The 67,479-nt window shown below is 45.8% G+C and overlaps 1 protein-coding gene across 1 annotated transcript; it reads left to right on the forward strand.

Annotated features, from left to right (window-relative positions):
• The first annotated feature begins 10,944 nt into the window (after positions 1 to 10,944).
• On the forward strand, positions 10,945 to 60,739 carry LOC143995848 (vomeronasal type-2 receptor 26-like). Its single transcript, XM_077490566.1, has 4 exons — positions 10,945 to 11,922; positions 16,266 to 16,484; positions 56,460 to 56,583; positions 59,616 to 60,739. The coding sequence occupies exons 1-4, from the start codon at positions 11,191 to 11,193 to the stop codon at positions 60,506 to 60,508; spliced, it is 1,968 nt and encodes a 655-aa protein (XP_077346692.1). The 5' UTR covers positions 10,945 to 11,190; the 3' UTR covers positions 60,509 to 60,739.
• Positions 60,740 to 67,479: the final 6,740 nt, after the last annotated feature.

A 67,479-nucleotide genomic window follows, 5' to 3' on the forward strand; every position in this document is an offset into this window, starting at 1 on the left:
TCACGATTAAGAATGCCTACCCGATTCCATTGATTACTGAGTTATTTGACCGCCTCAAGGGAGCAACGGTTTTCACGAAGCTTGACCTGAGAGGGGCATACAATCTCATGCGCATTAAGGAGGGCAACAAGTGGAAGACTGCGTTTAATACCAGAACAGGTGTATAAATTGAGTTATTACTGTATTAATAACTATTTCAATAATTCATATTGATGAGTAAAGTTCCAAGAAAATCCGTTCAGTTCTCGTGTAAAAACACCAAAATTGATTTAATAATAAAAATAGCAAAATATTACAAAAAACTGTGTCAAAATGTAGAATATAAAATAGCATTGATAAGTTTCTTATTCTTAAAATGAAGATTGTATAAATGTATCTTTGTGTGTGTGTGAGAAGGTTTGTCAGCTTCTCCTCCAAAATCTCCTAGTGTCTGCCAGCATGCAAGTCTGCCCTCTAGAAACATCCTGTCTGTATTTTACTACTCCTACAACTAAACCCCCACCTTTTCCCAATTAAGGATGTTTTAACAATTTCTCTGAGCTCTGTTGTACCACAGGAAAAGCCAGCGAATTCTGAATGAGCAAATTCCCTCCCACCTCATCCAACAGGATGTTGAAATACAAAACCGTCTCTAATCAAAACATTCTATTGGGATGGCAAAACTGCCATGTAAACCATTTAAGTTATACAATACAAGTTTCTTATCTTCTAAACCAAATACTACATATATCAGTAGATTATTTACGTTTAAAATGCAATGTACGTAATAATAATCCTAATCAGGAATTTACTGTAATATAAAGAAATAACTTGTATCATACTGAAACTCTGTGTCTTTGGACAATAATGTAACCTTATCTCTTACAATGGGGGAGGTGAATGCTCAACTCACTCTAAATTACAGCCATATGTGAAATGTACATAGCATTGCTTTTCCATGAAATGCATATGAAGCTTCAAAGAGACTTTTACATAAATATATGTAAAAATATATATATTTATTTAACTTTATCCATATCTAGAATATATAATGATATACATAAACAAGTCAATCATTCTCAAAAGACCCAAACCATTTATACATTTTAATATTCTAACAACAGGCCATTATGAATACCTGGTAATGCCTTTTGGCCTTTGTAACGCCCCAGCAGTTTTCCAGGAATTTATTAACGATGTACTCCGAGATTTGTTGCAGTTGTATGTGGTGGTCTATCTCGATGATATCCTCATATTTTCCAAGTCCCTGGAGAGCCACCACACAGATGTCTGTCATGTATTTCAGAAACTAAGAACAATCTCTATTGTAAACTGGAGAAGTGCGAGTTCCATCGTGAACAGGTGACATTCCTGGGCTATGTCATTTCCACTGCTGGTTTTTCTATGGACCCAGAGAAACTTTCGGCAGTCCTACAGTGGCCTTGACCCGTGGGTTCACATCCTCTGCAGCGTTTCCTGGGCTTTGCCAATTACTATCGGAAGTTTATTCGTAACTTCTCGTCTCTGGTCAAGCCCCTGACTGATATGACCAGAGAGGACAGTAACCCACAGAGTTGGTCTCCGGAGTCCATTAAGGCCTTTGAGACTCTCAAGGCTGCCTTTGTTTCTGCTCCTGTGTTGGCACATGCTGATCCTACATTGCCTTTTATCCTAGAAGTTGATGCTTCTGAGACTGGAGTTGGCACCCTTCTGTCTCAACGTCCTAACTCTGAGAGCGCTATGCATCCGTGTGGCTACTTTTCCAAGAAATTGTCGCCGGCTGAGTGCAATTATGAGATTGGTGACAGAGAGCTGTTGGCCTTCATTTTAGCCTTGAAAGAATGGAGACATCTCCTTGAAGGTACCACTGTGCCCTTATTCTTACTGACCATAAGAATCTTACATTCTTATTTGAGGCTAAGCGACTCTCTTCCAGAAGGGCGCGGTGGGCTCTTTTCTTGTTGAGCTTTAATTATATTGATTCATTCTTACCGGGTACTAAGAATGTAAGAGCGGATGCCTTGTCACGACAATTTTCCTCCACTTCCAAGTCGGAGTTGGTTCCGGTTCCTATGATTCCTCCTGATCATATCTTAGCTACGGTTCGCACCAGTCTTACTTCTCCTTTGAGTGACAAAATTCTTGCTGCTCAGGTCCATGCTCCTCCTGATAAACCTTGTGACCGCTGCTTTGTCCCAGAGAGTCTCCGTACTGCAGTGCTCCAGACTTATCATTCTCCCCAGGCAGCTGGCCATCCTGGGAAGAATCAACTCATTTGGGCCATCTCCCAACAATTCTGGTGGCCTAGTCTACGAGCTGATGTTACTGCTTTTGTAGCTGCCTGTCCCGTGTGTGCTCAGAGTAAGACTCCACGACACCTTCCAGTGGGCCTCCTACAACCCATACCCAATGGAGAGTGGCCCTGGACTCACCTGTCTATTGATTTCATTGTGAAATTGCCCAGCTCCCAAGGCAACACTGTTATCCTTATGGTGGTGGACCGATTTTCAAAGATGTGTCATTGTATTCCACTTAAGAAGTTGCCCACCTGTAAGGAACTGGCTTCCATTTTCGCTCGGGAGATCTTTCGCTTACATGGGCTACCCAAGGTGATTGTCTCGGATAGGGGCAGTCAGTTTGTCTCCCGGTTCTGGCGAGCCTTTTGTGCACAGTTGGGAATCCAGCTTGCGTTCTCTTCTGCGTATCACCCGCAGTCTAATGGGGCCGCAGAACGAGCCAATGAGTCCTTGGAGCAATTCCTACGTTGCTATATTTCTGACCATCATAACAATTGGTCTGACCTATTAACTTGGGCAGAGTTTGCTCACAACAGTGCCTTGAATTTTGCCTCCCGTTTGTCTCCATTTATGGCGAATTATGGTTTCCAACCTTCCATGTTGCCTGACTTGTTTGTTTCGCAGAGTATTCCTGCATTAGAGGAGCATCTCCGTGGTCTTCGTTCCACTTGGGTACAAGTCCAGGAGGCTTTGCGTCATGCTAATGATAGGTACAGACTCCATACTGACCACAGACGCTTGCCAGTGCCTTCCTACCAGGTTGGGGACAGGGTCTGGCTGTCATCTCGCAACCTCCGGCTCCATGTTCCCTCGCTGAAGTTTGCACCTTGGTTTATTGGGCCTTTCCGTATCCTTCGCAGGATTAACCCAGTAGCTTACGTGTTGGACCTTCCTCCTAGTATGCTCATCTTAAATGTGTTTCATGTCTCCTTAATGAAACCGTTGGTCTGTAACCGATTTACCACCTCGGTGCCACGTGCTCACCCTATTCAGGTTGAGAACCATGAGGAGTATGAGGTACAATCCATTGTTGACTCCCGTAGGTTCCGTGGGCGCATACTAAAGGCGATTCAGTTCGCATTGTGCGCTATATAAGTATTTCATTCATTCATTCATTCACAGTACCTGGTGCATTGGAAGGGGTACGGTCCGGGGGAACGCTCCTGGGTTTCTTCCTCTGATGTACATGCCCCTGTCCTCCTCCGCGAGTTCCATAGACGGTTTCCCCTCAAGCCCGGGGGCCCTCTGAGGGAGAGGGGTCATTGGGGGGGTACTGTCAGGGCTGGCTTAGCCCTTCCTCCTCTGGGCTGGCCGCTCAGCTGTCGGCTAATTGCCAGCTCTCTTCAGTTACCAGCTGTTTCCGATGATGCTCATCTGGTCTGCCTATATATAAGTCTTCCAGCTCATTTCTCCTTTGCCTTCACATTTGGTCACATCACTAGGAACCATCTCCTGCTGTTGTTTCAAGACTGGCTTGCTAACATCCCTCCCGGCTTCCATCCTGCTTGCAGTTGCTCTCCGTGGATCCTTGACGTCTGGACTGGCTGATTTACGGATCTGGTTTATGAACTTTGGACTGGCTGATTACCTGATCTGGTTTATGAACTTTGGACTGACTGACTACTCGATCTGGTTACTGGACTCTGGCTTGCTTGACTACGCTTTTTCCAATTTATCTTTTTATTTTTTTTAATAAACAAGTGTGATTAGATTGTACTTCTGTTTCTGTCTGTTTCATGGTTCCTGACAGGTGGCAGGATTTGGACAGTGATTGGATGTGTTGCTTGAAGGAGAGTTCAGAGTCCAGGACTACACCTAGAACCTTGGCATGTGGGGATGGGCTTATGGTTGCGCCATTGATTTTCACAGTGAGATCAAGGGAAGGGGCATATGAGGGAGGAAAAATTCTAAGTTCTGTTGTAGATAGATTGAGTTTGAGGAAGTGGTGTGACATCCAGATTGATATATCTGATAGTAAATTAGTGATACATGAGGAGACAGAGGGAGTGAGCTGAGGGGTAGAGAAATAGATTTGGGTGTCGTCAGCGTAGAGGCTATATTGGAAGCCATGGGAGGCTATAAGTTGACCCAGGGAGGAGGTGTAGATTGAAAATAGGAGAGGTCCAAGAACAGAACCTTGGGGGAACCCAACAGAGAAAGGAAGAGGAGAGGAGGAAGTAGAGTTGTAAGAAACGCTAAAGGTGCGGTTGGATAAGTAGGAAGAGAACCAGCAAAGAGTACAGTCACGGAGACCAAAGGTGTGGAGTTTTTTGAGGAGGAGGTGGTCAACCATATCAAAGGCAGCAGAGAGGTCCAGGAGTAGTAGTACAGAATAATGTTGATTGGTTTTGGCCATTAGTAGATCGTTTGTTAGTTTTAGGAGAGCAGTTTCTGTGGAGTGTTGAGGACGAAATCCAGACTGAAGGGGATCAAGAAGGCTATGATCAGCGAGGTGGACGCTCAGTCGTTTGTAGACCAGACGTTCGAGGAGTTTGGATAAGAAGGGGAGCAAGGAGATGGGTTGTAGGTTGTTAAGATTGGATGGGTCCAGTGAGGGCTTTTTAAGTATGGGTCTGACAAGTGCATATTTTAGAGAGTTGGGGAAGATGCCAGAAGAGAGGGAGAGATTGAAGATGTGGGTTAGAGAGTGTAACATAGAGCCACAGGGTGAACGTAGCATTTATGAGGGAACAGGATCCAGAGGGTAGGTGGTAAGATGGACATTACCAAGTAGTTTAGCAACTTCATCTATAGTGGTGGGGTTGAAAGAGGGAAGTAATGATTGTGCCTGTGGGCATGATTTGTAAAGCATGGAGGGTATCAGAACAGTAGAGATCTCCGTGTGAAATGTATCAATCTTCTGTTTGAAGTGATTGCCAATCTCCTGGGCAGTGAGTGAGTTGGTGGGTGGAGGCGGTGGAGGACGAAGTAGAGAGTTGAAGGTAGAGAAGAGTTGACGGGGACAGGATGATAAGTTGCTAATGAGAGTGATAAAAATAGGTCTGCTTGGCAGAGAGGAGGCTGGAATTGTATTTTTGGAGGACAGATTTATATTGGTTGATATCTCTCTGAGACTTGGTCTTACACCACAAGCGCTCATGAGCATGACTATGTTTTTTCAGACTTCTAGTAACATCTGTTTGCCAAGGTTGAAGGAGTTGGGGCTTGATTCTATATGTAGTGAGGGGGGCCAGTGAGTCCAGTGAGGCTAGAAGTGAAGCATTGTAGACAGAAGTGGCTAGGTTGGTGCAGGATAGGGGTGAGATATTGTTGTAGAGGTTGTCGATAGCAGAGTAGAAAAGAGAAGGGTTGAGATGACGCAGGTTTCTGCGGGTAACTTTAAGGCGGTAGGAGGGAGAGGAGGTGAAGGAGAGGGAGAGAGTGAAACTAATAAGGTGGTGATTAGAGAAAGGGAACGGATAGTTCGAGAGGTTGCATGGAGTGCAAAGGTGAGAGAAAACAAGGTCAAGGATATTACCTTCAGAGTAAGTAGGAGCATGTATCCACTGCTTCAGGTCAAAGGAGGAGGTTAGGCTGAGAAGTTTGGAAGGGGCAGGAGTGTTCGTATTAAAAGGGATGTTGAAGTCCCCGAGAATGATTGCGGGGATTTCAGAAGAAAGAAAGTAGGGTAGCCAGGCAAAGAAGTCATCAGGAAATGTTGATACTGTTCCAGAGGGCCTGTAGATCACGGCTATCCTTAGAGAAATTAGAGCGAAAAGACGAATGAAGTGTGCTTCAAAAGAGGAGAGTGACAGAGAGGTAGGTGGCTGAAGTACCTGAAAGGTGCTATGTGGGGCTAGAAGGATTCCGACACCTCCTCCCTTATGTCCATTGAATCTGGGGGAGTGAGTCCAAATCAGACTACCATGGGATAGGGCAGCAGAAGATGCAGTGTCGGATTCGTGGAGCCAGGTTTTAGTAATGGCGAGTAGGTTAAATGAGTTGGCGATAAAGAGATCATGGAGAGAGGTGAGTTTGTTGCAGACAGAGTGGGAGTTCCAAAGGGCACAAGAGAAAGGGAGTCTGGTCTTGGAAAGAATTGAAATGGGAACTTAATTGTGTTGATTGCGGCTGCTGCCAGAGGGTGCAGGGTGATAGATGCATGGGGTACAGTTAAGTGATGGAGGCCCAGGGTTTGGGGATATATCTCCAGGGGTTAGAAGAAGCAGGAGGGTGAGGGAGGTAATATGGGAGTGGGATTTATATGAAGGGAAATGCCCCAGGGTCTTGGAAATTTTTAGTGTGTGTGGATTTAGAATTAGCAGGAGTTGGTGGGTGCAGTAATAAGGAAAGACAGAAGTGAGGGTGATATATATATATGCTGTGGGGGGGGGGAGAAGGGGAGTGAAGGAGAGATAGTTTTAGGATAGAGGACAGAGCTGTCAAAAGGAGTGGTAGAGAGTGCATGTTACAGGGAGAAAGAGCTAAAGGGGTAAACAAGGTCACCTGATATCTGTGTGGTGTTGTTCAAAGTATATTCTTGAGTCCCTTTGCATTGTGCATTCGCTGAAGTGCAGAGTCAGAAGTGTTTCCGCCATTTTGAGAAAGAGCCCCAGTTGCAAATGTGCCCCCTGCATTAGCTTTCCCCAAAAGAAGCTCATCTTTATACTGATAGGGGTGGGGTGTGGGTGGATTTCAGTTATCACTCAGGAGGTAATAAAGCTTGGCTGGTTAACAAGGCAAAATTCTAACTTCAGAAACAGAAAAGCAAGAGGGCACTAAAGTTAGACGGGCCATAATTTTGGGTAAGACAATGATATATTCTTAATATCTTAAATTTTATTTGGCTTTAATATACAGAGTGTTTATTCCCCTATTTTAAATTGTGTGAATGACCGACTTTGAGTTAATAACCTCCAGATGGTGACATGCTGAACTGGATTAGTAAACATCTAGAATCTGTCGGGATTTTGATGGATATTGTAAATCTTATATATGCTTTTAAAGACATTTTCCTATGTAACTGATATTTTGTTTAAAGTTTAAGGTTTAGGTCCCTTCCCCCATTTCCTGTCAGATAGGCAGCCTATGCTCTGAAGGATACCAGATGTTGAAAAGCTCAGGTATCCACTCCTTAGCCCTCACCCTTGTGAGAAGCAAAAGGGGAGGTGACGGTAAGAGGAAAAGGAGTATTCTTTTGGCACAAAAGGTGTATTCTTTTGGAGCAAATTTAGAAATCTGAGTTCATATAACCTAAAAGTTTCCTGGAGGAAAGTCTTTTTCATCCAGCCTGCTCTAGGCACAACATCCATCTCAGCACACAGACTTTCTTCAGCTACTCTTCAGCATACAAAGGGTTGTTCAGCCATTTTAGATTTCATGAGCACATGGTCTAATGCTAAGAATTATTTTAACTACTTGCCGCCCGCCCTATTACAAATTGACGGCGGCAAAGTGGTTTCATAATCCTGACCGGACGTCATATGACGTCCTCAGGATTATGAGCCGCTGTGCGCCCCCGGGGGTGCGCATCGCGGCGATCGTTGTTGTGGGGTGTCAGTCTGACACTCGGCAACTACGATCTCGGTAAAGAGTCTCCGACGGAGACTCTTTACCACGTGATCAGCCGTGTCCAATCACGGGTGATCACAGTGTAAATGGGAAGAGCCGGTGATCAGCTTTTCCTAACTCGCGTCTGTCAGACGCGAGTAGAGGAGAGCTGATCGGCTGCTCCTCTGACAGGGGGGGTCTGTGCTGATCGATTATCAGCACAGCCCCCCCGAGGATGCCCACACTGGACCACCAGGGACGCCACCAGACCACCAAGGATGCCCAGCAAAGGTAATCCTCCCTAGACCACCAGGGATGCCAGTCAGCACAATAGATGCCAATCAGTGCCCATAATGGATGCCAATCAGTGCCCACAATGGGCATCACTGATTGGCATGCATTATTGTTTGGCACTGATTGGCATCCATTAGTACAGTATAACACCAATGCCGCCTATGAGTGCCCACCTGTGCCGCCTATGAGTGCCCACCTGTGCCGCTAATGAGTGCCCACCTGTGCCGCCTATGAGTGCCCACCTGTGCCGCCTATGAGTGCCCACCTGTGCCGCCTATCAGTGCCCACCCATGCCCATCTGTGCCACCAATCCATGCCCATCTGTGCCGCCTACCCATGCCCATCTGTGCCGCCTATCCATGCCCATCTCTGCCGCCCATCCATGCCCATCTCTGCCGCCCATCCATGCCAATCCGTGCCAGCTATCAGTGCCAATTTGTGCCACCTATCAGTGTCCATCCGTGTCGCCCATCCGTGCCGCCTATCAGTGCTGCCTATCAGTGTCCATCAATGCCACCTCATCAGTGCCACTTCATTGGTGCCCATCGGTGCCGCCTTATCAGTGCTCATCAGTGTAGCCCCATCAGTGAAGGAGAAAACATACTTATTTACAAAGTTTTGAAACTGAAACAAAAAAAAAAACTTTCGGTATTTTTTATTATTATTTTTTATTTGTAGCGCAAAAAATAAAAACCGTAGAGGTGATTAAAAGAAAAGCTCTATTTGTGGGAAAAAAATTATAAAAATTTCATTTGGGTACAGTGTAGCATGACCGCGCAATTGTCATTCAAAGTGCGACAGCGCTGAAAGCTCAAAATTGGTCTGGGCAGGAAGGTGTTTAAGTGCCCGGTATTGAAGTGGTTAATCTTTGAAACGAACAAACTATACTAGAACTTTAATCATATTTGAAACAACACAGTTATATTCTGTATCATTGTACTATTTTTGTAAGTATTATTTTTCTATTTGGTGTGTACAATAAAACACACATTTTCATGTAAGCTGACTCAGAAATAATTAAGGAAATTCATCTCACAATCGTAATTAGCCATTTGAAAGCTTATGCAATAATAAGCCATTTTTACAGACAAGGGAGATAATAAAGCATTGTAATGTGGATAGATCTACAGACTGTTGAGCAAAAATAACATACGCATTTTTAAAGACACAAATGAAAAGCGCATAGCAGTGTTTCAGTTTTTGGGTGGAGATGGTTCAGTTAGCACATAGCTGTAGGATGAGAGAAGAGATTCTCAGATGAGACAGTCAGATAATCAGTTAATGATAAGTGCAGAGTCCGAAGTGCTTCCACTTATAGAAATTGCCACTTTGAGAAAGAGCCCCAGTTGCAAATGTGCCCCCTGCAATCACACACTGGTGATGTATGTGTAGTACTGACCCCCGAAGAAGCTGCTGGTTTTATTGGGCTTACCGTTACCTTCTTGACCTCGACTGCGTCTAGGGATTTCCCGTGGTAGATGGCCCAAAGAATTGTAGACACTGACACTGGATCCTCTTTTTAGGATATTTATTGAAAAAGATAACACAGTTTCTCAAAAAAGGGTAGCGGGTAAGGAAGGAAGTTCAGGTACTTTTGGAACTGCAAAAAATAGGAAGTCTCTCACAATAGAAATCTAGAGAAGTACCGTTTCACAACTGGATTCTCACAACTACTGGATAGGCCTTCTCTCACCAAGCCTAGCAGCCGATAGGGTGTTAAGTAAAGCAAAGTCTCTGCCACAGACTTGAATGTAGAATAAGTGAACAAAGTCTCTGCCACAGACTTGAATGTAGAATAAGTGAACAAAGTCTCTGCCACAGACTTGGATGTAACTGGGGGACGTAGGTAGATTTAAAGAGCTATCATATGGTACCAGTATCTCATAGCCAGTTCGGCGATACCGTATGAGTGTAGATCCATTTAGTGTCCTTCAACTGAGCCTCCAGTCTCCTTCGGAGGAGCCAGCCTTGTGCATAGCCTCCTCCCGAAGCGCCCTCCCCTGGGTTCTTCTCTAGTTGCTGGGCCTCTCCTCAGATGAGACGGCACTGGACCACCTTTGAATCCTCCTCTCAATTACTTCGCCTTGGGCTATCCAGCCATGAGACTCGGAATTGGATGGATCCGCATCCCAGGCCACGAGGGCCATGGGGGCTGGTCAGGAGGACCAGTGCCAAAAAAACAGAAAGATATTCTGGACCGGAACCCCCAAAGCAAGTGATCTCAGCACCTTAAATACCACATCCCAGAGTGCACAGCAGGATGACACTCCCACTGTGCTGGTTCCGAGAAAGGATGGCACTCAATACGCCCAGCCAGACTGCGTTCTCACACTTGCTAGTGGTGACAGCAACACCTATGGCCAAGGAGAACCCAGTGCAATCCAGCTGGACTGGTACTGAAACCATAATCAACCATAAAACCCAACTGTGGTTTTAGGAATATTAAATTGATAAAAATATATAGCGCGTGCTCGTCATGAGCTGGCGCTACATACTGTATGGATTGGAGATGTATATTCTCTATAACCCAATTGAATACAGTATATATCAGGATGGTCTTATTGTTTTATAGCAGCTCCAGAGTGAGCAGTTGTTGTAGGTGAATGAGGCGCGGTTCACACTGATCTGACAATCACGCCGACTTTGGAGCATTTGTTACATAGACGTTGGTCCCCAATCTGTGCAATGGAACCGTTCTAATCAATGCAACTTGAGATGCACCAAATTAGAAAAAAGTTCCTGCACTACTTTTGGTCCGACTTTGGTATGCCTTGCATTGATTTGTGTTACAGAAGTCGCATTCAAGTCATGCCAAAGTTGCACTGCTATCCAACTTCACAGTCCTTCAAAAGTCACATGACTGTGAAGTTGCGTGCAGTGTGAACCCAGTCTTAAGAGCCGGATATGAGGTTGGAGAAGGTAAGTAGGCGTTGTGTGCTGTCATATAATTAGATCTCTATGATATAAATTCTGACAAGTACTTCTTTTCATTAGAACAGAAATAAATAAATGACAAGGTATCATTGTGTGACATTTATATATAACATTTCTCATATTTTTGTTATGTTAATAATAACATCTTATCCAGATCAGTTATCAAACCATTCACACTCCCCTGCGTGATGGAAAAATGTATCCAACGTTCTTGCGTATGACACCAGACAACCGGGCCCGTTATGCAACTATTTTTAAATTATTGCATCATTTTGGGTGGAATTGGGTTGGAATATTATCATCAGATGATGGCATCGGTGATGAGGAGTCCCAAGAACTGAGTAAGAGGATGAGCCAACATGGGATCTGCACAGAATATATCATTCCACTCATTGGGGAAATTAAAAGAGATATTCAGAAATTTAAGATTATTAGTGAATCAACATCTAAAGTTGTCATAGTGTGTGGATCTTACACAAACAACTTTTTTTATCTTGTTTCTCGTATGCCCTCTGTTGTAAAAGATATCACATTTATTCTTCCACCATCATGGAGTAGACTATTTCTGATTAAGATGGACTATTCACCACTCAACTGCAGCTTCATGTTTTTATGGTCAATACTAGCGAAAGTACACTATTATGATTATGGCCACGGCAACGTCTCTAGCTGCTTACATGACCCAATACTGGAAGATATTTGGATTTTATTGTTTGGGTGCCGCTCCCAAAACCAATACAAAAATGTTTTTTTTGAACGAGTACTTGGGATGTCTTTAACTCCTTGTCCAAATTTAACAGATTGGTCAGAGATATTTAACAAGCATACACCTATACCTTCCTATGCGTACATGGCTGTAAAATTTCTGGGCAATGCTGTAGATTACATGATGAAGAATAAAACTGAACAAAATAGATTCCAGCACATAGTAAGTAGTATAATAGTATTTCTATTATTATGATCATAAGAATTATGGGAATGAGGTGGGATCCCTCTTATTGTCCGGGAGATCAGGAAACCGGCAATCACCTTTTCTGGGCATTTATTGTTTTTATTCTTTTGTTAATTGCTTTATATACACCATGTTAGAAGACACTTTCAAATAGTCCAGATTCACAAGTATTTATATATATATACATGCATTATATATATTTATATGCATTTATATTATATATATTTAATCTGCAGTATATTCTTCATGACAGTGTTTATAGGTTTGTAGATGCTCTATGGTAAACTCTATGTCTTTTCTCTGAATAAAGTGTCCTGTTTCCTGTTAGCCGAAAAGCAGTAGTTAAAAACATGTGGACTGTGCACTGTTCGTTCTACATACAGAATCTCTACCACCTCTCCGTAACTCTCCTTCACAGTATTCCTACTGGGATTTCTCCAGTGAGATCCCACCTCCAGTACACACATTAGATCTGACCACCAGCACACAGATTGATCTTCCATAGGGGGATCCCACCTCTAGTACGTACATTAGATCTGACCAGCAGCACCAGCACACAAATTGATCTTCCATAGGGGGATTCCACCTCTAGTACGTACATTAGATCTGATCACCAGCACACAGATTGATCTTCCCCGGTGAGATCCCACCTCCAGTACACACATTAGATCTGACCACCAGTACACAGCTTGATCTTCCCAGGTGAGATCCCACTTCCAGTACAAACAATAGATCTGATCACCATAACACAGATTTATCTTCCCCGATGAGATCCCACCTCTAGTGAACACATTAGATCTGATCACCAGAACGCAGATTTATCTTCCCGAATAGATCCACCTCCAGTACACACATTAGATCTGATCACCAGAACACAGATTGATCTTCCCCGATGAGATCCCACCTCCAGTACACACATTAGATCTGACCACCAGTACACAGCTTGATCTTCCCAGGGGAGATCCCACCTCCAGTGCACACATTAGATCTGACCACCATAACACAGATTTATCTTCCCCGATGAGATCCCACCTCCAGTGCACACATTAGATCTGATCACCAGCACACAGATTGATCTTCCCCGGTGAGATCCCACCTCCAGTATACACACTAAATCTGACCACCAGCACACAGATTGATCTTCCACAGTGAGATCCCAGCTCCAGTGCACACATTAGATCTGATCACCAGAATGCAGATTTATCTTCCACAGTGAGATCCCAAAACTGCATTTTGTATTTACTCAGTCTATCTTTGTGTAATACAATTTGTTTGATGATCTGAGTCATTGAAGTGTGACAAATATGCAAAAAAAAAAAAAAAAACAGAAAGGAGGCAAATACATTTTCACAGCATTGTATGAGGGATGAGTTGAAAGTTATAAACCTCTCCCCAAATTCACTGACAACTGTTGTTGTCTCACTTATTCCCTTCTGGTAGAAGTGAAAAGTCTGAACTTATTTGGTAGAAAATTAAATTTCAAGCGTACATTTTTTATAAAAGTATTGCAAAAATCACCCTTATTGGGAGTTCTATCAGACTGGAAAGGCTTTTCTACCACAAATACTACAGAGTATTGACAATAAACCCGGTTTCAAAATTACAACAGGAATATAAAAACAAATCCAATAAGTTTCAACTCAGACCCAACCCAGTGTCCCAATGTCAGATGAATGGTGGAGGAGATGGAGAATATGGCCTTAGAATCTATCCCATAAAATTTGACTGTTGAACCATATTAAGATCTTAGAAGTCTAAAAGAGAGGGATGGTCTAGCTATAAAACCCTCAGACAAAGGCGGTAACATTGTGGCAATGAGTAATGAAAAATACATAATGATGGGTTTGAAAATTCTTAACAACAATCAGTGCCAATCACTCCTCTGCTTATCTCCCTTATGCCGCGTACACACGATCGGACTATCCGGCGGACTACGTGCGGCGGACAAACAGCCGGACTATGGCAGGACTTTTGAAATGAACCGACTTGCCCACACACTGAGGAAAGTCCGTTCAATTTGAGTAGACGGGACTAGCGAAGGAGGTCAATGTCGCTGCCTCCATCTGTGAGATTGACACCTCGTTGGCCCCGTCACCTGGTATGGATTTAAAGGGGAAGCCCTACGCCGAAAAAATGGCGTGGGGGTCCCCCCAAGGTCCATATCAGACCCTTATCCGAGCACGCAGCCCGGCCTGTCAGGAAAGAGGGTGGGGACGAGCGAGCGTCCCCCCTCCTGAGCCATACCAGGCCGCGTGCCCTCAACATGGGGGGGTGCTTTGGGGAAGGAGGGCCCTGTGGCCCCCCACCCCAAAGCACCTTGTCCCCATGTTAATGAGGACAAGGGCCTCTTCCCGACAACCCTGGCTGTTGGTTGTCGGGGTCTGCGGGTGAGGGGCTTATAGGAATCCGGGAGCCCCCTTTAATAAGGGGGCCCCCAGATACCAGCCCCCCACCTTATGTGCCCCCATTCCAACCCTAAAGTTCAGGTACTCAATTTTGTTAGGATTAGAAGTAGATTTTTGTTTTTTTCCTTTCTTTCCCAGACGATGAGGACATCGTCTAAACTGGAAGGAGAAGTATGTAGCGCCGGGTCCCGAAGAGCATGCGCTATGTGTTTTTTCATTTAACATTCCTGGAACCGCAGTTTGGTTTTGGGTTCAATTACACCAAATTATGGTTTCAGTGCCAGTCTAGCTGGATTGCACTGTGTTCTGCTTGGCTATGGGTGGCGCTGTCATCGCTGGCAGGTGTGAGAACACAGTTCAGCTGGGCGCATTGAGTGCCTATTCTTTCTCGGAACCAGCCCAGTGGAAGTGTCATCTTGCTGTGCATTCTGGAAGAGGGTACTTAAAGTGGAAGTAAACCCATGGATTAAAACAGTTAAAAAAAATGGCATGCTGGGAATGCTAACTGCACATTGGCTGTGCTCTCAGCCAAACTATCAAACCATCCAATGGCTGGTGTCATAACGAATCGCATGTGCAGCACCATAGCAGTTGAAGATTAAACAGAGGCAAAGATGGCAGCTTCCTTGGCTGAAAACGATAGGAGAGTTTACTTCCACTTTAAGGTACTGACATCACATGCTTTGGGGTTCCAGTCTATAAGTGCTTTCTGTCTGTTTGGTCCTGGTCCTCCTGACCATCCCCCAGGGCTCTCGTGGCTTGGGGTGTGGATCCATCCAATTCCGAGTCTCAGGGCTGGCTAGCCCGAGGCAAAGTAACTGGAAAGAGGATTCAGAGGGGGTCCGGTGCTGTCTCGGTTTGTGGAGAAGCCCAGCAACTGGAGAAGCAACCAGGGGAGGACTCTTCGGGAGAAGGCCACGCGGAAAGCTGGTTTCTCAGAAAGAGCCTGGAGGCTTAGTTGAAAGACCCCAAACGAATCTACACTCGTACGGTATCGCCGGACCGGCTGCAAGATATTGGTACCGTATGAGGGTTCTCTAAGTTTGTCTACATCTTTCAGTTATTGAAGTGTTCTACAACAAGTCTGTGGCAGAGACTTTATTCAAGTGTTCTACAAAAAAGTCTGTGGCAGAGACTTTGCTTTATCTGAGCACTCTGTCGGCTGCTAGGCCTGGTGAGAGAGGGTCTATCCGGTAGTGGTGAGAATCCAGTTGTGAATGGCTATTCTCTGGATTTCTAAAGTGAGAGACTTCCTATATGACTAAGTTCCAAGAGTACCTGAACTTTGTACCTAAAACCCTGTAACCCTCATTGAGAGACTGTGTTTTGTCTACTCCTTTTTTGCAAATAAAAATCCTTGAATTGGATCCAGTGTCAGCTTCTGCAATCTTTTGGGTCATCAACCTCAGGAAACCCCTAGACATACACGAGGTCAAGAAGGTTATGGTTAGCCCAATAAAATCAGCCACTCTTTCGGGGACCAGTGCTACATGTGGGGGCTCGAGTCCGGGATTTACCGTTACCCCTCACAACAAAAGAACTGTACACGTGGTCATATACATATATACACACACACGTACACATACTGTATGTACACATTTGTCCAATCTGAAGATAAAGTGAATGATTGAGGATTCTATGGATTATTGGGTTGGGGTTTCTTTTCATAGCAGAGAGATGTAGATGGAAACATTGTAGGGGAATCAAATATAATAATAATAATTATGATATAATAATTATAATAATATAATAAAGAATGAGTGATTCTCCTGATCCATTTATTCATTTTCCCATTTATAGAAATGCCATCTAGTACATTAAATCTGACCACTTGGTATTTTTTCAGCAGACATTTATGTCAGAACTTTTGTAACTGTATATAATAATGTGTGTATTTCTATCTTCCATGAAAAGCTGCATAAATTTGTGAGAGAAATTGAATACAAGACCACCGAGGGAGAAACTATCAACTTTAATGAGAAGTCAGAAATTCAAATTAATCTTTATTTACAAAGCTGGCTTTTTAAGAATAATGGTCTTTGGCGCACCCACATTTCTGTCATGCGAGGCCCAGACTATGTGCCTAAAACATTTCCTAACATGAGTGATCCTCGGTTCTGGAAAACCGGCAAAGTAAGAAATGACTTGATGTTTTCTGAATCATTTTTTGTTCGGGGGGGGGGGGGTTCAGCAGCAGGTAAAAGTATATTTTAATAAAACAAATTGCGCCAAATTCATAAAGACTGGTTAGAAGGAAAAACGATGTGTTGCTCATAGTAAACAATCACAGCCTTAATTCTGTTTTCTCAGATCTTCTTGACAATTGAGCCTGAATTCAGTTTTTCCTTCTTCCAGTTTTTATGAACGTTGCCCAGTGAGGTTGGCTATTGTCCCATCTAAAGCCTGGTACACATTGTATGCTACATGAAGAAAACCTGACAGATCACTGTACCAACACACATGATGTTAGTACAGCGATCTCCCCTGCTGTGCTATAGTGTTCTGACGGGGGACTGCCGCCCGCACTCCCCCACCCCTGCCAGAACACAGCTGTCAGTGCTCTCCTCTCAGCCATTGGACTGCCTATCACAGGGTGGTGCACTGTAATAGCCAATCTTACTGGGAGGTGCAAAGGGCGCCATCTTGTGGATGGCAGCCCACTCACTGATTTTATTTTGTTATCCCAGCATACCAGACAATAGAAATGGAATAGAATTACACCCGACATACAGGACAAGAGAAATAGTACTGTGCAGAGACCATACATACAGGATAAGAACAGATACAGAGAATTACACCTGGCATACAGGACAAGAGAAGTGATACTGTGCAGGGGGTGTGGCTGTTTGTGGAGCAGCTGAAGTCTGTGTGGTGATGAGCTGCTCTGATGTCTGGTACAAGCCCAGGGTTGGGCTCCCCTGGGCGGGGATCTCTCCCAGGAGAGTCCCAGGCTTTCCGGCCTACACAAGGACTGTCAGGTGAAGCTGTAGTTGGTGGTGAAGCAGGAGGACAGAGTTCTGGGAAGGAGAAGACATTTGCAGAGACTGTAAGTTAGAGTGACCAGATGTCCCGGTTCCAGGGGACAGTCCCCGGATTGAGGACACTGTCCCCGGAACCAATTCTGTCCCCGGTTTTGTCCCCGGATTTGACTTTAACAGGAGCTGGGGCAATATTCAAAGACAGTCAGTGCAGAATAAAAAAAAAATCTGAATTACACACCCCCACTCCTACTAGCTTAGGGGGTATATTTTTTCCATTATCTGTGTCCCTTTCTGATGATGATGTGCTGGTCGGAGCGGATGGACTATTTCTTCAGTTTCCGGCACATGCTCATTCAGCTCTGCTCACATGTTCTTCTGCCTTGGTTCAAATCCCAGCCAGTCGTCTTCCTGCTTATCTCCTTGCCTTCCCCAGCAGAGTAATTTTCCTCAGCTCCCCACCCAGTAGTAGCCAGGACCCGGAGAGTGAGACCTGAGAGGTTGTGAGGCCGGCGGAGGCGGCAACGGGCAGAGAGAGGCAGCTGAGCTCAGCTGATGATGTCCAGCAGCAGGAATGGAGGGGAAGCAGATCCAATCGGGGGGCTGCCAGTGTCTTCAAGGCTTCAACACAGGTGTGCTTTGGGGGTGTCTGTGAATAGAGTAAATTGCACTGTGTCTGTCTCTCTGGCATAATGGATGATATCAGAACTCACAGGCAGTGGGGGGCACTTATTGGTCACAAAATCAGCACCCAGCAGCCATGTTATGTGACGCACTGTGACAGAGCCAGCCGGAGACATGATAGAGTGCCTGCTGCCTGTGAGTTATCATAATGCTGATGATCTTAACCAGTTGCCGATCGCCTGATAGCAGATTTACTGCTACCAGGTGGTGGCGCTGCGCAGGATTACTTATATACGTGATCCTGCATTTCTGGGTATCAGAGCCAATCAGCGGATCCGGCGGACCCGCCTAGTGGTCTGCCTATGTAAACAAGGCAGTTTGCGATTCTGTCAGTGTGGAAGACATTGATCCTGTGATCCTGCGAAGCGGGTACAGTGATCTTTGTCATCCTTCTTTGTAAAAGAACCTCCCCCACAGTGAGAAAACACTTGTTAGGCACACATTTCACCCATTAATTGCCCTAGATGTTATCCCCTTCCCAGTCAGTGTCATTAGTACAGTGACAGTATATATTTGTAGCACTCATCACTGTATTAGTGTCACTGGTTCCCACAAAGAGTCACTAATGCCGTGTACACACGAGCGGAATGTCAGACAGAAAAAGTCAGACAGAATCTTTTCATCGGATATTTCGATCGTGTGTGTGCCTCATCTGCCTTTTTTTTCGAAAATTCTGACGGATCTAGAAATAGAACATGTTCTAAATATTTCCGACTGAACCATTTCCTATCGGGAAAACCGCTAGTCTGTATGCTGTTCCAACGGACCAAAAATGACGCATGCTCTGAAGCAAATAGGAAACTATTGGCTATTGGCTATTGAACTTCCTTTTTCTAGTCCCGTTGTACGTGTTGTACCTCACCGCGTTGTAGATGGTCGAACTTTGGTGTGATCGTGTGTAGGCAAGACAGTTTCAGTGGAACTCCGTCGGAACTCTGTCGGAAAAACCTTCGGAGTTTATTCCGACGGGAAAACCGGTTGTGTGTACGCGGCATTAGTGTCCGATTTGTCCACCGCAATATCGCAGTCCCGCTATGAGTTGCTGATTGCTGCCATTACTAGTAAAAAAAATAAGTATGTCCCCGGATTTCATTTTAAAAATCTGGTCACCTTACTGTAAGTAGACGTGGAAATGTTTGTTAGTATACTGATAAGAGGAAGTCTGGTGATGTTATTCAGCAAAAGAGTTATCAATCCAGCCAACCATTGCAGGCCCAGCAGAGTGCAGCTCAGTCTGTTCAGCAACATGTTATTGCTTAGCACAGTCCAAATCTTGAAGTGCAATTCAGTCCAGCCATTCATTGCAGTCAATGCAAACCCAGAAGAGTGGGGCTCATTCAGTCCAGCAACATACTAGTACCACCCAGTACAGTCCAAATTCTGGAAGCATAATCCAAGGCAGTCAGCAATTGCAACCACAGGAAGCTCAGCAGAGTGCAGCTCATAGAGCTCAGAGTGGAGCAGAGACATTGGTTTCTCCCAGTACTTCTCGCAAATATACCAGAACTTCCTTAGAACAGAAAACCATTAGAACCAAGAGAACTTACAACAGTGTGTAATGGTCTGCAGCGGCCAGGAACATTCATCACTCTCTAAGCTTCAGCAGAGTAAAGAGGAAGGTGGTAATAATTTTCCACAATCTGCCCCAGTGAAACCACCTATACCCAGCAGAGACCCTCAGCCCAGCACTGATAATGGGAAAGTGGATCAGGATTTCAAGCGCCCTGCAGCCGCGAAGCAGAAGGGGTTAAAGCCTGAACCTGTGCTGCACCTGGCTGATAAAATTCCTTCCCTGGTAAAAAGAATGGAGACCCTGAGAAAAGCCAAGGCTAGAATCCAGAAGTAGATTGACTCTGTCTATAGACTTAAAGCTGCCAACCCCAGGAAGGAAATTTTATGACAGCAAACTGAACTCCCTGGGCATTGAACTGCCCAGTGTGTCAAAGGACATTGATGCTGTTCTGGAAAAACTGGGACCAGTGGTGGAGGTGTACCGCAATCGTGATCGATTTGAGGTGGGATTGAGTGGAAGGATTGAGTCTTCTACAGTCAGACTCTGGGGAACCAGTCCAATGCACGCAGCCACCAAATGTGTCTCCTGAAGGGAAGATTGGAGGACAGTGAGGTTGGAGCAGATCCTCCTGCTGGACTTCCAGCTCTGGAGGATAGTGGGAACATCAGAGTAACCCAGCAGACATTCACGGTACAGGAGACTCAGAGAAGTGACATGGTGGACTCCCAGCACATGGATTGTGGGAACAGTGCTGCTGCCACTAGTACTTTTGGTGGGAGCCATGCTGGGGTGACTGGTGTTCATGGTGGGAGTAACACTGGGGTAACTAGTAATGATGCTGCTAGTAATGATGATATGAGGTGCAGTGATGATGTCACTAATATTGATGTGGTGAATAATTCTGATGTCATTAATACTAACGCTGGTATATTTGAATGGGGTCATCAGCAGCCTGAGTGCTCTGAGAATGTAGCGATGGAGGAGTCAGTTCAGAATAACCCTCAGGACTTCCCCCCCCTTTGGTGGATCCATCACCTGCTTCACAAGGAAATATGCTGGTCCATCTGGTCATGTCCCTCCTCAAAATGCCTGGAGCTGTGGGGCCCCTTCTTTTTCCACCCGTAACAGTTATACTGGTTAGGCCTTTAAGAGGAGAAATGTGGTCAGATTTAAGCATAGGGGTTCCAGATAGGAGCTCCCAGATAGGAGGTTTGCAGTAAGTAGGGATGAGTTTCGTGTTCAAGTCAAACCCACGTTCGACTCGACCCACCAGCTGTTCGCCTGTTCGGCGAAATCCAAACATTATGGTAATTCGCGCCAAATCCGAGTGGTGCTCACAGCCCATAATTCACTGCGGCATCACAATGCATTGCTGGCTGATGATTGGCCAAGCATGCACTATGACCCGCATGCTTGGCCAATTACAGCGCCGTCAGCGAAGAGAGTCATAATTGGCCACAGGCAGGGAGTTTAGTACACGCCCCGCACTATATAAGGCCACCTGCGCGGCGGCCTTACATAGTGTGTTGAGTCGCTCATAGAGAGAGATAGATGGAGAGACAGTGTCTGAATTTCCTTTGAAGCTATTGCAATTACAGTCGGTGTATTGTGCCACCTGCACAGTGTACACCTGAAGCTACCCCAATTGCTGGTGTTGTTCTGGTCCTATAGCACAGGCAGCTGTAGCTGTTACAGTCGGTGTATTGTGCCACCTGCACAGTTTACACCTGAAGCTACCACAATTGCTGGTGTTCTTCTGGTCCTATACCACAGGTAGCTGTAGCAGTTACAGTCAGTGTATTGTGCCACCTGCACAGTGTACACCTGAAGCTACCCATGCTGGTATTCTTCTGGTCCTATACCACAGGCAGCTGCTGCAGCAATTGCAGTCAGTGCATTGTGCCACCTGCACAGTGTACACCTGAAGCTACCACAATTGCTGATGTTCTTCTGGTCCTATACCACATGCAGCTGTAGCAGTTACAGTCGGTGTATTGTGCCACCTGCACAGTGTACACCTGAAGCTACCCCAATTGGTGGTGTTCTTCTGGTCCTATACAACAGGCAGCTGTAGCAGTTACAGTCTGTGTATTGTGCCATCTGCACAGTGTACACCTGAAGCTACCCCAATTGCTGGTGTTCTTCTGGTCCTATACCACAGGCAGCTGCTGCAGCAATTACAATCGGTGTATTGTGCCACCTGCACAGTGTACGCTTAAAGCTACCACAATTGCTGGTGTTCTTCTGGTCCTATACCACAGGCAGCTGTAGCAGTTGGTGTATTCTGTCACCTGCACAGTGTACACCTGAAGCTACCCCAATTGCTGGTGTCCTGCTGGTCCTATACCACAGGCAGTTATAGCAATTACAGTCGTGTATTGTGCCACCTGCACAGTGTACGCCTAAAGCTACCCCAATTGCTGGTGTTCTGCTGATCCTATATCGCAGGCAGCTCCAGTAATTACAGTTGGTATATTGTATCATCTGCACAGTGTGCACCTGAAGCTACCCCAATTGCTGGTGTTCTTCTGGTCCTATACCACAGGCAGCTTCTGCAGCAATTACAGTCGGTGTATTGTGCCACCTGCACAGTGTAAACCTAAAGCTACCGCAATTGCTGGTGTTCGTCTGGTCCTATGCTACAGGCAGCTGTAGCAGTTACAGTCGGTGTATTCTGCCACCTGCACAGTGCACACCTGAAGCTACCCCAATTGGTGGTGTTCTGAGGGCTGTGTCTAGAGGCAACAATGCTGGTCGTGGACACGGTGCATTGTCATCAGCACGTGGCCATGGGACAAGCTTGTCCTTATTTTCGGCAGCAGGATGTGTTGAGCCGCAACATGCTGAAGACTTGGTAGAGTGGATGACCAAGCCGTTCTCATCCTCCTCATCCTCTCTCACCCAGGCTCAGGGTACTGGCAAAGCAGCTGCCAACGCGGTCTCTTCCCTCGTCTTAATGGCATCAGTCACTCCTTCCCTAGCCCCATCATGTCCTCCTGAGGAGTCCCCCGAACTGTTTGAGCACAGTGTTGGGTACATGCTCCAGGAGGATGCCCAGCATTTTGAAGGCTCTGATGATGATACCCAGCTAGAGAAAGCAGTAACGTGAGCCCAGAGAGAGGGGATGCCCAAGAAGGACAGCAATCTGGCAGTCATGATCCACCAGCTGCAGCATACTGCCAGGGTTGCTCTAGTGATGAGGAGGGAGGGGATGATGAGGTCACTGACTCCACATGGGTGCCTGATAGGAGAGAGGAGGAGGAGGAGGGGGTACATCTCCAATGAGGCAGAATGCCCTCCAGGGGCCAGCTTAAGGGCAGCACACCGACTGAATCACACAGCAGAGCTCCACCTGTGCAGGGCGCTGCCTCTGCACGTTACTCCAAAAGTTCTTTGGTGTGGGCCTTTTTTGAGACGAGTGCATCAGATTGCACTGCTGCTATTTGCAACATATGTCTCAAGCGTATCTCACGTGTCTAAAACATCAGCCGCTTGGGCACCACATGCTTGACCAGACATATGTCGACCTGCCATGCAGTTTGTTGGCAAGCGTACCTAATAGACCCACACCAAAGAACAAAGAGGACTTCTCCTTGCTCCTCATCAGCTGGGATCTCCGACCCCACTATACCTTCAGTCCTCTCTGAAACCTGCACTGAAAGGAATGAAGGTGTAGAATTAGGTGTGTCACAGCCAAGTACTTGCGGGCAATCTGCTAGCGGTACACCGACGTCAGATTGTAGCAGGCAAATTTCCCTGCCCCAGCTGCTGCACTGTTGAAAGAAGTTCACTCCCAGCCATCCACATTCCCAGCAGTTGAATTGCTAGCACTTCAAATGCTGCCTTTTCAGTTGGTAGACTCTGCCCCCTTCCGTGAGTTTGTGCAATGTGCGGTTCCTCAGTGGCAGGTTCCCAAACACCATTCTGGCTCTCTACCGGCATGTGGAAGGCAATGTCCATGCCTTGCTGGACAGGGCGGTCGGCAATAAGGTGCATATTACCACTGACTCATGGTCCAGCAGGCATGAACATGGATGTTACCCATCTTTCACTGCACATTGGGTGACTCTTCTGGCAGATGGGAAGGATGCAGGACAAGTTGCAGTAATGTTGGAGGTTGTTCCGCCACCACGCCTCCAAAATGCTACTACTGTGACACACCTCTCTCCTCCACCCCCTCTTCTTCTTCCTCCATGGCCTCTTCCTGTGCTTTGTCCTCAGAACCAGCAGTGCTCCGTAGGCGTTCAAGGGGCTACGCAAGTACGCAGGCAAAAAGATGCCATGCCGTGCTTGCACTGGTGTGTTTGGGGGATAGGAGCCACACTGGGTGTCACGTACCTAGTAGTTGAGCCTGGAATGCAGGGAGCGGCCCCTCGTATCCCCTGGCTAATGAACCCCTGGAGATGGAGACAGGTATTCAAAAGTTCAGGGGGCACAAGTGCCTGGCGGATGGAGACCGGTCCGGATAAGCAGCAGGGCACCGACAGCGAGTAGGTAGAGCTGATGGTACTTGACTGTAGTAGGCAGGCACAAGTGGATAGACTAGCGGGCAGGTGGACGTCAGAAAATACAGGAAACCCAACGGGTAAGCAGGAACAGCAGGGTCAGGTGCAGGCCGGGTCAGCAGGGATCGATCAGCAAGGTACAAGAGGATGAGGCAGAGACGTGGTCAGACAAGCAGAGGTCGTAGGCAGGCAGCAACGGATCAGGGTCAAGGAACAAGCCGGGTATCAGGAACCAAGGTAACGGGTACAGGTACAGAAAGCAAGGTCACGGACACGCTGTAGACTGGACAGCACAGATGGGATGGAGCAAGTGCCTTAAGAAGACCTTAGGGCGCCAAAACGGTCGTACGACGGGTCAGCGTGCCCCCGCGAGTAGACGTGCGCCCGTTCGTGACCCCACGTGTGTGCGTGCGCTCGTTCATGTTGACGCGAGTGCGTTCGTTCGCTTTAGCGCGCGTCAAGGGGAAACGACGGGTTCTCAACGACAGGCTTCTACGGGTAAGTCTCCTGTGTACGGCCGAAACGCCAGGGTGATCGTGACATTGCCCCCCCCAAGGGGCTGCCTCCGGATGCCCAACTGCGCCAACTTATTCGGGTGGGAATTCTTGAAGGCACGGATGAGTCTCTTGGCATGGATATTAGCTTCTGGCTCCCAGGAGTTCTCCTCAGGTCCGTACCCCTTCCACTTGACCAAGAATTGGACCTGGTTCTGTCTCTTCCTACAGTCCAGAATGGCCTCGATTTCAAACTCAATCTCCCCATTGACCAACACGGGTTCCGGAGGACTGGAGATTCTGTCAGCGAAGGGATCCGTGACTGCGGGTTTGAGGAGTGACACATGGAAAACTGGATGAATTCGGAAGGATTCAGGAAGTTTGAGATCAAACGCAACGTCATTTATTTTTCTCTTGATCGGGAAGGGACCCACGAATTTCGGGCCCAACTTCTTGGAGGGGCAGGTCAGTCTAAGATTCAAGGTGGACAACCAGACCCGATCCCCAACCTTAAGATCCAGCTCCCCTCTTCTCCTTCTGTCGAAGACTTCCTTGTTATGCTCCTGTGACTTGGCCAGGGTTTCTTGTAAGAGCTTGTTATTCTCTTCAAAGAAGTTAAGATTCTCCTGAACCGCTGGTACCGAACACTCGGGAAGACTGCCAGACAAAAACAACGGATGGAAACCAAAGTTCGCATAAAAAGGGGACTGCTTGGTGGCCGAGTGGATTGTGTTATTGTACGCGAACTCAGCCATCGGTAAAATAGAGACCCAATCGTCTTGGGAGAAGGACGAAAAACAGCGAAGATACTGTTCCAGTGTCTGATTCGTCCTCTCGGTCTGACCGTTGGTCTGCAGGTGGTAGGCTGAGGACAGGCAAAGATCGATCTTCAGAGTTCCACAGAGCGCCCTCCAAAATCTTGAGGTGAACTGCACTCCCCTATCAGATGTGATGTTGGCGGGAATGCCATGAAGTCTAACAATTTCCTTAACAAAGGCGTTAGCTGTCTCTGCGGCTGAGGGGGTGCCCTTCATGGGCAAGAAGTGTGCCATCTTGGTGAGTCTGTTGACTACGACGAAGATTGTTGAATGGTTCTCCGAAGGCGGGAGTTCGACGATAAAATCTATGGAGATCATCCTCCATGGTCTATCAGGAACAGGTAGCGGTCTTAGTAGACCCCAGGCTCTTGACTTGTCGCCCTTACTCCGAATACAGGTGGCACAGGCCTGTACATACCTCTTGCAGTCGTCCTTCATCCGTGGCCACCAGAATGTACGCCTGAGTAATTCCAGGGTTTTGAATACCCCTAAGTGGCCAGCCAGAGGATGGTCATGACAGGAGGCCAGAACCAGAGTCCGAACTGCCTGGGGAACAAAGATCCTGTTCCCATGCCACAGAAGGTCATCGCTGGAAGACAACGGGACACCGGATGGAGGTGTAGCGCCTATGGAGGCCTGCTTGACCTGAGACACCACATCTCCCTGGAGTAGAAGAAAGTTCCCAGCAGAAAGGATGGTATCAGTAGATGGCAAGTTCTCCGGCTGACTAAACATGCGGGATAAAGCGTCTGGCTTAGTATTCTTGGATCCGGGACGGTAAGTGATGTGGAATACGAATCTTGAGAAAAAGAGTGCCCACCTGGCCTGACGAGGCTTCAAACTCTTAGCTGTCTTTAAGTATTCCAAGTTTTTGTGGTCGGTATAGACCAGGATTGGGTGGATAGCCCCCTCCAGCAGGTAGCGCCACTCCTCGAGTGCAGACTTAATTGCTAATAACTCACGATCTCCGACGTCGTAATTTCTTTCGGCCTCTGACAATTTGCGAGAGAAGAAAGCAACCGGATGGAGTAAGGACTTGGGCCCCTGCCTCTGGGAAAGAATCGCTCCGACGGCTATTTCTGAAGCGTCAACTTCGAGGGTATACGGTAGAGCGGGATCGGGGTGCTTCAGGACTGAAGCCGAGACAAACAAATCCTTCAGGGTCTTGAAGGCCTCCTGTGCTTTGGGGGTCCAACGGAACCTTTGGCCCTGCTTGGTCAGCCCGGTAATGGGGGCGATAATGGAAGAGAATCCCTTTATGAATTTACGATAGAAATTAGCGAAGCCCACAAATCGCTGAACTCCCTTCCTATCGGAGGGAGCAGGTCAATCCTGGATTGCGGAGATCTTCTGGGGATCCATCTCTACCCCTCTAACCGAGATGACCAGGCCGAGGAACTGAATACTCTGCTGTTCGAAAACACATTTTTCGGGTTTGGCGTATAAACCGTGGAGGCGGAGGCGGGTCAGAACCTTCTTAACATGTTCCCGGTGGATGGCTAGAGTGGAGGAAAAGATTAAGATGTCATCCAGGTAAATAATTACAAACAGATCAAGATAATCTCTAAAAATGTCATTGACAAAATGCTGGAACGTGGCTGGGGCATTACACAACCCGAATGGCATCACTAAGTATTCGTAGTGCCCGAAGCGGGTACGGAAGGCTGTTTTCCACTCATCACCCCTTCTAATACGGACGAGGTTGTAGGCACCCCGAAGATCCAGCTTTGAGAACAACTTAGCGGAACCCAGTCTCTGAAAAAGTTCAGGTACTAACGGCAGGGGGTAGCGATTTTTAATGGTGATCTTGTTTAGAGCCCGATAGTCCACACATGGGCGTAAGGAGTGGTCATTTTTTTTCCACGAAGAAAATCCCAGCGCCAGCTGGGGAGGTAGAGGGTCGGATAAATCCTTTTTCAAGGTTATCATCCAAGTAGGACTTCAGGGTACTCAGTTCAGACTTGGATAGAGGGAAGATTCTTCCGAAGGGGATTTCTGCCCCCGGGAGCAGTTCTATAGGGCAGTCATATGGCCTATGGGGAGGAAGAGTCTCTGCCCCCTTCTTACTGAAGACATCTAGAAAAGCATGGTATTCCAAACAGAGAAGGGCCGAGGAGTCCCCGTTGGGAGTCGGGCAGCAATGCTGGAGACAGTAGTCCGAGGGGAATTCAATTATTCCAGTGGCCCAATCAATGCGTGGGTTGTGTGCCTTCAACCAAGGCATACCTAGAATGATGGGGAACAGAGGAGACTGGATGACGTCTAGGCATAGGAGTTCTTGGTGAGTTCCGGCGATGACAGCGGATAGGGGGCTAGTCTCCTGGGTCACTGGTCCTGATCCCAAGGTAGACCCATCAGCCAGGTATACCGAGAGCCCCTTCTCTCTCGGTCTAAGGGGAATCCTGTTCTTTCGGGCGAAGGACGACTCTACAAAGCCACTGCCTGCCCCGGAGTCAATAACTGCGTGGGTTGGAATAGTCCTTCCTGGAAGCTGCAAAAGAACAGGAACAGCCAGGTGAGAGGTGTTATCAGACAACACAGGTGAGGGGACAGGTGGAACAAGGAGGCACTTACGCATCTTAGCTGGGCAAGAGCGAACAAAGTGCCCTGGTTCTCCGCAATACAGGCAGAGGTTGTTGACTCGGCGACATTGGCGTTCTTCTGGAGTCAGAGATGGACGGAGTAGCCCCAGCTGCATGGGTTCCGGGGTGTCCAATGTGGATGCGGCTGGAACAGGAGGAGTTGGGTGACTAGGCACCCGTGTTAGCATCCAGATCGGACAAGTAGCTGTGGAAGAACGTTCTTGGCGGTGCTCCCTCAAGCGCCTGTCAATTTGGACAGAGGTGTCCATCAGGGCTTCCAGAGTCTCAGGGACACCCACACGTGCCAACTCGTCCTTCAGAGCCTCGGAGAGGCCCATGCGGAACTGATACCGCAGGGCCGCGTTGTTCCAGTCTGTGTCTGCGCTCCATCGTCGGAATTCTGAGACGTAGTCCTCCACGGGCCTGCGACCTTGTTGCAGGGCATGTAAGGCTGCTTCTGCGGTTGCAGCGAGTTGGGGATCCTCATAGAGTCTGGACATTGCCTGGAAGAAGGTATTCATAGAGTCTAAAGATGGGTCCTTTCGTTCCAACAGTCGGTGTGCCCAGGCCTGAGGTTCATCTGTTAGCAGAGAGATGATAAATCCCACCTTCGTCGCCTCAAGGTAGAAGGTCCTAGGTTGCAGGGCGAAATAGAGTTCGCAGGAGTTGCGGAAGGCCCTGAACTTGTTCCGGTCTCCCGCGAATCGTTCCGGAGTTGGGACCCTGGGTTCGGGTGGCATCATCACTACTGATGGTGGAGCATGGGCCCCTGGAGCAACTGGTGCAGAAGCGGATAGCGCCTGGACTTGTTCCTCCAGTCTACCGTAGCCTTCCTGTAGACTCTTAACTGCCTGAGTAAGGCCGGCCAGATGGTGGCAAAGCTCGTCCATGGGGGAGGCTCCCTGCGCAGGCTCGGACATGGCTGTCCAGTACTGTCACGTACCTAGTAGTTGAGCCTGGAATGCAGGGAGCGGCCCCTCGTATCCCCTGGCTAATGAACCCCTGGAGATGGAGACAGGTATTCAAAAGTTCAGGGGGCACAAGTGCCTGGCGGATGGAGACCGGTCCGGATAAGCAGCAGGGCACCGACAGCGAGTAGGTAGAGCTGATGGTACTTGACTGTAGTAGGCAGGCACAAGTGGATAGACTAGCGGGCAGGTGGACGTCAGGAAATACAGGAAACCCAACGGGTAAGCAGGAACAGCAGGGTCAGGTGCAGGCCGGGTCAGCAGGGATCGATCAGCAAGGTGCAAGAGGATGAGGCAGAGACGTGGTCAGACAAGCAGAGGTCGTAGGCAGGCAGCAACGGATCAGGGTCAAGGAACAAGCCGGGTATCAGGAACCAAGGTAACGGGTACAGGTACAGAAAGCAAGGTCACGGACACGCTGTAGACTGGACAGCACAGATGGGATGGAGCAAGTGCCTTAAGAAGACCTTAGGGCGCCAAAACGGTCGTACGACGGGTCAGCGTGCCCCCGCGAGTAGACGTGCGCCCGTTCGTGACCCCACGTGTGTGCGTGCGCTCGTTCATGTTGACGCGAGTGCGTTCGTTCGCTTTAGCGCGCGTCAAGGGGAAACGACGGGTCCTCAACGACAGGCTTCTACGGGTAAGTCTCCTGTGTACGGCCGAAACGCCAGGGTGATCGTGACACTGGGGCAGATATTCTGTCAGCTCTGTAGGAGCAGGCTGAGAGGTGGTTGATGCCACGCCAGCTTAAGCCAGGAATGGTGGTTTGCGACGATGGCACCAACCTCCTCTCCGCCCTCCGACAGGGACAACTGACCCATGTGCCCTGTGTGGCTCATGTCCTTAACTTGGTGGTGCAGTGGTTCTTGGGCAGATACCCAGGCTTACAGGATGTCCTGAGGCAGGCCAGGAAAGTCTGTGTGCATTTCTGCCAGTCATTTAATGCCAGCGCTCGGCTGGCTGACTTCCAAAAGGAATTGAATTTTCCCAAGAACCGCCTAATCTGTGGTATGCCCATCAGGTGGAACTCAACGTTGTCCATGCTGCAGCGACTGTGCACGCAGAAGAGGGCCATTAAGGAGTACCTGTGCGACTATGGCACCAGGTCAGGGTCAGGGGAGCTTGTTTTTTTTCCAACACGAGTGGGCCATGATCAGGGATGCGTGCACTGTCCTGTCAACATTTGAAGAGGCCACGAGGATGGTGGGCAGTGACAGGGCATGCATCAGTGACACTGTACCTCTTGTCCATTTGTTGGAGAACACACTGCATGGAATAATGGACAGAGCACTTGAGGCAGAACAGAGACAGGAAGAGGAGGACCCTTTATCCAGACAGTGTTCCTGCTGCCCCACCGATCACACAGGAAGAGGAGGACGAGGAGGAGAAATGTGTCAGCATGGAGGTGGAGCCTGACACTCAGCATCAGCAGCAGTCTTTTAGGGATCATTTAGTGCCCGTTCACACTACCGCGACTTGTCAGGCGACTTAGCCGCCTGACAAGTCGCGCTCCGTTCTGTACTATGGAACCGTTCTAATAGGAGCGACTCAAGTCGCTCCGACTTAGAAAAAGGTTCCTGTAGTATTTTCGGGGCGACTTCAGGCGACTTGCATTGACTTCTATACAGAAGTCATTTTGCAAGTCGCCGCTGAAGTTGTGTGCAGGTCGCGTCTGTGAGACGCGCTGCAAGTCGCGTCGCCCCTGTGTGAACGGGCACTAACAGTCCAAAGAAACTTGTGGACTTGTACGTGGCTGGGAGGAGGTGGCTGCGGATCATGTCATCCTTAGTGACCCAGAGGACTCCGGACCGAATGCCTCAGCTAAACTACGCTGCATGGCCTCCCTGATCCTGCAAAGCCTGCGGAAGGATGCTCGTATTCAGCGGATCGAGGAGAGGGATCATTACTGGCTGGCAACTCTCCTTGATCCTTGGTACAAGGGTAAGGTTACAGACCTTATCTTGCCGTCGCAGAGGGAGCAGAGGATGAGACATCTTCGGGAGGCCTTGCAGAAAGGTCTGTGCAACGTGGCCCCAGAGACTGGGAGGCTACAAATTCCTGGTCCTTGACAACGTGTTGCTGAGGCTTTGGTCAGTCACAGAAGGAGCGGTAGAGAATGTGGCCGTCTGACCAATGTGTTCAGACAATTTTTTAGTCCGCAGCCCCAAGGTATGATCGGTTCCAGAAACCATCGCCAGCGTCTGATTTACATGGTGCAGGAATACCTAGGGGCAAGATCAGACTTGGACAGCTTTCCCACCGAAAATCTTCTGGGTTACTGGGTCTTGAGGATGGATCACTGGCCAGGGCTTGCACAGTATGCAATTGAGCTACTGGCCTGTCCTGCATCTAGCGTTCTTTCGGAACGCACATTCAGTGCTGCTGGATGCTTTGTAACCGAGCATAGGGTGCGCCTGTCCACCAATTCAGTTGATAAAGTTCATAAAGATGAATCAGTCTTGTCTTGGATCACCACCAGCTACCAAGCACCTGAAGCTGATGTAACCGAATAATTTGTTTTGAAATGTCAGATCCCCTCAAGACCTATGCCTATGCTGATGCTAAGTGACTATCCTGTTATGCAGAGTGACTATCCTCTTCATCCTGCTCCTGATCCTGCTGATAGCTTGGAAGAACTTTTTTGGTTCTGAGTGCTGCCACCAGTGGCTAAAGCCCAATTTTTTTTCAGTCTCTGTTTAACAGGGGCATATAATTAAAATTTTGGATGCAATATTTTGCCACAGGGCTCATTTCTTTGCTCCAACTAGAGTATCTGTGAGGGGGTGCAGTGTTGTGGCACCAACACCAGTGCCTAAGGCCCAGTTTTTCAGCCCCTGTTTAACAGGGGCGTGTAATTAAAATTTCTGATGCAATACTTTGCAGCAAGGCTCATTCCTGCGCTCCAACTAGAGTATCTGTGAGGGGTTGCAGTGTCTTAGCACCAGTGCCTAAGGCCCAATTTTTCAGCCCCTGTTTAACAGGGGCGTGTAATTACAATTTTTGATGCAATACTTTGCAGCAGGGCTCATTCCTGCACAACAAACTAGAGTATCTGTGAGGGGTTGCAGTGTCGTGGCACCAGCACCAGTGCCTAAGGCCCAATTTTTCAGCCCCTGTTTAACAGGGGCATGCAATTACAATTTTTTGTGCAATACTTTGCAGCAGGGCTCATTCCTGCACTCCAACTAGAGTATCTATGAGTGGTTGCAGTGTCATGGCAGCGGCACCAGTGCCTGAGGCCCAATTTTTCAGCCCCTGTTGCATGTAATTACAATTTTTGGTGCAATACTTTGCAGCAAAGCTCATTCCTGCGCTCCAACTAGAGTATCTATGAGTGGTTGCAGCGTTGTGGCAGCAGCAACAGTGCCTAAGGCCCAATTTTTCAGCCCCTGTTTAACAGGGGCGTGTAATTACAATTTTTGATCCAATACTTTGCAGCAGGGCTCATTCCTGCTCTCCAACTAGAGTTTCTGTGAGGTGTTACAGTGTTGTGGCACCAGTGCCTAAGGCCTAATGTTTCTGCCCCTGTTCAACAGGTGCATGTAATTACAATTCTTGATATAATATTTCACAGCAGGGCCCGTTCCAGCACCCACCAAGAGTAACTGTGAGGACTTACTGTGTTATGACACCTGCACCACCACCACCAAAGGCCCAATTTTTCTACCACTGTTCAACAATGGCATGTAATTACAATTCTTGATATAATAGTTCACAGCAGGGTGTTCCAGCGCCCACCAAGAGTCACTTTGAGGGCTTACAGCGTTGTGGCTACACCAACACCTTAGGCCCAAATTTCTGCAGAGCATATAGGGCAGGCCCCTACTTTCAAACAGCCAACAAACGTCTCCTACTTGCAAACGGAAGGAGACAACAGGAAGTGAGATGAAATCTACCCCTAGGAAGGGAAATTCTCTTCTGTAAGAGTTGATATGGGAAAAATGTGTCTCTTTTCTTCATGCTTTATCCCAATCCTTGTTTTACTAAAAACCCCACATTTTCAAAAAACATTTGTCATTGGGACAGAAAGTGAGGTGAAATATTTTGAGGAGGTGCACAGAAGGAAAAAAAAATGTTACAGGGTTGATGTTTTCCAAAAATTTTAAAAAATAGATTTTTTGACTGGAGCTACGCTTTAAAAATGTACCGGTTCAAAATTACAAACAGATTCTACTTAACAACAAACCTAAACAGTCCCTGTCTTGTTTGCACCACCTGTATTCTGCTGTTCTGAGTATATAGCGCCTTTCCTTTTTTTAATTTGGGTACAGGGTTCCTCTTAATATCTGTACAAGACCCAAAGGGGCTGGAAATGGGCAAGGGGGCTACCCATGCCATTTTCCTCAATAAATTTCACCCATATTGGCAGAACCAGACATTACATTAAAACCGCAAGCATTTTTAAATTACTTTATTTCCATTAGAAATTTCATTTTGTGCAGGGACTGTTCTTAACACAGGAAACACGTGCACTTCACAGGCATGCTATAGAAACCCCCAAGGCATGATAGTTAAAGGAATATTTCACTTTTTTTCACTTTAAGCGTCATTAAAATCACTGCTCCCAAAAAAACAGCAATTTTTTAAACTTTGTTTTTGCATTGATACATGTCCCCTGGGGCAGGAGCCAGGTCCCCAAACCCTTTTTAGGACAATAACTTGCATATTAGCCTTTAAAATTAGCACTTTTGATTTAGAACATTCAAGTCCCATAGACTTTAACAGGGTTCTAAAGTTTACGCAAATTTTCGGTCCGTTCGTAGGTTCTGTTGCGAACTGAACTGGGGGGGGGGGGGGGGGGTGTTCCGCTCATCCCTAATCCTGATATGGGCAGGGCGCTATGGAGGCTCAACTCTAATCTCTTAGAAGATGTATCTCTCCAGCAACAAGTACACAACCTCTTGAAACACCATGCTGAGTATGACTGTACTGCAGATTGGTGGGAGGATGTTAAAAAGGACATTTCTTCTATCTTGAGGAAGTTGTCAGCTAAAATGCGGAAAAGTAGATATAGCCATTATCTCAGGCTGAGGAAAGAGCTGGAGTCGCTTTATTCAGATGGGTTGGAGGCAGAGAGGAAATTTGATCAAGTAAAATCTTCAATATCAATATAGCAGATACAACTCCCTGGTATTTGATTATGGATTCCCAGGGACACCTGATCCCTTTGAAAATTGTAGGGACAAGGTGACTAGGAAGTTAATAACAGTCCTCAGGGATTCCTAGAGGATTTTGCAGGAGTTTTAGGAGGTTATTCTGGGAGTGGTAAGATCATACTATGCTGACTTGTTTCGGGAGAAGGGTTGGGATAAGAAGAAGGTGGCACAGTTCTTAGGGGTGGTTCATGGTCCTGTTGATAATTTGGATTTTTCTCCTTTGACAGCAGACATAACGGTGGAGGAAGTTAGGGAGGCTACTGATAAAAGAAGGCACCAGGACCTGATGGCATTATAGCTGAATTTTATAAGAAATTTAAAAAGCTCCTAGCTCCGATTGTTGTGGATGTGTTTAAAAGTTGTTTGGAGAAACGCCTGATGCCTCCATCCATAAGATTATCATCCTTAGTCCTCCTGTTCAAGGGTAGAGAACCTAATGACATCAAGAACTGGAGGCCTATAGCCCTTTTAAATGTAGACCAGAAGATTCTGGCAAAAATATTATTTTCTAGGTTGAAGTGTTTTTCTCCAGCACTATTGACAGACTGTCAGTATGGCACCGTAAAAAGGAATATTTATGGTGCTCTCATTTCCTTGAGGGAAGCTTTTGAGAGGTGTAAGGTTCTTTGGCATGGGAAGTATATGGTGAGTTTAGACCAAGCTAAAGCTTTTGACAGAGTTGACCATGGGTATCTGTGGACAACTTTGTTAAAGTTTGGTATCCCAAGGTTATTTGTTGATTGGCTGAGAACTTTATACTGGTAGGCTGAGAGCTTTCCACATATCAATGAGTGTGTTAGAAAGCAGTATTTACGATGGGATGAGATTTTAGATAATTGCATTGTATATATAAAAATATATAGAAAAGGTGACATTTTATATAAGGTTTTTATACTCGTGAAAATATATATTTTGTTTGAAGCTTCAAATGCATTTCTTGGAAGAGCCCACATATGGCTGAAATTAAGAGTGAGTTCTTTAGATGCTAATAGTTTCAGGTTTTAGCTAAAGAACATAATTTCTTTATATTACAATATTTCTTGAATAGGATTATTATTAAGAACATTCTATATACCGAGGTATATGTAGTACTTGTTTTAGATATTAAAAATAAATGTATATTGTATATGTTTAAGTTTACACGTATACATAAGCAGTGTTGTATTTCAACATCCTGTGTCGGACTGAGTGACTCCCACCTTTTTAGAAAGGTGGGAGGGAATAATGCTCATTGAAAGCCTGCGTGTTCTGTGGAACTATAAGACAAAAAGGAACTTTTAAGCCAGCCTTAATAGGAAAAAGGTGTCTTTTTTTTTTAGGAGTAGGAAAGCTTGTAACAGGAGGGGACACAGTCAGACTCTGCAGCTGACACTCCACGAGGACAGACACACACACACACACACACACACACACACACACACATCACTAGACATGGCTGCTACTTTTACAGACAGACATATCTGATTTAACCTTCATCTTAAGAATATAATACACTATTAATGATACTTTGACATTGTTTTTGTAATATTTTGCTATTTTTATTATTAAATCCATTTTTGAGTTTTTACACGAGAACTGAACGGATTTTCTTGGAACTTTCCTCATCAATATGAATTATTGCATTATAGTTATTAATACAGGAATAACTCAAATTATCACATTTTGTGAGCCTTTGCCACTTTCATTTTGTCCAAATATTGAACTTTTTTGAATAATCTCTCCTTCCGCTTGCCGAGAGGGAATATAAGCACAAACATTGACTATTGAGTCAAGCTTTAGAAGAAATCGAAAGAACATATTTTCGGCATCATTGAATTGAACTTGGAAGAAAAAGAATTATCAGAATTGGTGAGACGTTTGCGCACGAGCAAGAAAAATCTGTTTCTTGATGATGTAATTTCCCGCCAAGAGAGGGAACACATGTTATATGAAGGCAATTGGTTCTACATTGCTAAGTATGAATCTTATTGATGAATTGTCTAGAATTCTAAAATTTGTCAAAGTTTGTTAAAGGTGATAAATTATGGTGTTACACGCTCAATGAATGTTTACTGGCTAATATCAAAATACAAAAGTCAAAATTTACTTTTAAGAAATTCAACAAACAGGTTATTAACTTGATTAAGTTAATTCAAGTTTATGACACAATGATATCAGGAGTTCCTGAAAAAAAATAGTTTGTATAAAAGGGGAAACAAAGGACAATAGTTTATGTACTAATTGTCAGATTTTGACTGAATGGATAGATGATTTGCAGAGTGCAATTCAAATAAAAGATATTCAGTTGTCTGAGTTACAGAATAATGTAAAGTCTAAAAGAGTCAAGCAAGAGTAATGCAAACTCTATGCAGAAGTATTTTGTACAAGATAAGCAGTTTATCGAGATTGAGGACCAAGAACGGAAAGGTTTGTTTAAAGCAAAATTATATTTTGTACAAGTTAAGCGGTCTATAGAAAAATATGACCAGGAACATGATGAAGATGTATTAAGCACAAGTCTAGACAGACGAAAGCAAAATGGCGATCAGAGAGCTGCCACGTACATGGCCACACCCAGAGATGGTGAAATACACGTCACAGGCAGAACTAAAGTTTCAGAGCAGACAGGAAATGTTACTTGTTTACAGAGTAAGAAATTTAGTCATGTACAGAAAGAATGTTTAAAAACTAAAGTAGATACACAAAGAAAAACTTGGAAAGTAGAAAATACAGATACAGAGAACATTTCTGAGCAATTTATTCTATCTTCTCCAAACGATAGGTTGATTGATTGGCCTTATGCCTCAGAAGTCAAACAAATCAGTACATTGAATTTTAATAACAGTTCAATCAATATGACAAACAATGATGAAAATGAAAGAGATGGATTACTTACATCACCATCAGGATTTAGGAAAAAAGGTTCTAAAATCTGTCCAACATTAAAATATGTGACTTCACTTTTAATAGATGAAGGTGGAAGACGATGGTTACATGGTTTATTAAATGGTAAGAATACTAAATGGTTAATAGATTTAGTATCTGAACTCAGTTTAACTAAAAACAAATTACTTGTGAATATTGATTCTCTGATATGTAATAGGTTTCAATAGAAAAGAAAATACAGTTGCAGCTAAAGTTTCTAATGTGAATTTTGAGAATCCAGGAATTTTGAAAACTCATATAGACATCTGGTGTTGCCAAAATACAGAGAATATTTTAGGCATGGATGTGATTAGTAAATTAGATTGGATTATTGATTTAAGTAATTCTACTATATGGAAAGATTCATCTAGGCCCAAATCTATGTTAATAGATTCCTCAATGTATAGTAATGTTGGAAGTATTTGTACAGCCGTCGCTGATATGTCTTCAGGTTTTAATTGGCCACATACAGGAACCAATCTCAAATTAGAACAATCGGTTAGAGTACATAAAAGTCTTTGGAGTCAGACCAAAATGGATACAGGTTTGTTTAAATATATTGAAATAGAAATTGAGGGGACCCTAAACCCCAAATTCTAAATAAATTGCGACAAGAATCAATAGGTCCAGTTTCTGACATTGTACAATCATTTTTACAACAAGGAATATTAAAGAAGGCACAATCAGTGGTAAATAATTGTATTTGGCCTATCAAGAATGCTGATGATTCGTATTCTTTATCAGTTGATTTAAGATCGCTGAATAAATGCATTACAAATAACCTATTGTTCCTAATTTAAATTTAATGTCACAAATGGATGCCAAGGCACAAAGTATTTTCAGTACTAGAAATCTCCAATGGTCATTTTTCAGTACTGTTAATGAACAGCTATCATTATAAACTTGCCTTCAGTTTTAATAAAGAAATGTATGCATTCACGAGAATAATTCCCGGATTGGACATTAGTGATGGTTTAGTGCAGTTTGGAGAGAGTTTTATCAAAATTTTCTAGACCAAAATGTATTTTCCAGCATATGGACAAAATTTTGCTGTCTACACAAAATACAACAGAACATGTCACTCTGTTGACGGAGTTATTTGCTCTGTTATAAACAGCAAGGCTGAAACTGAACACAGGGTCAGTACAAATAATGAAAGATAAAGTTACTTTTCTTCATATGAAAATTAGTCATGGACAGAGACAGTTACCACAGGAAAAAGTTACAAACATTTCTGCTATTCCAATTCCAACATCTTAAAAGGCATTATATACATTTTTGAGTGAAGGAAATTGTTGCAAAGAGTTTTTACAGGAATATGATGATAAAGTTAAACCATTATTTGATTTCCTGAAACAAAAAGATGTTTTGTTTGATCAATGGTCCCAAACCCAGACAAATGCCTTTGAAATATTGAAAAAAGAGATAGAGAAAGCACCCTCATTGAATACAATTGAAATTGGAATATCTACACCTGTTTTAATGTGTACTGATGTATCTGAAAATTCCATCTCAGTGATTTTTTTCTCAAGTAAGAGATGGTGAGATGGAAAGAATAGTTTTTTTCTCCAGAGGTTTGACAAATTTGGAAAAGAGTTTTGACAGAAATATGAAGCAATTTTTAAGTGTTTATTTTGCAGTCAAAGTAACAGAAAAGATTGCGAGATCTAGTAGGATCATATTACAGACACTTTCTCTGTCATTAAAAATTCTTTTAAAGAGAATTCATTCAGGAGAATTATATGACAAATATTGCCATTTTTTAAAATGTTACAATCTAAACCCATACAAGTAAATTTGGTAACAGAACATTCCCCCAAGACGGAAAAAGACTCCGGGAGCTGTGCAATAAATTATTTTTACCCCTTGTGTGTTGTGTTTTATTTACATTTTTTTCACAGGTGAATGGATAGGGGTACATTTTTCCCCATACTCATTCACATAGGGTGGGGGGCTGGTATCTGGGGGCCCCCTTATTAAAGGGGGCAACGGCCAGGGTTGTCGGGAAGAGGCCCTTGTCCTCATCAACATGGGGACAAGGTGCTTTGGGGTGGGGGGGCCGCGTGGCCCCCCTTCCCCAAAGCACCCCCACCCCCTTTTTCTGACCGGCCGGGTTGTGTGCTCAGATAAGGGTCTGATATGGACCTGGGGGGGACCCCCACGCTGTTTTTTCAGCGTAGGGCTTCCCCTTTAGGTCCATACCAGGTGATGGGGCCAGCGACGTGTCAATCTCGCCGCCGAAGGCAACATTGACTTCTTTCGCTAGTCCCGGCTACCTGAAGCCACGGACAAAATGAACGGACTTTCCTCCGTGTTTGGGCAAGTCCATTCATTTCAAAAGTACGATGGATAGTCCGGCGGACTACACGGCGGATATTCCAGCGGACTACACGGCGCATAGCTTGGCAGACCTAGTCCACCAGAAAAGTCCCGTGTGTGGGCAGGTCTGCTCGTTCGGACAGTCCAGCGGACTTTACGGTGGTTTATCTGGCGGAAGTCCGCCAGACTAAGTCTGCCGGATAGTCTGATCGTGTGTACGCGGCATAAATGTTATAAAGAATTGTTCAACAGGTCTTTCTATGTGCTACCCAAAGAATGGTTATGCTATTCACAAAAAAATCTACAGAAAATGTTCAATTGAAAAATGCTAGAAGTACAGTACAGCACGCATTACTCTGAAATATTAAAGAGGAGAAGTGAAGTTTGCTTTAGTCTTCTGGGGTTGATTTAAAACCTTTCTTTGTTTGTGAAAACAAGATTTTATATCATGACAAAAAAAAGAGAAATTGTGTCCTGTTGTTTAAATACACAGAATAATAAATGAAGGAGTATAGGTCAGTTTAAGAAAAATAGAGCAAAGTAAGGTAATTAGAAATGTTATTATTAAAATATGCTTTGTATGTCATAATAAAATATTAGAATTTTGGTATGTAGAATGAATAAGTAAATGAAGGTATATTTTGCATTTATTTAAATTCTCATTAATGATACTGCATTCTTTTTTAGGATCTGACTTATGAGTCGCCAAAAGAAAGAAATTTAATATTTGTAGACCTGCCAGATGAAAACAAAATCTTGAAGTTTAAGAATATCAGTTCTGAGAGAAGAATTGACAGAAGAGATTCATTTGTTATAATTATTGTTGTCGTTTTAATGTTCTATAAAGTTTTTTCCAACTTTACAGAGTGCAGGAAGAAGAATAAGAAAAAAACTCTCAAGAGAACCTCTGATAAGAGAGGAAATTCTAAAAACAATGGACTTTTGATTTTTTGACTACTGATGAAATAATTTATCCATCAGATATATTGCAGTATATATATATATATATATATATATATATATATATATATATATATATATATATATATAATCATTTTTATGTGTCAGGACATGTTTACATTGTACATTTACATTGTAATATGTATTTATGGGTAGTTTTGAAATCATCTCACATGTATGAACAACTTCAAGTTTAGAACATATTTTATGTTTAATTTTGACAAGGTTATTAGAAAGGTTTTATGGATTATAGATTTATGTTAAAAACGATTTGGAGAGAAAATATGAAACAAATTTCTGAAGTGATATCTATATTTCAAAGTATTGTACAACAATGATACATTTATGGATTATGAAATTAAGGGGATTGATTTATTTGGTAAAAGAATAAGAAAATAATAAGGGGTAAAACATATTTTTATGGTATATGAATTCACTTTTTCTTATATAGAATCAAATTGAAATATATTCAAGTCAATTTTCTTAGGATCTTTAAGTATGGATGGATACGGATGTGATGCATTTGGAGGTATAATGGATTTAGATTTATATCATTTAAAAAAAAAAAATCATAAGATTGTTTAATAAATCATTTTAAGAGGGAAATGTTAGAAAGCAGTATTTATGAATAGATGAGATTTTAAATAATTGTATATATCTTCTATATATAGAAAAAGTGAAGTTTTATATAAGGTTTTTATACTTGTGAAAGTATATATTTTGTTTGAAAATGCATTTCTTGGAAGAGCCCACATATGGCTGTAATTAAGAGTTGACCTCTCACCTCCTCCATCACATGAAGAAGAAAGGTCTTGTATTTCTTTAGATGCTAATAGTTTCAAGTTTTAGTTAGAGAACATAATTTCTTTATATTACAATATTTCTTGATTAGAATTATTATTAAGAACATTCTATATACTGAGATATATGTAGTACTTGTTTTAGATGTTAAAAATAAATTTATTTTGTATATATTTAAGTTTACACGTATACATAAGCAGTTTTGTATTTCAACATCCTGTGTTGGACTGAGTGACTCCCACCTTTTTAGAAAGGTGGGAGGGAATAATGCTCATTGAAAGCCTGCGTGTTCTGTGGAACTATAAGACAAAAAGGAACTTTTAAGCCAGCCTTAATAGGAAAAAGGTAGGGGTTGTTTTTTTAGGAATAGAAAAGCTTGTAACAGGAGGGGACACAGGCAGACTCTGCAGCTTACACTCCACGAGGACAGACACACGCACACATCACTAGACATGGCTGCTACTTTTACACACAGACATATCTGATTTAATATTCATCTTAAGAATATAATACACTATTAATGATACTTTGACATTGTTTTTGTAATATTTTGCTATTTTTATTATTAAATACATTTTTGAGTTTTTACAGGAGAATTGAACGGATTTTCTTGGAACTTTCCTCATCAATATGAATTATTGAAATATAGTTATTAATACAGTAATAACTCAAATTATTACAGGGTGGCAGGGCAGTACCTTGAGGGTTGAGGTTGGGGTGAGGCAGGGTTGCCCCTTGAGTCCCCTCTTGTATGTTGCTTTGCCATTGATCATTTTTTGAGATCACTGCAGGAGTGTGGATATCAGGGGGTACCTGTGCCCCATGCCTCAGCCCTATCCATATTCGCTTATGCGGATGATGTCACTGTAGTGGTGTCCGCCTCCCATGAGGCCCAGTTGCTATCAGCTTCCATTGGAGCTTACTCTGAGGCCTCTGGGTCTCTTGTCAACTTTGAGAAGCGTGAATGTCATGAAAAGTTTAACCCGTTGGTCTAAGGTGCCTGATGCCCAGCTTGGCCTGCCCTCATCCGTTGTTTGGTTTAAAGCCATAAACTTTGGACAATTACATCTAGTTGTAGTGTCCGGAGGCCACTCCTGAGGGGGGTACTGTCATGAAAGGGTTAACCTGTTGGTGGCGCTGTCGGTCTCTTGGATCGCAGTGCCAGTGTCCACCAGCGGGTGTCTTCCAACACCCAGGACCTGTAATAAGAGGAATCACCTGCTGGTGGCACTGTTGGATCCTTGGGCCATAGTACCGGTGTCCACCAACGGGTGTATCCCGGCAGTGTGGAGCAAACAGCACATCCTACGCTCAGGTGTTACGTGAGGTCTTTATTTGGTTATGACCCCTAAGGTATTACGTGAGGTCAATTATTGTCTCGTGAATACCTGGAAAGCCCTCACATATTTGCCTTGGTATCCCTCTCCCTGTGCCCTGACCTCACTGCCTGTATCCTGACCTCGAGCCTGCATCTGACCCAACCCGACCTCATCTGATCTCTCCCGATCCCTATCCCGAGCCCATCCTGGACCTGTCCCTCCTGTTACCTGATTACCTTGGATCCCTGCTCTGCAGCTCATCCATCTTCCCTCTCCCAGTCCTGTTGGTTTCTCGTCCTTACCCATCTGCTGATCTCCCTGTGTATGTCCTTGCTTTTGGCTTTTGTTTACGATTCCGGTTTTTCCCATTTATTGTACAAATTATTTGTTGTTTGTGGGTCTTGTGGTTGGTAGTGCACTGTTTGTTTTCACTTACTTGCCACTTATTATAATAAACACCATTATTATTCACCTACATGCGTTTTTGGTTTCCTCTGTGCAATCCACACATTCTGGTCTACTAATTCCCTGACAGTATACCAAGGCCATCCCTGACCAGACGTGGCTGCACTGAGGAATCATCCTGGTTTGTTGGGCTTGCTAAGATGGATTTAAATGAAATAGTCTATTATTCCCTGCTGGTGGCAGAGGATAGTGAATATTGCCACCAGACTTTAAAAGATTGGACCAATGACCAACTGCTGGAAACAATCCGATCAGCTCATTCCCTAGTGAATCAGGGGTATATGTTATTTGAGAATGTTCAGCCCTTAATCCAGTTATGTGCAAAGCCAGCCCTGTAATGTAGTCCTGAAGGAAGTGACAATTTTTCTCCCCCCTTAAATTATGGCCAAGTTGAATCCCTGGAATGGTTGTTAGAGGATGATCCGGCCTTTTTCATGGAACGTTATTCCTCTTGTTCGCAGCAGGTGTTGTCTGATTTCATCCATTCAGTGCAATCCTTGGTTAGTCAGGCTGGGTGTGAATCAATGTTTGTTCAACCTGTGCTATAAGCATGGTCAGATCTCCTGTATTTAGCCAAGCCACAACATTCCAGCCCTGCCATTAATCCTCTGCCTTCACAAGAATCCATCTCCCAGCCGCCTATGGCAACCTCAACTACAGCTCAGTTTACACAGTCTCCTACCAAATACTATTACCCAGTCTCCAGTGGCACCTATCCTGCCTTCAATCCACCTGCCTCTTCTCCTCCACCTGTAACAATCCCACAAAACCCTCCTCCAGCCACTATTGCCTCATCTTCCTTTTGCCCAGTTACATCCTTTTCTTACAGCCCTGCAGTAAACCTACAAATCTGCAGTGGCTAAACCGAAAAAGAAGCAAAAGTTCTTTCCGACCCACACAATCCTGCCAGTAACCCAACCTGCCTCCACACCAACCAACCTGTTCCAGTCTGCGTTAGCCAGTTGAACCTGATGACTAAATCTGCTAACCCAGTGCCTCCTACCCAGTCTGACGTCCCAGTGCCTGCTAACCAGTCTGACATCCCAGTGTCTGCTACCGAGTCTGACGTCCCAGTGCCTGCTACCCAGTCTGACGTCCCAGTGCCTGCTACCCAGTCTGACGTCCCAGTGCCTGCTACCCAGTCTGACGTCCCAGTGCCTACTATCCAGCCTGATGTGCCTGCCTTCCAACCTGATGTGCCCGCCTTCCAGCCTGATGTGCCTGCCTACCAGCCTGATGTCTCAATGCCTGCCTTCCAGTCTGATGTCTCCGGTTTTCAGTCTGATGTGCTTGCCTTCCAGCCTGATGTCTCGATGCCTGCTTTCCAGCCTGATGTGCTCGCCTTACAGCCTGATGTGCCTGCCTTCCAGCTTGATGTCTTGGTGCGTGCCTTCCAGCCTGATGTGCCATGCCTTCCAGCCTGATGTCTTGATGCCTGCCTTCCAGCCTGATGTCTTGGTGCCTACCTTTCAACCCTGATGTCTCGGTGCCTGCCTTCCAGTCTGATGTGCCCGCTTTCCAGTCTGATGTCCTGGTGCCTGCCTTTCAGCCCGATGTCTCGATGCCTGCCTTCCAGTCTGATGTGCCCGCTTTCTAATCTGATGTGCTCGCTTTCCAGTCTGATGTGCTTCCCCTTCCAGTCTGATGTCCTGGTGCCTGCCTTCTAGGCTGATGTCTCAATGCCTGCCTTCCAGTCTGATGTGCCCACTTTCCAGTCTGATGTGCCTGCTTTCCAGTCTGATGTCCTGGTGCCTGACTTCCAGCCTGATGTCTCAATGCCTACCTTCCAGCTTGATGTCTCCACTTTCCAGTCTGAGGTGCCTGCTTTCCAGTTTAAAGTCTCGGTGCATGCCTTCCAGACTGATGTCTTCATATTGTCCCAGTCTGGAGTCCCAGTATCCCAGTCTGGAGTCCCGGTGTCCCAGGCTGTTAAACCAATACCTGTTACTCAGCTTTCTGGACCAGCACCCGGTGTCCAGCTCGCTGAAGTGGCACCCATTACCCAACCGACTGGGCCGGGGCCCGTTACCCAGCTTGCTGAGCCAGTGCCTGTGATCCAGCCGGCCTTTATGGTGTTTGCTGTTTGGCCTAATGTCCCAGTGCCTGCTGCCCAGCTTGACAACCTGGACCCTGCTTTAAAGCTCGACAACCCGGAGCCTGCTGCCCAGCTCGATGACCTGGAGCCCGCTGTCTGCTCTGATGTGGCCGCTGTCTGCTCTGATGTGCCCGCTACCCAGTCTAAGGTGCCTGATGCCCGGCCTGAAGTACACGATGCCCAGCCTGGCGTACCCTCATCCGTTGTTCGGTATAAAGCCATAAACGTTGGACAATTACATCTAGTTGGAGTGTCCGGATGCCGCTCCTGAGGGGGGTATTATCATGAAAGGGTTAACCTGTTGGGGGCACTGTCGGTCTCTTGGATCTCAGTACCAGTGTCCACCAGCAGGTGTCTTCCAACACCCAGGACCTGTAATAAGAGGACTCACCTGCTAGTGGCACTGTTGGATCCTTGGGCCATAGTACCGGTGTCCACCAGCAGGTGTATCCCAGCAGTGTGGAGCAAACAGCACATCCTGCACTCAGGTGTTACGTGAGGTCTTTATTTGGTTATGACCCCTAATAAAGGAATATTTGCCTATGTTTTTTACCTAAAAAAGGACAGTTTGTTTTTAAGTATGCAGGTACATTTCAAAAATACAAAGTCAAACTAACAAGGGACATCAACAACAACCAATCTCCTCAAGATTAAAAAATACAAGATATTGTATTTTTGTGAAAGTACTTTGACCCATGATGACACATCCATCATGGGGTACAGGACAGCCAATTGAGACATTTCAGCACATGGACAATTGGACATTCCCCCTATCTTATAAATAGACCTGATCTGGTGGCCATTTTACATTCTGTCTTTTGTCAGTGTAGGGGAGGTTGCTGTGTGGAGCAGGGACAGACTGTAGTGACATAAATCACTAGCTATTAGGTCCACAAAAGTCCCTTTAAGGACTGGTATAGGTGTACAGTATATAGTGCTCTGGTGCACTGCTGCTGACTGCTGTGCTGCTGATTGCTGAGTGCACTGCTGACCGATTCTGCAGCTATCTTTTGTCAGTGTAGGGACAGGACGTTGTGTGGAGCAGGGACAGTCTGTTTAATCACTAGCTATTACTATCAGGTCCACAAAAGTCCTTTTAAGGACTGGTATAGGTGTACAGTATATAGGGTTCTGGTGCACTGCTGCTGACTGCTGTGCTGCTGATTGCTGATTACACTGCTGACCGATTCTGCAGCTGTCTTTTGTCAGTGTAGGGACAGGATGCTGTGTGGAGCAGGGAGAGTCAATTTAATCGCTAGCTATTACTATTAGGTCCACAAAGGTCCTTTTAAGGACTGGTATAGGTGTACAGTATATAGGGTTGTACACGTATAATATACTTTCTTTCAAATATAGAAAGCCTATTATACTTGACTGCTGAGCTGAGTGCTGACCAATTCTACAGCTGTCTTTTATCAGTGTAGGGACTGAGAGACAGTCTGCAAATCACTAGCTACTAGGTCCACAAAGGTCCTTTTAAGGACTGATATAGGTGTACAGTATATAGGGTTGTACACGTATAATATACTTTCTTTCAAATATGGAAAGCATATTATACTTGACTGGAGCTAGCAAACTTTCTGTGTCGGAAATTCCAATTGAAAAAGCCCGACAGAGCCCACACACGGTCGGATATTTCCGACAACAAGCTCCAATCGCATATTTTCCATTGGAAAGTCTGACTTGTGTACGGGGCATTAGAATAAATTGGCACAGTGGGGAGGATTCCCCCATCCACTACATTTTTGTGTGAATGGGGTAATCCGTAAAAATATTTTATCAGCTCAATGGCTGATTGAAAATAAATGATTTGTCTATGGCCAGCCCAAAACCCCATCAGCTTTTTAATTTTGTCGTAGTCCCTGTAGCTTGTCCCATACTGTTACTGGAAATAAGTTACTGGTGATACGCTGGACAGGTGGAGAGGGCAAGGGCCACTGGGTTGTACTATTCTTTTTGGTCAGAACCACTCACTGCCATTACTGGAGTCTGGATTTCCAGTGCCATGCCAAGGTCAGAAGACTGATGCCCAGGAGGATTTCTGGGACTTGCAGTCCTTTCTAAAGATACCATCCATGGACTTTTTCCTATACAGGTATGCTGGGGCAGCCACAAGCCTGAGTTAGGGACTAGGGGGATGTTGCCGAAATGACTGCACTTTGTTTGGAGTGTTATCTGTATATGTCATCATGTTAATTTATTCAAGTAAAGCCTTTGAAACTTTGCCTTTGCCTGGTCTGAAGTTACTCATGGGGTGTTATGGAAGTAACCGGCACACAGAGTTGCAGCTCGGGTCTCTAAACACATTGGGGTATGAAGGTACAAGAGTTAATGCAGTGTGAAGATACAGTTGTTATCAAGGGTAACAAAGGTCTCAATAGCAGCCTGTCATAAGTGTGTACATGTGACAGGTGTGATAGCCTCTTCCAGCAAGGAAGATGGTGTCGGCACTCCTTCAGCAGTGATCTGTCTCCTGTAGCAACAGGAGCAGATCTGCACCACATCCTGCACATAGTGTAAAGTTTGGGGGGATTGTAGCTCCACAGGACCGAGTGCAAAGCCGGTAAAACTTTAAACAAAAAGGCTTTTATTTTCAACAGGGAAATCAAAATAAGGCTTCCAGCAGCACTAAAGCACAAAAATACAAAATTAAGTTGGCAGCACAAAGTAAAAGTAAAAAAAAACACATACAGTTCGTGGATGGGTCTTCACCTCAAGGTTTTAACAGTCCTTGTTGAATATTTTAACAGCCTCCAGAAAACTCACAGCTCTCCAAGACAGGTGCATTCACCACCTCCTCCTCCCACCAACACGCTTCACTACTTCCTGTCCTTTAAAAGCTGCTTCCTGGAGGCTCTTTACCCAGTGTGTGCTGGAATCCTGGAATATCACTTCAGAACCTCAGAAATTCCGGGTCCCAATTACCTCTCTATTAATACCGAGAGAACTTTGAGTCAGTCCTCTCCTGATTAAGGCTATTCCTGGAACTCCTCACCCATCCTGGGTGACCCCCTGAATGCTCCTACACTTCCCTTAAAAGGACCATAACCCAACCTTGGTTTCCTGTACATACCCCCCCCCCCGCCTCAACACGGAGGTGTTGGAGGCACCGTTTGAAACCATACAATGGACTTGGGAGAGGGCATCAGCATTCCACTTTATCATCACTGAATTTTTGCCTTTCATCAAGTCAATTAATGGTGCAGCAATAGTGTCCAAGTTGGGGACAAACCTCCGGTAGTGGCCAACTCTGCCCAAAAATGCTCTGACCTGCTTTTTGGCTAGGGGCCCGGGGCCAGTCCTGTATGGCTTCTACCTTACTCATTTGAGGCTTCACCAGCCCTCTACACACAATGTGCCCATGGCTTCCTCCATCCCAATTGCACACTTCTCAAGATTGATGGTAAACCCTGCTCTTCTCAAGGAGTCCACAGCTGCCTGAACCCGGGAAGATGGGACTCCCAGTGAGTGCTTAAAATGAGTATGTCATCCAGGTAGACGCAAGCATATCGTCTATGTAAACGCCAAAGTTTTATCCATGGCCCGTTGGAATGTGGCGTGGGCAAAGTGTAGGCCAAATTACATCTTTTTGTATTGGAAGTGTCCTTCCAGGGAGGAGAAGGCTGTTTTCTCCCTGACTTCCTTGGTTAGGGGAATCTGCCAGTACCCTTTTGTGAGGTCCAGCGTGGTGATATACCTGGCAGAACCCATCTCCTCAATTAGCTCGTCTACCCAGGGCATGGGATATGCATCAAACTTGGAGGCTCCATTGAGTTTTCTAAAGTCGTTGCAGAAGCGAAGAGTGCTGTTGGGTTTAGGTACCAACACGATTGGACTCGACCACTCGCTCTGCGACTCTTCAATGACTTCAAGCTTGAGCATTCTTTTCACCTCTTCAGACACTGCCACCCTATGAGCTTCTGGGATAGGATAAGGCTTTAACTGGATTTTTACATTGGGCTTGGTTACAATGTCATGCTCAATGACGTTGGTGAGACCAGGCAAACCTGAAAACATGTCCCTATTTCTTTGCTGAAACTCTTTCGCTTGTTGGGTTTGGGGCCTAGACAGGGTAGCAGCTAACTGCACTAGGTCAACTACTGCATGGTCCCCTGACTGGACACCTACCACTGCGGATACTTGTTCTCTGTCTCTCCAGGGTTTTAACAAATTTACGTGATAGATCTGGTATGGTTTTCTTTTGCCTGGCTGGTGTACCTTGTAGTTCACCTCACCCACCTTTTCTATTACCTCAAATGGACCTTGCCACTTGACCAAGAACTTGCTCTCCACCGTGGGTATTAGAACAGCCACCCGATCTCCTACTTCAAACTGTCGGACTTTAGCCTACCGGTTGTACAACCTTCTTTGGGCATCCTGGGCCTTCTGCAGATGCTCCCTCACTAACGGCATCACCTTAGCCACCCTCTCTCGCATTTGGGAGATATGTTCTATCACAGTTTTGTGCGGTGAGGACTCACTCACGTCATCTGAAACAGTCTGCACAAGTCTGCCATCACCTTCAACATGAAAGGGGTGCCCTGGACCATTAGTATCTCCTTGGGGAACCCATTTTGTGAAAACACTTGAAGTAACTCCTGGGAAATGGCCTTAGAGGAAGTTTTTCTTAAAGGGACTGCTTCTGGATACCTAGTTGCGTAGTCTATGATAACTAAAATATATTGGTGCCCCCTTGCTTACTTTACCAGGAGTCCTAAGAGATCCATACTTATCCGCTCAAATGGAACTTAAATAATTGGCAAGGGTACCAGGGGGTTTCTGTAGTGGAACACTGGGGCAGTTAACTGGCAAGTGGGACAAGATGCACAATATCTTTTAACCATGGCCTTCACCCCTGGCCAGTAAAACCGGATGGTTATCCTGGCCTCTGTTTTTTTCCACCCCTAGGTGTCCTCCCAGATTGAGGAGCATCTGCCTATATGGATGAAGAACCAGCAACTGCTCTGTGGTTCCCCTCGGCTTTCAGCCACTTGATAAACCAAGTCCCCCTTCAATGCAAAATGATGAAACCTCTGATCTGCACCTGGTATTTGTGGAACCCCATCAATAACAGAAACCTGCTCTCGAGCATTCACCGAGGTAGGATCCTGTAACTGGGCGGTGCCAGACGCACCCCTGGATACATCTAGGTCTGGGTGCACTGGCCTTGAGGATGTTTCCCCTTCACCCTCCTCAAACGGGAACTGCAACAAGGAGAGTTCCTCGTTATTATCCCTCAGCAATACCTATAATGGGGAGACTCCCCCCCTTTGCTGCCCCAACGGGGCATAGAATTTATATAGACTGTTTTGCTAACCATTTTCTATGGACATTTATATTTAGTTCACATGCTGCCATCTAGTGACCTTTTGCGGTAATACACTTGTTTCTTATGTTTTTTTTCCCTTATGTTATGACACACTTCCTTTGTATGTATTGATCCACCCTTCTTCTTGTGATTGTACTTCCTGTGTCATGGATGCAGCTACAAGCCACATGTAGTAGGGCACATGTATTCTGCATTGTAAGCTACAAATAATATCTTTTGACCTCATAAATACTCATAATACTACTAACTACTACAACCTATTCACCTGTTTGTATCCTATCATCTGCTGTAACGTGATGTTCAGAATAAAAACATCTTGTGGATGGAATCAGTATTTCGTGAGTTCAAACTATCTGATGAGGATTGTCCTCAGTGATTATATCTTATACAGGCCAGACATTGAGGTCTCACAAGGGATAGTCGCTTCACAACAATCAGTCAGAATACCCCCCCTCAGAAGTCAACTTGGTTTTGAGACCTGACACAGGAACATTATCACCCAAATTAACATTATCTGCAACGTCATTATCAACGACAGGCATCTCCACATTAGAGGAGTGTTGTGGGGGGGTTCAGGCCCAGACCCCTCAGACTCTGTCCTGGTTCGTCTTTGGTCTTGAAATTACATTACAACATGACATTGCCCCCCTCTTACGGGCAATCTCCGGGTGCCCAACAGGTCTCTCTTCTGTGGATGACTGCGAAAAAAGGCATTAGCCAAGTCTCTGGCATGCACATCCTCTTCAGCCTCCCAAGAGTTATCCTCTGGGCCATAACCTTTCCACTTAACTAGGTACTGTACCATATTCCTTCTTCCTTCAAGAGAGAAACATGGAAGACAGGATGTATCTTAAGTGAATCAGGTAAAGATAATTCATAAGCAACCTCATTGAGTTTCTTCTTGACTGGGAATGGTCCCACAAATTTAGGTGCCAGTTTCTTTGAGGGACATGCCAACCTGAGATTCATAGTAGACAGCCATACCTGGTCTCCTGGGTGGAGAATCAGTTCACCCCTTCTTTTCTTGTCAAAAGCCCTCTTGCTTGTTGCTTGTGCCTTGGTAACCACTTCTTGAAGTAACTTATTGTTGCGGTTGAGGACATCCACTGTGTCTTGGACAGCAGGAACTGTGGTCTCTGGAATAAAGTCAGGCAAGAAGGATGGGTGAAAACCATAATTTTAAAAGAAGGGTGACTGACCTGTGGCTGAGTGAGTGGCATTATTGTAGGCGAACTCTGCCAGTGGTAGCAGCGATACCCAGTCATCCTGGACAAAAGTGGGGAAGCATCATAAATACTGCTCCAACGTCTGATTGGTCCTCTCTGTCTGTCCATTGGTCTGGGAATGGTAGGCGGAGGACAAAGATCTTTAAATTTTAAGGGCTTCACACAGAGTTTTCCAAAATCGGGAAGTGAACTGAACCCCCAGATCAGAGACAATGTTCATAGGGACTCCATGAAGCCTAACAATCTCTCTGATAAATACTTTAGCCATCTCCATGGCAGAGGGAGTACTCTTCAGAGGCAAGAAATGGGCCATTTTGGACAATCGGTCCACTACCACAAAGATGGCTGTGCATCCTTCCGATGGGGGAAGTTCCACAATGAAATCCATGGCTATCATTCTCCATGGTCTGTCAGGGACTGGCAGTGGCCGAAGTAGACCCCAGGCTCGGTTCTTTGTACCCTTGCTCCGGTTGCAGATTGCACAGGAATTTACGTATCTCTTCCAGGTTTCTTCCAGGTCTGGCAACCAGAACGTACGTTTCAGGAGATCAAGCGTCTTGTGCACCCGAAATGACCTGCTAGGGGATGATCATGACACAGACCCAAAATGGTTATACTTAGACATTCAGGCACAAATACCTTGCTTCCGTTAAACGGTAATGCTTCCTGGAGTGTCAGCGTTACCCCTGGAGGGCTAGGAACATCTGTCGAAGCCTGCTTCATTCGGTTGAGAAGGTTGCCCTGTAAAAGAAGGAAGTTATTTTCAGACAAGATGGTATCTGCCACTGGTGGTTCCTTGGAGTCATCAAACATACGAGATGCATCTGGTTTGACATTCTTCGAGCCCGGCCGGTAGGTAATGTGGAAAACAAATCGAGAAAAGAACAGGGCCCAACGTGCTTGACGTAGTTTTAGGCGTTTAGGCGTTTAGCAGTCCTCAGGTACTCAAGATTTTTGTGGTCAGTATAGATCAATATGGGATGCGCTTCTCCCTCCAGGAGGTACCTCCATTCTTCTAAAGCCGCCTTTCTGGCCAGCAATTCTCGGTCCCCAACGTCATTGTTTCTCTCTGCTGGAGACAGCCTGTGGGAGAAAAAGGCTACTGGATGCATAAGATCCTTAGGGCCTTGGCGTTGGGAGATGACTGCTCCAATAGCGACTTCAGATGCGTCTACTTCTAGTGTATAAGGCAGAGACGGGTCTGGGTGACCAAGAACAGGTGCTGAAGTAAACAGTCCCTTCAAGGTATCAAATGCGGCTTGTGCCTCGGGTGTCCAATGGAAGCGGAGGTTCTGTTTAGTCAGCTGTGTGATAGGGGTTATGATAGCGGAGAAGCCCCTAATGAACCTCCTGTAAAAGTTGGCAAATCCTACGAAGCGCTGCACCCCCTTCTTGTCGGTAGGTGCAGGCCAGTCTAAGATAGCAGAGACTTTTTCAGAGTCCATCTTAATGCCTTCAGGTGAGATTATCAGTCCCAGGAATTGGATGCTGCTTCGTTCAAACTCTCATTTTTCACCTTTAGTGTTTAATGTGGCAGATCCATGACACATAGAGACTTACTTACTGGGCCGAGTCTCCCGATCACCCTGGCATATACTAGTGTCACCATGCTACTGGAGTCCAGTAGAGCCTTGGCAGGAAGGTGGTTTACCCACACTTCACACTCAAACCATCCTGTAGCCAGGCCAAACATAGAACAAGGCTCCTCCTGAAGTGGGCATTTTGTCAGGGTTTGCCCCCAGGACTGACATTGCCAACACTGTATGTCCCCCATCCTTGGGAAAGGGACCAACCTCCTTGTTTCTGTGGAAGATGATGCAGGTCTGCGGGTTCCAACGCCTGGCAGGGCTTCTCTCCTAGGTGCCGTGGCTGGCCAGGTTACCTTGATGTGGGTTCCCGATGCTTGGCAGGTCCAAGTAGGTCCTCCACCATGGTATATCTTTCGACCAACTCTACCAGCTGGTCAGTAGTAACAGGGTCTCGATGACTTACCCAGCACTGTAGGTCATCGGTCATCTGGCAGGGACCACAGGTACCAGTCTATCACCACTTGTTCCACCATTTGCGGGCCTGCTAACTTTTCTGGTTGCAGCCATTTTTTAACCAGCTTTACCAGTTCATGCATTTGGGACCTGGGTGGTTGGTCCGGTTTGTACCTCCAGCGGTGCACCCTCTGAGCCCGAATGGCTATGGTGACTCCCAGGCGGGCCAGGATCTCAAATTAAATTCCGGGTCCCAAATACCTCTCTATTAACACAGAAAGAACTGCAAGTCAGTTCTCTCCTGATTAAGGCTATTCCTGGAACTCCTCACCCATCCTGGGTGACCCCCTCAATGCTCCCACGCTTCCCTTAAAGGGACCATAACCCAAATATCGGTGCTATATAGCACCCATCCAGGACCCAAACTTGGTGTCCTGTACAATAGGTATGGAAGAGGAAGCATGCATGGAGTCTGTGCTTTTTGCATGTCAGGACCCCATAACGTTACTGGGAGTGGGGCAGCGGTGATATGCTGGACAGGTGCAGGGATCAAGGGCTCCTAATTGCACAAATAATCCTGGTGATGTACAGCAACATCCAAAGAGTTTATTACAGATCAGTCAGCTGTTCCAGGAAAGGTATCCCCCATGTGTAAGGCAGGGACCGTATTCAACGTGTCTAGCGTAGCCCAGAAGAACCCCCACTGGGGTAAGCCTCTCATTCGACCCTTGCTTTGTGTCCAATGAGGGGATTAATGGGCTGCCACGCCTGTACAAATTCGTTAACCTAGCCTTAAATGGAAAAGATTTCCCTATCCCTTAATATTAAATTGCTACCGGTTCCCAGATATATGGGTAGTATGTTCAGAGAGACTCAGATATGGGGAGAATATTTTTGATTTAGTTTAATTTAACTGGTTCCCACCTGTCCACAGAACATTTACTGCAGATGGGCCATACAAGCACACCCCCTTCTGATCTGCACTGTTACTGGCAAATGATTTATGGTGGAGACCTGCTGATCGGCTGTAGCCAATCACAGCAGAGAGTCCTTTGTTCACAAACACACAGGTCTCTTCACATAGATCAGTAATCTGGCTGTTTCTTTTCCCTGAATAGCAGGGAGAAAATACAGCCATTTCTGTTAGTGAAAGCAGCACAGATTACACAAATTACATTTGTAGGTTCTCAACTCCCCTAATTGACCCACTAATAGGCCAGATTTTAAGTATTACCTTGGGCAGATGCAGACTAGAATACTGCAATTACTGAACTGCAAATGATATCACCTTTGTTGTATTTGAGTTATCTTGCAAACCTGGCCTGTTAGTGGGACCTGAGGACAGGAGTTGAGAGCCACTGGCATAGGAACTAATTGAGAGGGTTCCTAAACCATTTACACTACTCTTGTTGCAAGTGAATTTGCTGTTTAAGCCAGCTCAAGTTAAGGACACTGTATAGTACATGCCTCAATCAATACGGGTTTCATAACCCATCTACTGCTACAGCCAGCTTCTACAAATACTGCCTGCAGGTTATCTGACTGAATTAATCCTTCCATCCCCTGCTAGGCAGAACTCTGTATTTATTTTAACACAAGTTAAAGCCATCTAAGGAAAGAATTAGCCGCTCACGTTCAACTTCTCTATTTAAATGGACATACATCTTACAACGCTCCTTTTTCTTTTGTTACAAATCAATATTCTTAAAATGACCTTTCTCACCTATTTCACATATTAAAAAAAACTCTGCTAATTACTATACAGCTCAGAGTGATTATTATGATTTCTTCACATCTTAAAAGGGATTTCATCCTTCACTTGGCGCCAATGTATGGGTCCCAACTAAGCCGGCAGAAGAACCCAATACATAGTTGTGGGTGTAAACTCTGACAAACTTTCTGAAGCTTAAACTTAGTTCCTTCTGACTGAGGATTTACAAGTGAGATAGCCTTGTGTTTTGTCAGTCCTCTTTGCTCACTTGGGGAAAATCCCTTGATCTGAGAGCTATCGTTTATACCTTCAGTCCTGAAGGGCGGGTGGACATGTCCTAAATGGGTACTGTACTGTGTCGCATTGTTTCTTTGCTGTACTACCTCGTTTCTTGATAGTTTTGGTTAACTGTGTTCTTTGCCTGCCATGCTATTCTTTGATCTTTGTACAACCTAATCCTTTATTTTTCAAGTGTGTGCGTATTTTTCTTTGTGTGACAGCCAGGAAACTACCTAGCCGAGTTACTTTGGTGGTGTCATCATCGGTAGTGAACCCAAATATTGTGACGGCTCATGCGGGGTAGTGCTACACGAAAATAAGAAAATAATTTCTGAAAACACCAAAGCACTACCCCTGAAACCAAAATTTTTCAAGGGAGGGCTGGTACTGAAAAAGTGTAACCTTAAACAGAGGCCATATCAACATATAATGGAAATCAATAAACACCCCAAATGAATGAAAACCTCAAAATACTGCCCTCTGAATGGACCTGCAGAATTCACCTTGAACCCATGGGAGAGGAAACCCCAAACCTCATTCCTATTTGTAACACTTATTATGCCGCGTACACACGATCGCACATTCCGACAACAAAATCCATGTTTTTTTTTCTGACGGATGTTGGCTCAAACTTGTCTTGCATACACACGGTCACATAAAGTTGCTCGGGAATTCCGAACGTCAAGAACGCGGTGACTTACAACGCATACAACGAGCAGAGAAAAATTAAGTTCAATAGCCAGTGCTGCTCTTCTGCTTTATTCGGAGCATGCACGGCACTTTCTGCGTCGGAATTGTGTACACACGGTCGGAATTTACGACAACGGATTCTGTTGTCGAACATTTGAGAACCAGCTCTTTGTGTGACGGAAATTCAGATGGAAAATGTCCGACACACGGTCGGAAATTTACAAGTTCCTATCGCACATTTTCTGTTGGAAAGTTTGACCATGTGTACGGGACATTAGATTGTATAGCCTTGTATGTGGACATTGAAATAATAATAATATCTGCTTTCAGGTTCCGGTATCTCGGTGCTCAGTTCCCTGTCTACCTGGCAGCAGAAAAAAGTTTGGATCTTCAATTCATAAATGCTGCTATGAGTGTGTCCCGTGTCCAGAAGGAGAGATCTCCAACATTTCCGGTAGAATTTGTATTTGTTAGTAAATTATTGTTGGACTGGTCAGAAGTTACCGCTGTAGTAATGTGTGTGTCAGGAAAAAATATATCTATAATGTGTGCAGATCCCCATGTTTTATCACTTTAACGACCCTGCAAGTTCAGAAAGACACCTGTTGATCCTGCCAGAAATGTATTTAGCTCCTAAGTCCTGTTGATGGCTGACAACACTCAGAAGTTTGTAGTCTGAAATCAAAAGAAACAATATTGGCCCTGCCCAGTTATATTTTGCTTTTGCTACTACTACTACTACTACTACTACTACAACTGCTGCTACTTCAATTACTACTACAAAACTACTGAATTCCTCCTTTATACTCATTTTTTTCTGACATCATCAATAGGTAATTTTGCACGGTATAATTAAAAGATAAGTTAACCTTTACAAAACAAATAAATGCACATTTTTTGCATGTAAAAAATATGCATTCATATTTTTTTGTAATGGATCTGTAAAGCATTGAACCCAAGATCAGTAGATCATGGGTGTAATGCCACGGTCCTGCAGACTGTCTGTGTATCTGTCTGGCTGTACCTCCAATTGGGTCTAGGAAGTTACACTGTGATAGGAAGCATTTAACTTTAATACAATTTTTGTTTCCTGCAACAGGGCAGTGTTTACTGCCGCTGCACCATGCTGCACCTCCCCACAGACACCCAAGGGCATCCGCTAGGGGGGCAAGGGGGGAAAGTGCCCCCTCAGATTCAGGGATCAGATACAGGGCCAGTCCCAGTGCCACAGGCTGAGGCAGAGGGAGGGCAACGAAGCTCAAGTGCCAGAGTCCTCCCCTCCCTCCTTCTCATACACGTCAGTCAGTGTCATACACACACAGCAGCAGCAATCTACCACTGTGTGACTGAGTGTTCACAAAGTCCCGCCTCCTAGACCCGGCTCCTGTGATAGATGGAACACTGATCCAATCCCGGGACAGTGAATCAGTGTGACGCATATCATAGGAGCCGGGTCTAGGTGGGATTTTGTTACAGTGGCCGCAGGGATATTCAAATCTAAGCTCCGTGGCAGAGCAGGAGATCACCACTGTAATCAGGCTACATTTCATGGGCACTAACTTTGGTAAGGCTGCATTTGATGGGCACTCTGCTAATGCTGAATATCATGGGCACTCTGGTAAGGCTGGCACTTTGGCAAGGCTGTATTTCATGGTCCTCTGGTCAGGCTGCATTTCACAGGCACTATGGTCAGGCTGCATTTCATAGACACTCTGGTCAGGCTGCATTTCATGGGCACTCTAGTCAGGCTGCATTTCATGGACACTCTGGTCAGGCTGCATTTCACGGGCACTATGGTCAGGCTGCATTTCATGGGCACTATGGTCAGGCTGCATTTCATGGGCACTATGGTCAGGCTGCATTTCATGGGCACTGTGGTCAGGCTGCATTTCATGGGCACTCTGGTCAGGCTGCATTTCATGGGCACTATGGTCAGGCTGCATTTCATGGGCACTCTGGTCAGGCTGCATTTCATGGGCACTATGGTCAGGCTGCATTTCATGGACACTCTGGTCAGGCTGCATTTCATGGACACTCTGGTCAGGCTGCATTTCATGGGCACTATGGTCAGGCTGCATTTCACGGGCACTATGGTCAGGCTACATTTCACGGGCACTCTGGTCAGGCTGCATTTCATGGACACTCTGGTCAGGCTGCATTTCATGGACACTCTGGTCAGGCTGCATTTCATGGACACTTTGGTCAGGCTGCATTTCATTGACACTCTGGTCAGGCTGCTCTGGTCAGGCTGCATTTCATGGGCACTATGGTCAGGCTGCATTTCATGGGCACTCTGGTCAGGCTGCATTTCATGGGCACTCTGGTCAGGCTGCATTTCATGGGCACTATGGTCAGGCTGCATTTCATGGACACTCTGGTCAGGCTGCATTTCATGGGCACTCTGGTCAGGCTGCATTTCATGGGCACTCTGGTCAGGCTGCATTTCATGGTCCTCTGGTCAGGCTGCATTTCATGGGCACTCTGGTCAGGCTGCATTTCATGGGCACTATGGTCAGGCTGCATTTCATGGACACTCTGGTCAGGCTGCATTTCATGGACACTTTGGTCAGGCTGCATTTCATGGACACTCTGGTCAGGCTGCATTTCATGCAGTCACCTGGAAGTCATATGCCATCCACCTGGAATGATGAAAGTCCCACCCAGCCAATATTGGACAATAGACTGGGTAGGAAGTGGTTAATCTCTTCTTCTCAATAGAGAATAAACTTGGTTCAGCTAATCTTTCCTCATAGCTGAGCTCCTCCATGACTCAGTTTGGTTGCCCTTGTATTTTACTAGTTTTAAAAACGACATCTTGACTTTGCATGTTGTTATTAAATCTATGATCCACCAGAACACTCAGATCCTTCTCCACCATTGATTCCTCCAGCTGTTTTCCTCCTAGTATTGTATATATGATGCATGCATATTTCAATCCCTCCATTGGCTTCTGATCACCCAGCAAATAAAATGCATGTCAACAAAAAAATGCCAACAACATATAAAGCCATCCACAACTCTGCCCTGAGCTACATCACCAATATTGTCTTACCAAAATTGTCATTTCTTCTGCTCCCAAGACCTCCTGCTCCCATGCTTGTCTCCAGGACTTCTCCAGAGCCTCTCCCATACTCTAGAACTCTCTATCACCATCTGTCTGACTATCTCCTACTCTAGCCACCTTTGGGTGATGTCTGAAAACTCACCTCTTCAGGGAAGTCGATCCCACCTCCACCTAACAACTGAACTTTTAATTCTTCCATCAGTTCCTCCCTCACAGTTATTACATTTTGTTCCACTTTTCCCAAATTATTAGATTTTAAGCTCTTATCAGTAGGTCCCTCATAACGCTCTTGTATTTTATGGTATTGAAACTACTATCTCCTTTTATATTTAAAAGCGCTGCACTAGACACAACACAAACAATTAATTTCCTCAGAAGCTCTGACCCCGATGCTTATTGTGTTTGTATTCTTCTTCCTGCAGACAGTGAAAACTGCGTGAAATGTCCTGATGAAGAATGGCCAAATGAGAAGAAGGATAGGTGTGTTCCAAAATTGGTGGAATTTCTCTCCTACACGGATGATACAATTGTTGCAGCATTTTCAGCTGTCTCCATCCTCTGTTGTCTTCTGACTGGTTTAATATTGGGGTTATTTATACATTACCAGGACACCCCAATTGTTAAAGCCAATAACCGGAACCTGAGCTATCTTCTCCTGGTCTCCATCATGTTGAGCTTCCTCTGCGTCTTCTTGTTCCTTGGCCGTCCGGTAGATGTGACCTGCATGCTCCGTGTAACCTCTTTTGGAGTCATCTTCTCAGTTGCTGTCTCTTCTCTACTTGCCAAAAGTATCATGGTGTGTATTGCTTTTAAAGCCACCAAACCTGGGAGTCCCTGGAGGAAATGGATGGGAGGCAAACTGCCCAATTGTATCATTTGTGTCTTCTCACTGGTTCAAGTAATAATCTGTGTCTCCTGGTTATCTATTTCTCCCCCCTTCCAGGATCAGAACACTCACTCTTATCAGGGGAAGATCATCATTCAGTGTAATGAGGGTTCAGTTATCGGCTTCTACTCTGTCCTGGGATATATGGGGCTTCTGGCAGCTGTGAGTTTCATTATAGCTTTTTTAGCCAGGACATTACCGGGCAGTTTCAATGAGGCCAAGTACATCACCTTCAGCATGCTGGTGTTCTGCAGTGTCTGGATTGCGATGATCCCGGCCTATCTGAGCACCAGAGGGAAATACATGGTGGCTGTGGAGGTGTTTGCTATAATGGCATCAAGTACTGGACTTCTTGGCTGTATATTTTTCTACAAATGTTACATAATTCTGTTCAGACCTGACCTGAATACAAAAATAGTTATCCACTAATATTTATGGAGGAACATTGGGTTACCAGTAGTTATATCTTTATCTCTATTATTGTTAATTTTAGTATTTTGTTAGCTTATTCAGAATGAACATTGTTATAATTAAACTTTTAATAATTACCAGTCCGGTAGATGGTGAGTCTAATTTTTGCTCTCTTGAAGCACTAAGGACCCTGCCAGTATTGACACTTTGGGTTTGTTGGAAACCTTGTCCCCTGCTGGGTGAAGTGGTTCCTTCCACCGGCTGTTACATCACTATAGAACAAAGTAGTCTCTTAGTGAGGAGTAAGGATGATCTTCGTGTTCGAGTCAAACCCATGTTCGACTCAAACATCGGCTGTTCGCCTGTTCGGCGAATTACAAACATTATGGGCTGTTCGCTCCAAATTCGAGTGGTGCATTAAGGCCCATAATTCACTGAGGCATCGTAGTGCATTGCTGGCTGATTATTGGCCAAGCATGCACTATGACCCGCATACTTGACCAATCACAGTGCCGTCTGAACAGCAAGCTGTAATTGGCCAAAGCCAGAGTGGCTTTGGCTAATTATGGCTCAGGGGGTTTAGTACACTCCTCACACTATATAAGGCCGCTTGCATGGCGGCCTTGCGTAGTGTGTTGCGTCAGCGGAGAGAGAGATAGACGGAGAGAAAATTTTCATTTGAAGCTGTTGCAATTACAGTCGGTGTATTGTGCCACCTGCACAGTGTACACCTAAAGCTACCCCAATTGCTGGTGTTCTGCTGGTCCTATACCTCAGACAGCTGTAGCAATTACAGTCAGTGTATTGTGCCACGTGACAGTGTACAGCTAAAGCTACCCCAATTGCTGGTGTTATGCTGGTCCTATACCTCAGGCAGCTGTAGCAATTACAGTCAGTGTATTGTGTCACCTGCACAGTGTACAGCTAAAGCTTCCCCAATTGCTGGTGTTCTGCTAATCCTATCCGCAGGCAGCTGTAGCAATTGCAGTCGGTGTACTGTGTCATCTGCACAGTGTGCACTTAAAGCTACCCCAATTGCTGGTGTTCTTCAGATCCTATACCACAGGCAAGCAGCTGCAGTAATTACAGTCGGTGCATTGTGTCATCTGCACAGTGTGCACCTAAAGCTACCCCAATTGCTGGTGTTCTTATAGTAATAATATTACAGGCAGGCAGTTGATTCTGCTAGCTGCAGTATAATCAGTATATACGTCCCAGCTTTGTGCAGCTACATCTCCCTGCAGGCCAGTAGTATGTCTGGAATGCCAACAAGGAGAGGCCGACAGTCATGAGCCAATAAAAGAGGGCAAGCAGGCTCTGTGTCTTGAGGCAACAGTGCTGGTCGTGGACACAGAGCATCCTCATCAGCAGGTTGCCATGGGACATGCTTGTCCTTATTTCCGGCAGCTGATCGTGTTGAGCCGCAACATGCCGAAAACTTGGCAGAGTGGATGACCAAGCCGTCTTCATCCTCCTCATCCTCTCTCACCCAGGCTCAGGGTACTGGCAAAGCAGCTGCCAACGCGGCCTCTTCCCTCGGCTCAATGGCATCAGTCACTCCTTCCCTAGCCCCACCATGACCTCCTGAGGAGTACCCGAACTGTTTGAGCACAGTGTTGGGTACATGCTCCTTGAGAATGCCCAGTGTTTTGAAGGCTCTGATGATGATACCCAGCTAGAGGAAGGCAGTAACGAAAGCCCAGAGAGAGGGGATGTCCAAGAAGGACAGCAATCTGGCAGTCATGTTCCCCCCAGCTGCAGCATACTGCCAGATTTGCACCAGTGATGAAGAGGGAGGGGATGATGAGGTCACTGACTCCACGTGGGTGCCTGATAGGAGAGAGGAAGAGGAGGAGGCACATCTCCAATGAGGCAGGATGCCCTCCAGGGGCCAGCTTAAGGGCAGCACACTGAATCACACCGCAGAGCTCCGCATGTGCAGGGCGCTGCCTCTGCGCTTTATTCCAAAAGTTCTTTGGTGTGGGCCTTTTTTGAGACGAGTGCATCAGATCGCACCGCTGCTATTTGCAACATATGTCCAGGGCCCTGTCATTGTTGTGGGGCCCAAAGCAGCTGCCTCATACTTGCCAACTATCCCAGTGTAAATTCCCTCGTCCCTTGAAGTTTTAGTCCTGTGCTGTGTCTCATGTCATGTGAAGGGACTCGCGCTGCGGGCTGTCTGTTCCACTCATGCGAGCGGGCTCCTCTGCCATCTTGTGGATGCTGCTGCCCCTGTGTAAAGTATCCCGGGAGTTTTCGGAGCTGTGGCGGCGGCTCCTTCCTTCTCCGTGGCATCCCTGGGGCTTCTCTGAGTGCCTCTGGAGTGGATGGTGGTGTGTCGGGTCACGTTCGGCTCCTATGTCCGTAGTTCCCCTGGCTGTGCGGTGGAGCTCTCAGGCTATGCCGCCATCTTCGGGCTCAGTCGCCACGCCCCCCACTAGCATAACTCTTTTGTGTGAACCTATTTGGTAGTGTTTTGGGTATGATCAGCGAGACTGGTTGTTTAGTAACCAGCAATCGCACATGTAGAGTCGGTACTCCGGAAGAGTACGCGCTATGTCTGTAAATCTATTTTTTTCCAAGACTATAGTTGAGTCTTGGCGTTAATTGTGCTAAATTGTGGTTTTGGCATCAGTTTGGCTGGGCTGTACTAATGTTCTGCCTGGTCATAGGTGGGGTTAGCACCTTTGACAGGTATTGGAACGCAGTCTGTTTGGACGCATTAGGTAACAATCTCGCTCTTTGAGCCAATCAGTGGGCGCGCTTGTCTCGCTGTGTATTCTTTTTCTTTTATTTTTTTTGGTGTTGGGGTGGTGGTGGTGGGTGTGGTGTGGGGACGCTGTGTATTCTGAAAGAGGGTACTTAAGGTGCTGAAGTCACGTGGTTCTGGGTTCCGGTCCAGAAGTATGTTATGACTCCATGGTCCTGTTCCTCCTGACCAGCCCCCAGAGGCCCTCATGGTCTGGGAGGTGGATCCATCCATTTCCGAGCCTCGGAACTGGCTAGTCCGAGGCACAGTAACTGGAAGGAGGAGTCTAAAGTGTTCCGGTGCTGTTTCAGTTTTTGGAGAGGCCCAGCAACTCATCATGCAACCAAGGGAGGACTCTTCAGAAGAGGGCCACGCACGAGGCTGGCTGCTCGGTAAGAGCCTGGAACCTGAGCTGTAAGGACTGGCTGCAAGATACTGGTACCGCAAGAAGGTTCCTATTTCTATCCTTCTGTTACAACAAGGTTCCTGTGAGAGACTTTTTGTGTTCATCTAAAGTTTTACAACCAAGTCTGTGGCAGAGACTTTGCTAAGCTAAATCACTTGTTGGCTGCTAGATCCTCAAACCGGGATTTATCCAACAGTTGAAGATTCTAGATGTGAGTGGCTACTCCCTGGATCATCTAGAGAGAGAGACATTTATTGAGTGTCAGCAGTTCCAAAGTGCCTGAGCTTCTACACCTATACCCTCTATTCCCAACTAAGAGACTGTGTTTCTGTTCAACATTTTAAGCAAATAAAAATTCCAAAAGGAATTCAGGTGTCGGTCTCTACAGTTATTGGGCCATCAACCTTGGGAACCCCTAGACAAGAACGACGAGCTACAAGGCGCAGGGGGTAAACAGTAAGCCCAAGAAAACCAGCCACTCCTTCTGGGGTCAGTGCTACACACATATATAAGCAGCGGGGATATAGTGTGGCTCGACATAAAACTGACAACCCTCCCTTACTCTATCCAAAATGCAAGATAAGTCACCTCCAATGTCCACGGGACACGGCCAATGACTGATCAGTGTACCGGCTCGTTGCTGGTACCATGTGACCATCATGATGAATCACAGCAGGTCACATGGCAGTTGTACACAATGGATGGCTTCCTTTCATGCCATCCAATGTGTACAACTGTGTTGCTAGCTGTGATTGGTCAGCTTTGACCAATCATAGCTAATCGCAAGAAAACTTATAGCAATGTAACGCACTGCTATAAGCAAACATAATGTGTATAAAAAATAAGTCCTGATCACTTCCCTAGAATAGTACAATGTTACTATGGTAGCTTGTTATTGCTCTGGTCAGTGTGTTAAAAAAGTATAACTTTATTTATACTGCCACCAGTCAGTGTCCCTGATCACCGCCACATCAGTTATATGATGACGCTGTACTGCACTGGTGACAGTATGTGAAAAAATAAATAAGTGTGACATTTTTTTATTTTATTTTTTTATTTCAGAATTTTCCCAAAATATAGTGACAAAAAAAGTACAACTTCAAAAAACCCTGCAACGCCTCTTACTAAACACCTTGGACTGTCTACTTTCCATACAGGGCCCATTTGGCGGGTATCTGTACTGTCCTGACATTTTAAGGCCTCAAGAAATGAGATCGGCCGTCAGTACATCAGGATTGATCGATTTTCAGAGATATACATACCTTAGTTTTTGGACTCTATAACTTTCCTACAGACTAAATAATATACACTGATTTGGGATATTGTCACCAAAGAAAGAATACAGAATACATGTTGGGCTCATTCCCGCAAATCACTGTAGGTGTACGTTGGCTCCTTTAAGAGCCATAGCAGGCCCGATGCACCCGATGCACGTGGCCTGCGGCTGCGATGTCCGCCAGGCACCCACAATCTCAGGAAAGAGAGCCAGAATGAGGATCTGTCAATGTAAACAGACAAATCCCCGTTCTGACAGGGGAAGAGAGAGATCGTCTGTTCCTAGTGATTAAGAACAGTGATCTCTCCCCTCCTCCAGTCAGCCCCCCCCCCCTCACAGTTAGAAACACATCCCAGGGAACACTTAACACCCTTGATTGCCCCCTAGTGTTCCTAGAGTTCCTCCTTCCCTGCCAGTCACATTTACACATGAATCAGTGCATTTTTATAGCACTGATCACTGTATAGATGTCAATGGTTCAAAAAAAGTGTATTTTTGCCCTCAGATCTCATATTTAATAAGTCCTGTCATGCTTTTATTCTATGACAAGGGATGTTTACATTCCTTGTAATAGGAATAAAAGTGCCACTTTTTTTTGTTTTTAATAAAGATGTAAAAATAAAAGGCAACATAAATGAGAAGAAAAACATTTTTAACCCCGCCCCCGTTCCACCGAGCTCACGTGCAGAAGCGAACGCATACGTGAGTAGCGCCTACATATGAGAACGGTGTTCAAACTACACATGTGAGGTATCCCTGTGAGCGAGAGTAATAATTCTAGCCCTAGACCTCCTCTGTAACTCAAAACATGCAACCTGTAGAGATTTTTAAACGTCGCCTGTGGAGATTTTTTTTTAAGGGGAAAAGTTTGCCGCCATTCCACGAGCGGGCACAATTTTGAAGCGTGACATGTTGGGTATCAATTTACTCAACGTAACATTATCTTTCACAATATAAAAAAGAAATTGGGGTAAGACCACTGCACAAATACGGTGTGAGAGAAAGTATTGCAACAATCGCCATTTTATTCTCTAGGGTGTTAGGAAAAAAAAGTATAATGTTTGGGGGTTCTAAGTAATTTTCTAGCAAAAAAAAAAAAACTGTTGTTGTTAACTTATAAACAACGAATCTCAGAAAGAGGCTCGAGCCTTAACTATTTGCCGTCCGCGCTATAGCCGAAAGGCATTTACATTGCGGATCTTAATTGCTGGGAGAGCGTCCATGGACGTCCTCCCGAGCAAGCGCTATCTGCGTGACCTTACGCGGTGCGCTCTGTGATCACCGAGTCTATGAGACCAGGCTGATCACGGATCAGAGTAAAGGGTCAATCCCGGCCCCTTACCACGTGATCAGCTGTCAGCCAATGATGGCTGATCACGTGATGTAAAACAGAAGCTCAGTAATCGGTCACCAGCTTTTATCAGAGGGACATCGGTCCCTTACACAGAAAGCTGTGGCTGCATTTTCTGTACCCACCAGTGTCAGCTGCCAGTGCCCAATGTACCACCTACCAGTGCCACCTATCAGTACCCACCAGTGCCACATACCAGTGCCCACAGTGTCACCCACCAATGCCCACCAGTGTTTCATAATCAGTGCCACAGATCAGTGCTGCCTATCAGTGTCACCTACCAGTGCCACCCATCAGTGATCATCAGTGCCACTCATCAGTTCCACCTATCAGTGTTGCCTCATCAGTGCCACCTACCAGTGCCCACAGTGCTACCCATCAATGGTTCATAATCAGTGCCACAGATCAGTGCTGCCTATCAGTGTCACCTACCAGTGCCCATCAGTGCCACCCATTAGTGATCATTAGTGCTGCCTATCAGTGTCACCTGCCAGTGCTCATCAGTGCCACCCATCAGTGCTCTTCAGTGCCACCCATCAATTCCACCTATCAGTGTTGCCTCATCAGTCCCACCTATCAGAGCCCATTAGTGCCGCCTTATCAATGGCCATCAGTGTAGCCCCATCAGCACATATCAATGAAGGTGAAAATTGACCTGTTTTCAAAATTTTATAACAAACTATGGCGGTCCGGACAGGGATAACGGCGGCGGGCGGTCCGGAAGGGGATAACGGCGGAAGGCGGTCCGGACGGGGATAACGGCGGCGGGTGGTCCGGGCGGGGATAACGGCGGCGGGCGGTCCGGGCGGGGATAATGGCGGCGGGCGGTCCGGGCGGGGATAATGGTGGCGGCCGGTCCGGGCGGGGATAATGGTGGCGGCCGGTCCGGGCGGGGATAATGGCAGCAGGCGGTCCGGGCGGGGATAATGGCGGCGGGCGGTCCGGGCGGGGATAATGGCGGCGGGCGGTCCGGGCGGGGATAATGGCGGCGGGCGGTCCGGGCGGGGATAATGGTGGCGGCCGGTCCGGGCGGGGATAATGGTGGCGGCCGGTCCGGGCGGGGATAATGGCAGCAGGCGGTCTGGACAGGGATAAGACAAGACCTCCCCCCAGGTGTCACACCTGACCTTGTTAGCAGACTTTTCATTGAAGTCGGAGCCTCCAGCCTGTTCCTAATCAGCAGGTTGTGTCCGTTGTCTCCGCACCA

Source organism: Lithobates pipiens, unplaced genomic scaffold (assembly GCF_037356315.1).
Source record: "Lithobates pipiens isolate NorthernLeopardFrog02 unplaced genomic scaffold, aLitPip1_a1.2 Scaffold_19, whole genome shotgun sequence".
In the NCBI taxonomy this organism is placed as follows: Eukaryota; Metazoa; Chordata; class Amphibia; order Anura; family Ranidae; genus Lithobates; species Lithobates pipiens.

Coding starts and splice junctions, on each gene's coding strand:
- LOC143995848 (XM_077490566.1), top strand. CDS start 11,191: ATGTATCCAACGTTCTTGCGTATGACACCAGACAACCGGGCCCGTTAT. Junction 16,485..56,459: donor GGTTCTGGAAAACCGGCAAA/GTAAGAAATGAC, acceptor ATCTGCTTTCAG/GTTCCGGTATCTCGGTGCTC. Junction 56,584..59,615: donor AGAGATCTCCAACATTTCCG/GTAGAATTTGTA, acceptor TTCTTCCTGCAG/ACAGTGAAAACTGCGTGAAA.